The sequence below is a fragment of the Salvia splendens genome, chromosome 5, assembly GCF_004379255.2.
Source record: "Salvia splendens isolate huo1 chromosome 5, SspV2, whole genome shotgun sequence".
In the NCBI taxonomy this organism is placed as follows: domain Eukaryota; kingdom Viridiplantae; phylum Streptophyta; class Magnoliopsida; order Lamiales; family Lamiaceae; genus Salvia; species Salvia splendens.
This window is the reverse complement of record NC_056036.1, coordinates 21235251-21307339: the sequence shown is the minus strand read 5'-3', so window position 1 is coordinate 21307339 and position 72089 is coordinate 21235251. Positions and strand designations below refer to the sequence as shown.

Below are 72089 nucleotides of genomic sequence, written 5' to 3'. Positions count from 1 at the left end.
TTTCATTCCATTCCATTTATATATTATTTGTAGTTATCAAACATAGAAATTGGATCAATCAAGGAATAACAATTTCATTCCATTTGCATTCCTTGTGCTTACCAGACACAAGAATGGAATGGAATTGTCATATCATTCCCACCTTCATTCCATTTTCATCTCCATTCCATTCCCTCATCATTCTGTTCCATCACACCAAGAAGCCCATAAATATCTATACATATATAAAAGCCCAGTTCTAAAAAAGTTGTTTTTCCAGCCCACTTTCATTAAAATTTTTAGAGTATATTGTATAATTCTTTTAGCATGTATAATAGAAATTTAATGCAAGATTCTTGATATGATAGTTGTCATTGAATAATGCACCATTATACATTGGATAATACACATTAAAAACGTGAAGGGGTGTGATTGATGTGAGTAATAAGATGCTACTCCATAAACCATTGGTCAATAAACAAATCAACGTACCAAATGACACAATCTCATTGGTTGATAAATATTTTTTTTTAAAGTTTATATATATTTTATATATTATATTAATAAATTATAAAAATTATACCAAAATTCATAATTTTTCATCTTCTATAAATAGAGACCACATTTGTTATAGTTTTGATAAAAAAAATATCTTCTTTTCTTTCATATAATCATTATTCTTTGGTATAATTTTTTATTTTGTAGTCTTCTTTGTTGTTAATTATGAATGATGATGAGGGTAATATAATCTCCTATTCTCAAAATTTCTATTTCTAATTTTCATCTTATGTTTTAGCACCAATTATATATTTTTAATTTCATATTTCAATTATTTTAATTTATGTTTTTTATGTATTTATTTTATAATTTTTAGTTTGTCATTTATTGTGCTTTTTTATAAATTTTATTATGCAATAATAAAAAATTCATGTAATAATATTATTATAAAAAATAATAAAAATAAATAATATGATAGTATGGTTGGATGGTCATTGATAAATCATAAAAAAAATATGGTTGAGTTGGACAAATTTTAGATATAGTTCTTGATATTTAAATAATCTATTGAATAATAATCTAATTTTTTGATGCGAGAAGATGGCAGCTAGATTGATTATATTCGTCTATATTATTAACATGTATGATACTATGTAAATAAGTTAGCATTAATAAAAGTTATTTATTTATAACATTAATGAGTATTTAGTGAAACTTTTCTTTTTCTTCTTTTTATAATTTGTATTTTTTATTTTTCATAAAAAACAAGATTATATGTAGTATACTACTATCTCTTTATAAAATCAATAAATTTAAATTACGATTGGAAATAAATCTCTCTCACTCATCAAAATATTCAATTACAGTTTTCTCTCTACTTATTTCAACTAATAATTCCTCTTAAAATCTTGTGTCACTAAAAAATATGGACATATTAAGTGAGACGGAGGAGTATATATTGGTCATTTATAAATACATGCAGGGTTGAGTACAGATGTACTCAGTGGACACGTGCCGAAAACAAAACATACATTATATAGTTGTCACCCATCAACAGTATCACACAGGGTTTTTCTTAAAAGGCTCGAGCATACTAAATTCATTGTGATCTTAAAAGTTTGACTGCAGTTTAAGTTCTTCAAATTTCCTACCATGTCTGAGAAACTCGTGCCGTGAAGGTGGCCACCTTCAATGGACACCCTCGCCGGCCAACCTCTCTAGGATGGCTCACGGCTCTTGTGCACATTATTCCGAATATGATTTGCAGTCCTATTGGGAACCGAATTCGTTACTAAACTTTTGGCAACGCCAAACTCTCGGCATATAGCCCTATCAGACAGGCCTCGAAAACAAACACTTTATGACATGACAACTACTTTAAAATAATCACAGCTCCATTTTAAGAAAAGATGATATTTCATAATTTCACAAGTATTTGCTTTATATCCACACTATAGTGCTGGATATTAAAACAAAGCCCACCTGGTATGCTTATTTCCAATTAACAATCCTCGGCTGGCCTCACTTGCCCTTGAATAATTTCTCATTTTAATATAAATAGCGTAGCATGCTAATTAGTACTAGAACTATTTTCCTGAGAAAAGAATGCATGCATCCTATTGGATAGCATCTATTCCTTAGTCTCGGCTTTTATAGGATTTTTCTTAATCCTATCTCGACTTTACTACTCTGCAGAATTTAATTATTCTTCTCACTAGTTTTGGAAAATTTCTATTTTCTCTAGCACAATTATTTGTGCTCTTATAAAATATGGATTCTTGGAAAACTCCCTTCTAATTCTTTTCTTCGAATTTTCTTAAGGCCGCCCATGGCGTCGCGGGGCGACGCCGGTCGGCCTTCGCGTCTCCCACTCGTCACTTTCCATCTTTGGGACTTTAGTAGTTCAATCTGAAATTAATTTATCAAGCCATAACTCAGACTCTTAATTTAATTTCAACTCCTCGTAATTAAATCTCGACCCAATTAATTACGACCTTGGCCCATACTAATTAAATCAGCCACACTCCAATTAATTATCAAGGCCCAAACTAATTAAATAGAGTGGCCCAGCTACTATTTTAATTCAAGTGGCCCAAAAAAAAATGGGAGTCCAAAATATATTCCCTTCTCTATCGGCACTTTCCCCAATCACTTTCCCAATTAAATCCCAAAAAAAACTGAGGAAGGCAGCGGCTCCTCCCTTCTTCCTCGCTCGGCGACGTCGCCACTTGTTCTCCTTCTCTACCCCTTCCCTGATTCCTTTAATTTCAGAATAAGGATCCCTAACCAAGGATAGAGAAACATCCGCGCCTGCTTCCTTCTCGCTCACCTCCTCCGCGTCGCGGTCGACCGGCTTCGCCGTTCGACAGGAGTCTCTCCAGCTTCCGCCCTTCGATGGGTAGCCGCTGCTCCGTCTGTCGCCGAAGTCCAGCGGGGAGTCGTCCCCCCCCCTGCCGCGCCGCCTCTGCCTCGCGCGCTGCCGCTCCGGCAGCGTCGCCTCTCCCGGCGTTCCTCAGGTGGTCTCACGCCCGTTGCCGTCAGGCAGCCTCTCGGTCCAGAAGCTAAGTCCCTTCCCCCACTTCCCCTTCACTTGTTCTGTTAAGTTTTAAGTTCTTTTGGGGCAGTAGTCTATTTAGGGAGGACAAGCGATGCCTTATTGCATATGAATTCTACTGTGGTGGTTTGAGTCCTTACTTATTGTTGGGTTCCTACTATTTGATTCAAGCAGCCTAATTTGCCATTCCTATTGTTGCTATGAGATGAGATTCTTATGGAAAATCTAAATTCTCCTGTTACCTATTGGTTCAATATGATGCGAAGAGGGACTTGTGGTGTTGAGGGAATTACCTCAGTTTGGTGAATCCTTGGCTTCGGCCGCCCTCGTTGCTCGTCGCCGCTCCTCACTCCGTCGCACTCCTTGCCTTGTGGAATTTGACAGAATGTAGTTGTGGAATGGGGAGGGGGCGACGGCATTTATAGGCAATTTCCTTGTCTTTTGTGGCATATTTTGGGGAGTATAATTTGCTACTTTGAACTACAAGTCCCTCCTTCTTTTGAGCTTGCTAATTAGGCTTCCTTGCCTACTTTGTGAAATTCTTGGAAGGCTATAATTGCTGATCTCATTTTGAAATATGGGAGAATGTTGTTCCTCTCATTTGTGTTTGAAGATAGGCTCATCTTTCTTGCTTTACTTGTTACTATTTCCACTTTGGTGAAACTTTGGAAAGGTGGCAAAAATGGCTGGTTTCATGCCCTACAATGCAGCCCCTGGCTGCCCTAATTCGCCTACTAATTCCTTTTCTTATTTGAGCTTGTGCCCCTCTTCGCCCCCTTTACTTATGAATCATGTTTTGATCCCCCATTTGGTGTTAATTTTGTAGGTATTAGAGCATCTGTAACGCGTTGGGCCGGGCCGCAAGTCGCGAGTCCCGGCCCGTCCCATGCGTTACACGGAGGCAAGTCACGGCCCAGGCCGGTCCCGGGGCCGCGTTCTCTGCCTGGCGAGCGTCCCGCGTCCCGGCCTGGGACGGTGTTGCACGGTGACGGGCCGCAAGTCGCGTGTCCCGGTCCAGCGTTACACGCTCTTCGGGCCGGGCCGCAAGTCCAATTTTTTTTTAATTCGATGTCTATAAATACGAGCCTTTGTTGTGCATCAATCTTACGTGCATTCCATTTCAATCTTGCATTCCATTTCAATCCTCTATTATACCCTTTGTTTCGGCGTCAATGGATTAGTTCAACAGCAATGAACGTGAGATGGACGAGTTCGTTAACTCGAACAATTGGTACATACCGGGGTCGCAACCAACGCAGCCACAGCCTAGTCCGGGAGTCAGTAGCAACGTTGATGTAACATCGCCGGTCAACACCGATGAATTCGAGCTCAGTGAGAGGGAGCCCGCTCAAGAGCGGGGCAAGGGCAAGGTCGGCGAGGAGGATGGGCCGAAGAAGTACAGTCCGCAAGAGACAATGTGGCTTGCGAGGAACTACATCGACATCGCCGAGGATCCTATAATCGGCAACCAGCAGACCAGCAAGGTTTTTTGGGAGCGGATTGCTGAGAAGTATAACGCTGGCCGTCTTAAAGGGTCGATCGAGTGTAGCTACGTGAAGCTGCGCAAGCATTGGGGCCGGGTCCAGGCGGATATGAGCAAGTGGAACGGAAAGTGGGCCAACGTAGTCTGGATGTGGCCGAGCGGGCATAGCGAGGCGGACCTCGTCGAGAAGGCGAAGGATGCGTTCTTCGCTGACGGGAAGAAGGCCTTCAAGTACTTCGAAGTTTGGAAGCTCGTTGAGAAGAGCTCGAAGTACACCAGCGGTGCCAAGCCGATGGCAACTGGGGCGGCGAAGAGAACCAAAGTTTTCGCCTCCGGAAACTACTCTTCGAGCGAAGGAGGTCCGGCGATCGTCCTTGACGTGATGGACGACGACGTCTTCTGCTCCTCTCCTAGCATTCAGAGCCGCCCGATTGGAATAAAGGGGAAGGCAGCTGCGAGCAACTCAGCTATGGTGCCACCGCCGACCAATCCGTCTCTGGATAAGATGTCCGACACTTTGTCGGAGATGAGTATTACATGGCGGATGAGCCAGCTGACTGAGTTGACATCGAGGGATACATCGAAGATGTCGGAGGACGATCTCGAGTTGCACCGTAAGATGATCGCCTACCTTCGCGCCCAAATGAAGAAGTAGTGGTTGTGGCCCGGGTTTCTATTATTTTAAATTTGCTTCGTCTAGTAATGTAATGTTAATTTCTAATGAACAATGCATTTTTCCGGTTTCAATTGTTCAACGAATTGCGTTTACGAGTTAAATATGTTGAAGTTGTGAATAGTGTCATTTATTAGTTGCGGCCCGAGTTGTGGCATGCAGGGTTACAGCAGTTGGAGCCTGGGCAGCAAATGTAGAGGAATGATGACGTGGAGGGGACTTGAGGCCGGAAATGGGGACGGGGTTATTGATGCCCTTATGGCTTCACATTTGGGGTATTGTGGAGGTGAAAATCGAGAGAGAAGTGAGGGTGGAAATCTTGCTCACCTCACCCTCCATGCCTACTTTCTAAAGTAGCAGCTTTCATCACCTTAGGTTCTTGTTCGCTAGGAATGTATATATATAAAGTAGAGTTCATAGAGAAGGGTTCTCTTTTAATCATGTAAGCATTTGTACTAATTGTATCTTCGCGTAAGCATTTGTACTAATTGTATCTTCATTATTCTTGTATCTTCATTCTTTTAAGTGCTCATCTAAAAGAAGTATATCCTTTACTTTTATTTATAAATCAAATTTCCTTGCACTTTGTTTCTTCCAACAGAAATACTTAATTTATTCTAAAGTCGGAAAATCATAAAATAGATTCTACGCCTTCTAAACGAGAATTAATTAAGCTAATAAATCCAATTTATCTCGAAAGAATGGAACGAAATTTCGGGGCGTCACACCCACCGTCTCTAAAATTTGTCACTTATTTTCATTTTCGTTCGTCCCTAAATATTTGTCACCTTTAACTTTTACCATTCTTAGCAGTAGACCTCACATTCCATTAACTCATTTTCACTCATATTTTATTATCAAACTAATATATAAATTTACGACTCACGTTCCTCTAACTTTTTCAACCCACTTTCTATTACATTTCTTAACACTCGTGCTAGATCAAATGGTGACAATTTATTAAGGACGGATGGAGTATATTTTATCATGTAAGTTTAAACTACTTTAAAAGGTTCTTGCGTTAGTCTATTTTATTTGGCAATTACATACTATCGTACTAAAATATTAAGTATGTAAAATATTTTGAAAATTGACAATTATCTATTACTAAATTAATTAAATCATATATTTAAACATTTTATAATGCGTTAGAAGGAAGAAATATAAAAGGACCGACCTAAACCAAACTTAAGAATAAACGATGCAACCAATTAAAAAGATAGACCACACTTTCTTATTGTATATATTCAATAATATTGAGCTTTTATAAATTAAATTTAAAAAGTATATAAAAGTTAAATAGACATTTTAAAAATATACTATAGTAATAATGTGTACTCTATTCATTTTATTATTGCTAGGTGCTTATATATTGGAAGCATAAGTTCTTACAAGTGATAATGTTAACATTATACTCCGTGTTACTATATCGATTATCCCTAATTCTTTAATGATGTCGGCGATTTTATCTTATGCGAAGAGTGTTAATAAAGCTAAATTTAATATCCATCCTACGTAGCGAATTTGAAGTAATATAAACTAATTCAAATACTTCGTACTATATAAAAATACTGAAATTCATACTTCTTCTGTCCCATTAGAAATGAAACATTTGCTTTTTAGTACGAGATTTTATGTAATGTTATTTTGTGAGTTAATATGGAGAGAATAAAATAATAGAGATGAAAAAGTAGATGTTGTTTCAATTTTAAGAAACGTTTCATTTTTTATGGGACAACCCTAAACTGAAAATATTTCATTTTAATGGGACAGACAGAATAGTTATTAACAATACTTCATTCGTCCATCAATAATTGTCCCATTTTTTCATTTTTCATCTGTACATTAATAAATATCTCATTTGCTTTTGCTTTTTTATTAATTTTGATAAAGGACCACATATTCCATTAACTTTATATCACTCATATTTTATTATAAAACTAATATATATATATAGGTCCATGATCAATTGAGATTTTTTAAGCTAACTGAGAAATGAGATGCAATCTCAGCCACTCATTTTTATTAAATGAGTGGTCCAGATTTTGCCACACAAAAAATATTTTTAAATTAATTTATTATGAAAGGGTATAATGGTAATTTAAGTTAGAAACAAATGAAATACGCGTGGTTTCCAGCACTCCAATTCCATTCCCAATTTTCCTCCAATTCCATTCCCAAATTTCCTCCATTAAAGCAACGCCTGCACCAAATCTTCAACCAATTAGCCAATGGAAGACGTTTCCTCCACCTTCTACCGAGGAAGCTCATGAGAAGATTATCCAAAGTAGGTGACTCGTCGCAGTAGTGGCTGCTCAGATCGGAGTCGCTGCGGAAGCGCTCCTCCTCCGGCGGCGTTCCGGAGGGGCGCCTGCCGGTGTACGTCGGCGACGAGATGGAGCGATTCATGGTGAGCGCGGAGCCTGACGTCAATATTTCTCTTTCAATTTTCAGGTTAGCATTCCCCGATTTTACCGATTCATTCATGAACTCCGTCGATCTCCAGCCGAAATTGATTTCAGAAGTGGATGGTGGCGGTGACGGAGACACCGCGATAGCGGATGGAAGGGATGGGGATTTGATAGATGCGTTTGATGTGTTATTTTTTAGTTATTGACATTTTAATACGAGTTGTTGACATTTGATATTCTCGCTATTGATATGTGAATTACAAGTGTTGTTTTTTAGTTGTTGACATTTTAATACGAGCTGTTGACATTTGATATTCTCGCTATTGATATGTGAATTATTAGTGTTTTTTAGTTGTTGACATTTTAATACGAGTTGTTGACATTTGATATTCTTGGTATTGATATGTGAATTATAAGTGTTATTTTTTAGTTGTTGACATTTTAATACGAGCTGTTGACATTTGATATTCTCGGTATTGATATGTGAATTATAAGTGTTATTTTTCTGTTGTTGACATTTTAATACGAGTTGTTGACATTTGATATTCTCGGTATTGGTATGTGAATTATAAGTGTTATTTTTTAGTTGTTGACATTTTAATACGAGTTCTTGACATTTGATATTCTCGATATTGAAATGCGAATTATAAGTGTTATTTTTTAGTTGTTGACATTTTAATACGAGTTGTTGACATTGATATTCTCGATATTGATATGTGAATTATAAGTGTTATGTTTTAGTTATTGACATTTTAATACGAGTTGTTGACATGTGGTATTCTGGATATTGATATGCAATGATTTTGTTTCTTTTGATTGGATGTCGTGACATGATATACTATCCTCTGTTTTTCTCCATTGAAAGCCTTCAAGAGAGCTGCAGAATCACTGGAGAAGCTAATGGATGCCACGAGGGAAGAGCTGCCGGACACCATGGCTGCCGTTCGATTATCTGGGATGGAGATCAGAGACTTGACAATGGAGCTCAGTGACAATGGTTCCAATTCGGAACTCTTCTGCTTCAGATCTCGTGAGCTCGTGGAGGTGACAAAATCGTCCAAGGATCTGAGGCACAGTGTGCCGGTGGTGTTGGAGGTGGAGGTGGATCCGAGCAGTGGACCTAGGATACAGAATGCGTCGATGGAGCTGTACATGAGAAAGGAGGAATCCGCGAAAATCAATATGACAAGTTGTTGACAAGTTGTTGACATTTTGCTATAAATTGTTGACATTTGATATGTAGGCTATTGACATGTGTTGTATGATCATGATGCCAGAACTTGTGTCAAATAAAAAAATTAAGATAAAATAGTTGTTATTTTTTAATTACAAGAATTGTTTTTGAGTTGTTGACACTATATACAAGTTGTTGACAAACTGTTGACATTTTGCTATAAGTTGTTGGCATTTGATATGCATGCTATTGACACGTGTTGTATGATCATGATGCCAGAAATTGGGTCAAATAAAAAAATTAAGATAAAACAGTTGTTATTTTTTAATTACAAGAATTGTTTTGAGTTGTTGATGCTATATACAAGTTGTTGACATTTGATATACAAGCTGTTGATATTTTCATATAAGTTGTTGACATTTGATACGAAAGCTATTGACATGTATTGCATGATCATGATACCAGAACTTGTTTCAAATAAAAAAATTAAGAGAAAATAGTTGTTCTTTTTTAATTATAAGAATTGTTTTTGCGTTGTTGACATTTCAATACAAGTTGTTGAACTGATTGACATTTCATATATATTATATACTGCTAAGTTCAAAAGTCAGAAACCACAATAATTGTCAATGGTTTGTGTGGGTAGTGCAGGTTTTAGGAAGAAGCCTTCACCAACCCAAAGTTCGATGAGTTTAGAGGCACGTATCTCACAATCTTCCGGGAATGCACCCAGGTAAAGGAAACAACCTTGAAGTCTAGCGGGCAAGTAAAGGTAGCTCTATTGTAACGCCCGTACTTTTTAAGTACTAATTTAATATATGTCATGAAATAATTAATAAAATTATTTCGGATGTTATGCTTCTCGTTAATTTTCTTTATGATGGAGTATAGTATTTACGTGCTTGGTATGAAATGAGACGTCCCTTTTATTTGATTGATGGAGTTTTGTAGGAGACGTGCTCGAAAGTTCCGTCGAAGTAATGACGTTGATGTGCTATGCTTGGCATGATTAAATGAGATTGATTTTATAGTACTTGGAATAACACCAAGTTACTACGAGACAAATAATAATTTGTCTAAACGAAAGGAAACGGAAAAAATATAAGGAACGAACAAAAATAAATATATAAGAACTTGGGCCGACCCAAGTAAATATAAATAAAAGTCCCAATGTCCTTAACAATGTTAAAAGAGTGTTGGGCCATCAAACTCTCTCTTTTTTTTCTCAACTTGAGCCCAACTCCACAAATAATATGTTGGGCCCAATTTATTCATAAAATTTTGCTGCAAGCCCAAAATCCTTTTCCCCACGCCAACTCCATGGCTCTCCACCTTCCATGATTTTCCATCTTCCACCTCCCAACCTTCCATCTTCCAATCTTCAATTCAACAATTAAAGGTCACAAGTTAAATATCAGTTTCTTCACTTCCACATACATTTTCATATCTGCAAATTTCAAGCAAATCCAGAGAGAGAGAAAGAGAGCCGAGAGAGAGACGAGAGAGTGAGAAGTTGAAGAAAAGCTGTTGTTTCTTTTGTTTCAATCACAACCAAGCCAAGGTAAATTCTTTTCACCAAATCATAGCTCAAGCAAATCAATTCTATTCCAATTCAAAACAATTGCTCAATCTGTGACAGAAACAATCTGCCAAGCAAAGGAGTTCATCCCTCTCGGCCCAACCAATTTCATAACAACGAAGGTATAAATCATTTTCCAAATTGCAAGTCATGTTAGCATTTTGTACATCATACACACGCATAACCCAATCAACAATGAATCGAACAATCCCAATTGAACTTTCCCTCGGCAAAATAAAATAAAAAAATCGAATGAGAAAAGAACATAATTTGAGTGTGAGAACTTATCTGTCGGGGTTGTGCGGAGCTGTTCGGGTTGGGTTCGGGACGTTTCGGGGCTGTTCGGAGTTGTTCGGGGCTGCGCGGTGTCTGCTCGGGCTGATTTGGAGTAAATCGGGGCAACGGGGGCGTAGACTGATCGACGGACGCTGCTGACAGCAGCGGCATCGCGTCTCCCGGCAACGACAGCAGCAACTCTGTGCAGTGGCAGCAGCAGCGACTGACTTCAGACAGCCGAGACGGTGGTTGGACGACGGCCACCAGCAGCGAGCAACGGCGACAGCATCAACATCCTCCCGACGAGACAGCAGCGGCTTCTTCCGGATAGAGGAGTGAGGGCCGATTCTTTTCTTTGGAATTGGGTTCCTGAAATTGGGCCCTTGTTTTAAGTAATGGGCCTCAACAATTAAAATTTGAATGTTTCGGGTCTCACTAATTTATTTATGGAGGAAAGTAGTTGGGCCTCTCTTTTTTTTGTTTGGGCTTCTCAATTAATTGGAGATACAAGGTGAGGAAAATATTAAGTCCTGGGTTTTTAAATAAATCTTTGGGCCGATAGTTAATAGTGGCGAATTATTTAATTATTTTCGAAATATTCTGAAGTATGAATAATTTGTCCCAAGTCCAAAATAAGTATATTTGCGAAGAGAAATAGTTGCGATAATTTAATCATGCGCTTAAATAATTTTTTTTTTGGGAAATTTTTTCGACATAGTGGACGAAATACAAGGAGGCAACGGAGGAATTTTGGGCCTAAGCGGCCAACCTACGTCGCACGCGACGCCTTGGGCGGCCGCCGAATAATTGAAAATGCACGAAAACCGAGACACGAGATAAAAGACTTTAATTAGAGTGCATGCATTCTAAATGTTTTCTTTCTTGAGATTGATGTGTACTTTAATTATTTTTTCGAGAAGGTGGTTCGCACGCTCGTTAAAGACGGATCGAGAAGTTGTTTAAGGAAATTACTAAGCTTTTGAGGTGGGCTTTATTGCTTAAACTCTTTATTTGCAAATGATATGTTTATGGTGAGATAAGGGTGGTTTAAATATTATGTCATGCCGTACTTTATGTTTTGAATTGCCTATCTGATTGTCTACTAGAATAATGTTCTACTAGACTTTGATGGTTAACGAATTCGGTCTAACTAGGGGTCTAAGCCCTACTTAGACTACTGCACAGATGGGGATCGTGAGCCGTCCCTTGGGTCGGCCGGTCCAGTGATCGAGTTTGTGGCCACATTCTCGTTTCACAAGATGGTTCAGATATGGTATATGATGGAGGAAGACGATGACATTGTCCGCGCGGATACTATTTTATTTAAGGAATGATTTTAGTATTTCTCGGCCCTTTTAAAGTAAAACCCGAGTTTCACTCAATGATGGCTGACATAACTTTATTGATGAAATGTATTTTGGGCATGAGTTCAATGAGTGCATCAAGTACTCAGCCCCTGCATGTGTTTTCCCTATGTGCAGGTTGAGTGTGGACGGGAGACAGAGGATGTTGAGCATTGGACCGAGACCATATTCAATAAACGTTTCGGTTGCTATTGTGTCTTCATACATAGTAGTAGCTAACTCTTAATTTCTTCCGCTACTCTAAATCTTAGAAATTTGTATGTTTTTCTTTAATCCGTTGGACTATTTTTATTCAAACTATGTTGCTTCGTGATCTGAGACTATGATTTGATAATGAAGTTTCGTCTTTTGATCTACATGTCGTACCCGTTTGATTGTTTTTCTCCCTTCTTCCCCGCTTCTTAATTCCCCCACTAGTCACGACCACCGTGCTTTCTGTCCTTAGGAAGTGCGGTCGTGACATCTATAGCCAAGATCTCCAAGTAGGAACCCTCTCCCATTGCAGCAGCATCAGCAGTATCTTTTCTGTCTCCTGAATGAGAAGACCACCAACCACAACCAGTGACAGAGGAAGACCTTTACATTTCTCGGCGATCGATCTTCCAATTTCCTTCAAGTGAGGAGGGTAGGGCAATGTAACATCCTCATTATCATTTTTCAGCATATCACCGAAGGTAAGATAACAGAGCAACTGCCAGCTGTGCTCCAGCCCGAGCGGCTGCATCTCCTGAAGTAAACTAGATTTTTCAGAAATTTTATCAGAGACCTCCTGAAGCCTAGTGGTGAGAAGAATCCGACTGTCGTTCTCCTTATCTGGCAAAGCGTGCGCGATCCACGATTAGAAACTTGAGATTGTAAAGCTCTTGATGCAGGCGCTGGAGCAACGTCTGCTCATCGCCCTGAGTGGCATAGTGGCTTGCTTGGTAGTTCTTGCTCTCCATGATTACTAGCCGTTCATGACCTCACCTATAATTTATTTACTACTATTAAATATCAAATGAACTTTGTAAATTTGTTAAATTTAGTCGTGCATCAAAAATATTATTCCGATAATTCATACTAAGAAACATGTTTTTACAAGCAGGACGAAATTAATTGATATCAAAATCATAAAAATAAAAAAATAAAAACACTTTGACAAACTTTCAGTAGCCAACTTCATTTAGAACTTTCATCAAACAGTTGGCAGAAAGATGCAACACTTACATACCGGCGCATAATTCGTGACGCTCTTCACACCTCCAGAACCACCGCGGCCAGCGCGATGGAACTCATCCTCAACGTACAAGCTGATCGGTATAGTCTCTTCCTGCAAATCACAACAATTAAACCTTATCCACAAACTCCCTAATATCCCCTTGATTCAATCGAATTAAAATTGAAAACGTAAACACAACCTTGAAATAGTTTCCAACTGGAGAAGCATACACCAAAAATGTGTACTCGGAAGACGGCGCCAGCCCCAAAACCAGCACCTCCCTATCAGCAGAGGCTGAATGTCAATTTGATTATGTCAACAACGATTCTAATAAGTATACACTATGTCAATAACAAGTATATCATGTTTAAAGCAAGCACAAGTATCTTATTACTATTATATCAATTGTTAAAGTTTATAATGTCAACAACAATCCAAACAAGCATACACTATGTCAACAGTATACAATATCATCTCAATGACAAGTATATGCCGTTTATAGAAAACACAAGTATATTATCATAACTATGTCAATAGCTATTGTATGAAATGTCAATAATCTTAAAAATTTAAACAAATCCTTAACTGGAAGAAGATGGTTGTTCTCTTCCGTTTTTTCCAGCAGCATTGTTCATTTCCATCTCTTCCGATTCTACCATCGCTAATCAACAAAAAAACAGCAGAAATTGAATTAAATAAAAAACTGCGAGATCTCTGCTGAAATCGCGAGATAAAAGCAAAATTCAGCATTGAAATGAGCAGAAATCAGTATTTTCAGATTTTCCCCAAATTTTCAAGCATTTTGATAAAAACAGCTAAGCGAAGTTGAACCTCAAAATAGCTTATTCCTCGACTTTCTGGATTCTACACAGAGCTCCGGCAACAAACGCGAACAACAGCAGCGAAAACATAGGTATCGATTTCTCTCACTAAAAATCAGTTCACATCCAACACAATTGATAATACAAAGCCTAATACCTCCAAATCCATACTCGAATCAACAATTAAGCTTCCGGCGAAGCGACGACGTGAGAAGAGAAGGCTGTTCGGAGCTTCGTGCAGCAGGAGGGCGAAGCGCGATGAACAGCGGTGACGTTAAATTGCGCGCGAGAGAGAGGAGGCGTGTCTGGAGGCAACGTCGTCTCTGGCTTGATTGATGATCGGCGAAGACGATTGATGGTGGCGATATATATTAGAGAGGGTTTTAGAAAATGATTTCAAATCTAATTTTATTTTTTTCCACCATTTGATTAATGAAATGACACTTATACCCCCGTGTTGACATAATGTGATAGTTGTTGACATTTCGTTAATCTTGTGGATTAGTGGTTGAGATTGCATCTCATTTCTCAATTTAGCTAAATAATCTCAACCTTACAGCACCCTATATATAGGGGAGGAGTGATCAATTGCTAACTCACTCTCTAGTTGCTAACTACAACTAATTTAAGACCATATGATTTTAGAAATCTAGTGGTCTAAAATTTGCCACGTATAATTTTCTTTTTTTTAATTAAATCGAAAAAGATAAAAAAAACTATCAAATTAGGGTTTTGGATGAAAATGTCAACATAGTGTTTTGAAAATATCAAAACAATGCTTTGAAAATGTCAACGCATTGCTTATGTCAACATATTTATTTAAGAATGACATTCTACATGTATTATATTTACATATTTTATATACTATGTTAACATTTGTTGTTGTACGAAAAAATTGAAAATTTTTGAAATATTTTTCAAATTTTGACATCGGAACATATGCAAGTGAGATCTCGTTAGAATCCTTATGAAATTATCTTTAATTTGACATATATTGGGCGAAAAAATAATTTAAATGGAGAAAGTTATATGCGTTTTAAAGTTATGTGATATTTTTCAAAAGTTAGTTACAACTAATTTGTTGTAGATTGACCTTAATACCCTCATTGACGTTTTTTGTTTATCGTATTGACATTCCGGGGCTCATGATTGATTTGAATATCCAAGGCTATTATTTAATTGTAGTTAGCAATTAAGTATTGAATTAGAAATATAACACTCCCCTATATATATATATATATATATATATATATATATATATATATATATATATATTATAGGGTAGTGTTAAACTCCTTTTCTCACCTTAGATTTAAGTTCCTTTCTGATTTGGATCGTTGGATCTTGAAGATGAACGATCCGGATTTAAATCTTAGATTAGCATTCCGTAGTTCATTATTTGGTTTATTTCGTGCATTATGAGGGTGAATTAGTAATTCTATGTTCATTATAAGGGTATTATTGTCATCCAGCAAAAAATGAATCGCCAGAATTTGGTAATTGCGAAATTGTTGGGATTTGAAACTTCCTTCTCTTCATTCTCTCTCATTAAACGTTGTATAATCACTCTCCACTCTCTCCACTCTCTAAACCCTAGATCTGTCCGCCGCTCTGCAACATCGTTAGGCAGCGAAACAATTGTAACGCCCGTACTTTTTATGGAGGACGACGCGCGTAATTTGAGGAACGATCGAAGAAATTATATTTGGAACAATACCAAATATAAGTTGTGACGTTAGGCGTTCTTTATTTTTTTTGTGAAGAACAAGATAACGAAAGTTAATAAAGTTTTGTGAATTTTAATTATCGAAAGAAATGCGAGAATATAAAGAACGTATATTATTATTTGGGCTTCTCGAATTAAGTTAGAGTCCAAATGATTATCTACAAAAAATGGCTTGGGCCCTAACTATTTAAGAAGCTAGCCAATTAATGAATATACAAACTTGGGCTTGCAACTATTGAGCCCAAAACAAATTAAATCAAAATGTGGGAGCAAGCCCAAGAAGCCATTCTTCTTCTCTTTTCTTCCCATGGCCGACGGTTTCTTCTTAAAGGAGGAGACTCTCCATTTTCTCCACCATTCCCTCTTCCACCATCAATTCTACAAAATCAAGAGTCACTCATGTTATAACTTTTGTTCATTCATCTTTTCCCTACCGTACCACTTCAACATTTCAAGCAAAAGAAAAAAAAATGAGAGAAAGAGAGAGTGCCGAGAAGAGAAAGAGGAGAAGAAGAGGTTGCTGCATTTCCTTGTCTTCTCCACAAACAAGTTCGATCCTTTGAGGTATAAACTCTACCCATTTTCGAAAGCACAAGTTTTTAGCACGTATCTCATCACATATCTCACCCATAACTCCCACAAATAACTAAATCAAACAAACAATCAACAATGAACCGAACATCGCCGTAGTTAATCGACAACGCAAAAGAACGTATCTTGGTGATAAAAATGTAACTTGCGGGTTGAATCGGGGTGGTTCGGAGTGTTTTCGGGGGAAGAAGGGCGCTTGCAGAGGGGCTGGTGGACGGCGGAGTCGCCGCCGCCGCAGGGTCCGGCGGCGCTGGCGGAGCTGGAGGGAGCCGGCGAACACAGCATTGGTGGCCGGCGACTCCAGCGAGCAGCAGCGGCGCCCGGCGAGCAGCTGCGACGGCAACTCCGGCTGGAGGACAGCAGCGGCAGATCGGCGGAGACCCCCTCCCACTGCGACGGCGACATTTATGAAATCGAAGGCGACGGCGGTAGCACTCCTCTCACCGGGCCGGCGGCTACGACGCGGAAAGGGAGGGGCGACGGGAATCTTAAAAGAAGAGAGAGGGAAAGAAGAAGAAGAAGAAGAGAGAGTGGAATAGAGGGAAAGGGAAATGGCGTGAGGGAGAATGGGGAGTATATTTTAATTTTGGGCCCACTTGTTGGGCCAAAATCTTATTTTGGAGGAATAAGGTGGGTTGGGCTTTTAAATTACCTTGGGATAAGAAAAAATTAAATAATGGATGGTCCGGTGAATAACTTAATTAAATCCCGGAATAATTTGAAGCACAAATAATTTATCTCAAGTGCGAAATAAGTATTTTGGCGAAGAGAAAAAATACTGCGATAATTTAATTATACGCTTAAATAATTTTAGGAAATTTATTTCCGACGTCATGGAAAATACGAGGAGCCAACGGAGGAAAGAACGAGCGTAAGCGGCCGACCGGCGTCGCACGCGACGCCTTGGACGGCCGCCGAATAATCGAAAATGCTCGAAAACCGAGAAAACGAATTAAAAGATTTTAATTAGAGTGCATGCATTCTAAATATCGTCGTTACAGAGAATTGATGTGAACTTATTGTATTTTCCGAAAAGGTGGTTCGCACGCACGCTAAAAGTCGGAACGAGGAACTGCTTAAGGAAAACACTAAGCTATTGAGGTGGGCTTTATTACTTAAATTCTTTTATTTTGAAATGATATGCTTATGGTGAAATAAGGGTGGTTTAAAATAGTATGTCATGCCGTTTTTATGTTTTGAATTGCCCATCTGATTGTCTACTGGGATAATATCCTACTAGACTTTGATAGTTAACGAATTCGGGTCTGACTAGGGAGTGAGTCCCTACTCGGACTAGTGCACTGATAGGGATCGTGAGCCGTCCCCTAGGTCGGCCGGTCCAGTGATCGAGGTAGTGGCCACAGTCTCGTTTCACATGATAGTTCAGATATGGTATATGATGGAGGATGATGATTGTCAGCCCTGACACTTTTAAAGGAATTATTTTGGTGTCTCTCGGTCTTTTTAAAGTAAAATCCGAGTTTCACTCTATGATGGCTTGACATAACTTAAATGATAAATGTATTTCGGGCATGAGTTCACTGGGTGCATCAAGTACTCAGCCCCTGCATATGTTTTCCCTATGTGCAGGTTGAGCGAGGTCGGGAGGCGGAGGATGTTGAGCAATGAGCCAAGAATTGTAATCAATAACGTTCTGGTTACTATTGTGTCTTCATACATAGTAGTAGCTAACTCTCAATTGCTTCCGCTACTCTACGTTTTAAGAATTTCTTCTATTTCCTTGGAATTGTCAAACCATGTCATTCACGTTATGTACCTTCGGGATTTGAAACTTTAATTGATAAATGTAAATTTCATCTTTTGATCGATATGTCGTACTCCCTTTGATTGTTTCCCCTTTTCTTCCCGCTTCTTAATTCCCCATTAGTCGAGATCCACCGTACTTTCTATCCTTAGAAAGTGCGGTCGTGACAACAATCGACATCAATCGTCCAAGAGTACGACACCACCCTCCATCGTTGCTTACACCGAACCCCAACCGGCGGCCAGGTTCCTGACTTCGCTGTAATGTTTTGTAGACACGAAAACTATAAATTGGAACTTCCAATATGTCGCGCCTTATGAAATTCAGACAGGTTTTTATTGTTTTGGGTTTAAAAGCATGGATTCTGGTATGCGACGGGTTTTTATTGTTTGTTGTGACTTTTCTCTGTTTCCGACGGGGTGTTTTTATTGTTTTGGGTTTAAAAGCATTGTTTTGGGGTTTAAAAGCATGGAAAAATTATGTATGTGCATTATTAATTTTAGACTGTGCATTATGTGCCTAGTTTTTTTGCATTATGCTGACTATATTATGCATTAATACGGGCAGTGCCTATGTTGGTTATGCAGCTCAGTCAAGATTCAATATGATTATTATTTGGGTGGGAAGTGCAGTATGAATCTGTAATTATGCATATGTTGGAGTTTATGGTACATTGAGTGGTATTTTTTATATGGGTTAATAGTCTTTGTGTGTAATACATATGCATTTTTGGGTTTAGACAATGCATTATGTTCTATGAAGTTTACATTATGTGAAGTATATTATGCATTATGAAATGGTATTATTAGTATCTGTCATGTCATTGTACAGCCGGTTTAGGTAAATATTAGGAGTATATTAAGCACATTATTTGCTTTGTCTAACGCATTATGGGTAAAGTTTTATTCATTATTTGTTCTGACTGACGCATTATTTGTTGTGATATATGTGTTAATCCTTCTACAGCTCATATCATATTGTCTTTTGATTTAGTGATAACTTTCTGATGTGTTGTGTTGTTTGATCCATATCAGAGAAGCAGCTTAGAGTCGAGATAGACGGCGGAGTCGACGACATTATTCCATTTGTGCTGGCCAAAAAATTCAGAGATAAGTTGGCTGATGTATTTTTATATGTTCATTACTTGAGTGATTCTGTTCATTATTTGGCTATTTGAATGCATTATTTATCCTGTTTTATGCATCATGTGACTGATGTTGTACATGAGTCAAAGAGTGAATGGAATATCTGTATGTTCATTACTTGACCGGATCTGTACATTATTTAGTTATTTTAGTGCATTATTTATCATGGTTTATGCTTTATGTGACTGTTGTTGGACATGAGACAATGAGTGATTGCAATATTCATGGTGCATTTGTTGATTTATTCTGAACATTATTTGATTATTAAAATGAATTACGTATCAGTTTTTAGGCATTATTTTGATGCTTCTGTACTAGAGTGTATAAGTGAATGCAGTATAACTGTCCACATTATTTTATTCAGCTTGTACATAGTAACTAATTGTATGTTATTATTCTGTATGTTGTACAGCATCAAAGCAGCTAATATTGGACATCGACGAGGTGGTCGATGATATACTGCCAGTAGGAATTGCCCAGAAATTCCGGGAGTGAGTATTAGAGGCCGGGAATAGTAAAGCTCCGAAAGAGACGTAGGATAGGAAACCAAGGGGTAGGAACGTCGACCATCTGTATTGTCGATGAACCCCTACCGAGTTTCTGAATTGTATAAAGAGTTTTACTCCACGGCAGAAGGAAGCCGTCACGGAACTTGTACATGAGTGAATGTAATATTTGTACTTTATTTAGCTATGTCTATGCATTATTTATCATGTTTTATGCATCATTAGATTGCTGTTGTACATGAGTCTAAGAATGAATGCAATAGTTGTATGTTCATTACTTGAGTGATTCTGTATATTATTTGTCTATTTGAATGCATTATTTATCTTGTTTTATGCATTACGTGGTTGCTATTGTACATACTAGACCCTAGCCCCTAGCCTTGTTAAACCCTTAGGGAAAACAAGAAACGTGCGCCAAACATCGAAACACGGCACACCTTAAATGAAACGGGGCATGATAAATATTCATTACATATCACAAATAATGCATTACAGAAATTAAAACTAAGTATTACACTACATAATATGTACATTATGTATATCTGTTTTAAAAAATGCCTACGCGCTATGCATGTGCAACCCCAGACGAATTACTGCAGCTCGTGTATTTGGACAACGTTTTTTAGACTTAGAACATACTACACCCTAGCCCCTAGGCTTGTTAAATCCTTAGGGAAAACAAGAAACATTCGCCAAACAACGATACACGGCACAACTTAAATTAAACGGGTACGGATAAATGTTCATTACATGGCACAAATAATGCATTACAGAAACTAAACTACGCATTATACTACACAATATGTACATTATGTATATATGTTTTAAAATATACCTACGCGTTATGCATGTGCAATCCCAGACGAATTACTCCAGCTCGTGTATTTGGACAACGTTTTTTAGACTTAGAACATACTACACCCTAGCCCCTAGGCTTGTCAAACCCTTAGGGAAAACAAGAAACGTTCGCCAAACAACGACACACGGCACAACTTAAATTAAACGGGTACGGATAAATGTTCATTAAATACCACAAATAATGCATTACAGAAACTAAACTACGCATTATACTACACAATATGTACATTATGTATATATGTTTTAAAATATACCTACGCGTTATGCATGTGCAATCCCAGACGAATTACTCTAGTTCGTGTATTTGGACAACGGTTTTTAGACTTAAAACATACTACACCCTAGCCCCTAGGCTTATTAAACCCTTAGGGAAAACAAGAAACGTTCGCCAAACATCAGAACACGACACAACTTGAACTAAACGCGTCAATATAAATATTCATTACATAGCACAAATAATGCATTACAGAAACTAAACTACACATTATACTATACAAAATGTACATTATGTATATCAGTTTAAAAAAAATTCCTAAGCCCTATGAATGTGCAACCCCAGACGAATTACTGCAGCTCGTGTATTTGGACAACGTTTTTTAGACTAGGAACATAATACACCTTAGCCCGTAGGCGTGTTTAACCCTTGGGGAAAACAAGAAACGTGCGCCAAACAACGACACACGACACAACTTAAATTAAACGGGTCAGGATAAATGTTCATTACATATCACAAATAATGCATTATAGAAACTAAACTACGCATTATATTATACAAAATATACATTGACGAGTACATGGAGATTATCCGGCAACATCCCCTTGTCGGCAACCGTCGCGACCCCAGCCACAGCCGCCCATACCCACCTGGGATTGGCGTTTGCAGTAGCAATCGCACCCGCAACTGTGCAGATTATGACCGCTGCGACGAAGAAAACAACAGAAATCTTCTGGGAGAAATCGACGCTATCGAGGTCCTTGACGAAGCCATCGTGCGTCGGTTTAAGCTTAGTCTCTATCGTGGAGTGGTCTATAACTATACGGGATAAATTATCACGGAAGGATTTGTGAAAGAGGGGAGAATGAAATCGTGTTGAGACGTCATTTATTGAGAGAACACCGATCTCTACAACGCCGGCAACAAACGATAATAACAACGATGAAACGTGAATGGAGAACCGATAATTGCAAAGAGTGAACCGTGAAGATATTGAAGGAGTGAATTAAGGAAGATATTCATGAGAGAATAACGGTAAATCAATTGTTGGACAGTGATTACCAATTAAGCCCTTTTCATTTTTTTAATCATTAAATTAATTGAATAAACCCACTTATTTAGGCCATTGGATCAGCTTAAATACACAGTGGAGATTAAGAAGGAGATTGGATTAAATAGGTGAAAAGGATTTGAATACAACCCTATATATATATAGGGTTGTGATCAATTGAGATTTTTTAGCCTAATTGAGAATTAAGATTCATTATCAGCCACTCATTTTTTCATAATAAGTGGTCTAGAAAATGCCACATAAATTTTATTTTTGAATTAATTTATTACAAAAGGGTAGAATGGTCCTCTTGATCGCCGTCAGATGTAGCGGGGTTCATATCCAAAAACCCAAACTTGAAATCCTCTATTTTCACCCAGATGATCAATTTTCACCCAATTTTTACCCAGATGCTGCTGGCCGGTGAGAGCGGCGTCACCCCCATAGACCGCTTCGACGCCTCCAAGTTCCCCACGCGGTTCAGCGGCCAGATCAGGGCCTTCCACGCGGAGGGCTACATCGACGGCAAGAGCGACCGGAGGCTGGACGATTACCTGCGGTACTGCATTGTTGCCGGGAAGAAGGCGCTCGAGAGAGCAGATCTCGACGGCGAGAGGCCCGACAAGGTAAATTGGTGATCTCCGGTGCTCGATTCGGTTTCGGTTTTGGGGAATTGCGGTTTTAATTGGGCGTTTCTGGTTTAATTTTGCTTGGTTGTGTTTCGAGTGCATGTTAGATTCGTTCATGAGTAGTTGATTGGTTGAATTAGATGAATGCTGATCGAATTGCTTAGCATCATTGATTGAAATTTGAATTGGAAGGCGAAGACCGTAGAAATCCGATTCAAATGCAGCTTAAGGCGGAGGAGGAAGGCGACGGCGGCGGAGGTAGAGCGGCAACGAAAAAGCAACCGCTGAAGGATTGGGAATCGATGAGCTTGAGTGAGAAGGCGGTGGGGTTGTATGTCGGCGAGAAAGGGCTGCTGTTTTGGCTCAACAAATTCGCCTACGCTTCCATCTTCATCGTGATTGGGGGATGGATTCTCTTCTGGTTTGTGGGTCCTGCTTTGAACTTGTAGATGAATTTGTGAAATAGGTAGATGAATTTGAGAAGACGATTTATTTGACGTCCAACAATGATTAATTTGTGAAATATATGGATGCATTTTTTAATTCGATTGTGTTGCTGGAATTTGTGAGTTGTTTAGATAAGGTGTTTGTAATATTGCCTAAAATATTATTGTTGACATAAATTATATAAGTTGTTGACATGAAAATGTTTGTTGTTGAGTACGAAAACAATGTCAACTATATATATAATTCATGTCAACTACATATAAAATTTATATCAACTACACACATGTAATGTCAACTATATGTACAATCCATGTTAATTACATATATAATCCATGTCAACTACATATATACAATGTAAATTATATGTAAAATGTTATTGACATAATTTATACGTAAAATGTTGTTGTTGACATTAATTATACGTAAAACGTTGCTGTTGACTTTAATTATATAGGTCGTTGACATGAAAATATTTATTCTCGACATGAATTATATAGCTCGTTGACATAATAATGTTTGTTGTTGACATGAATTATATGAAGGGGTTGGCAGCGGAAGCGTGCGTTTCTAACGGATCACATAACACTGATCTATTTAGCAGATTATTTAGATAAATTATATTCGCGTAATTGTCACATGTATCATGCTCATAACTTGAATTTGAAGCATGCTTTAGCACAAAATATCCCTAAAACAAGCTTACTACGGAGTTAGCCAATTTACCTTTGTTGATTCACTTAAGAATCGAAGATGGCTTGCGTGTTGTCTACGTGAAGATCTTGAGAACTCAACCTCGGATCTTCTGACTGGTGTCCCGGACTATAGACTGATATTTGTGTGGGCAAATCTCACCAGTGTACTAGGACTTAAATAACAAAGACAGAAAACTAATCACAGAAGGAGAGCAATTTTCGATCCTCTCTCTAGATGGAGAGGGACGAAAATTATGATTAGGAAAAAGTGTATTTTCTGTCTCCTTTATTCTCCTATTTATATTAAGTCACATATTGGGCCCAGTCAGGGATCTAAGGAAGAATTTGGACATGACCTCACCCAGTTAGCTTTTTACTAATTAAATTGAACCCATAATTTAATACAAGCTTATACTGGAATATTATAAGCAGCCACTACAGAACTAATATTGCACTGCGTTTCCAAATCCAAAATTACAAGTATTTCGGGTTTCCTTTTGTGTGTGTAATTCATTTTCCCGTACTTAAGATACAAACATCCATTAATTAATCAATGTTTGCTATGGACTTAATTAATTAACATATTTTAATCTCCAAGAGTGGACTTAGCAAGAAACTCTTATTTATTATTCATAGAGTAATAAAACTCCAACTAGCTAGGTTTCGAATAATAAAACCTTGTTTCGAGCTCCTCTTGTGGATGTTATCAAATGAGGCTCTCCTCGCGCACGATTCAACATAATAGCAATCCTAGCACCGCCAGATAATGATCATCACTACCCAATATACCTGGATCGTTGGGTGACGAAAAACCCGCACCTTTGGTAAGTCAAAGTAGTAGATACTCAATATCGTATGCTCAATGCTAACGTACGTTGATTAAGAAATTAATTATCGAGACCTCGTCTTTCAGTAGATAGCATAAAGACTCGTCTTGCTGTTAGATACATTCAATGCTATACCACACCAACGTCATCTTATTTCAATAAGGCTTAGAAATAGTCGAACTGACATTACAACCTTTCACAATAGGTAGTCTAGGTCTATCTAGGTTGTGAAATTATTATTTTTCTTTGTTCAGGACTGACCGCGTACCTTAAATTAAGCGCAACCCACAACCGGTCTACTAAAACAAAGACTTAAACTTTGTTATGTTCGCTTGTATATTTAAATATGCAATAAACATCCATTAAATGTAAAACATAACAACATCATGACAAAAATAATCTGTTGCATTCATTGGAAAATAATAATTAGAGTTTTACAGTATTCAATCACTCGAAAGGTGATTTCTAGTATACAAACCCTAACAATCTCCCACTTATACTCAAAACAGCTTTCGAGTATACAAAACAGTAGTGCACACGTCTAAATTTCTCCCACTTATACTGAAAGCGAGTTGAGGTCTTGAATGAGTCGAACTCTCATCCCTTCAACGTGGCCCTCGAACGGTTTCACCGCCAATGTCTTTGTAAAAGGATCTGCCAGGTTGTTCTCTGACGCAATCTTGACTACTTGTATGTCTCCTCTCTGCACTATATCCCTGATGATATGATACTTCCGCTCTATGTATTTGCTCGCTTTGTGAGCTCTTGGTTCTTTCGAATTTGCCACAGCACCAGAATTGTCACAATAAACGGTGATGCTCTTGGGCAGATTCGTAACCACACCTAAATCCATAAGGAAGTTCTTGAACCATATTGCCTCTTTTGCGGCCTCCGAAGCGGCCACATACTCGGCTTCCATGGTTGAGTCCGCGATGCATTTCTGCTTCACACTCTTCCAAATTACGGCTCCACCTCCTAAGGTGAACACATATCCTGAAGTAGATTTTCTCGAGTCCTGATCAGCTTGAAAGTCTGAGTCAGTGTATCCCAAAGGACAGAGCTCGACTGCATTGTAAACTAAAGCATAGCCCTTAGTCCGTTTAAGGTACTTGAGTATGTTCTTTATGGCAGTCCAATGTCCTTGGCCCGGATTTGACTGATATCTTGCCATCATGCCAACAGCAAAGCAAATATCAGGTCTCGTACAAAGCATAGCATACATGAGACTTCCAACTGTCAAAGCGTATGGAATCCTTCTCATTGCTTGTATCTCAGACGGCGTTTTGGGGCACATCTCTTGAGATAGGTGGATGTCATGTCTAAAAGGTAAGAAACCTTTCTTGGCGTCCTGCATGTTAAAACGACTAAGTACTGTGTTGATGTAAGGTTCTTGAGATAAGCACAACATCTTCTTTTCTCGATTCCGAAGAACCTTGATCCCGAGGATGTGTCCCTCGTCTCCCATATCCTTCATCTCGAACTGGTTTGAAAATCAAGTTCGTACTGATGACTTTTTATTGTTTCCAATTAGAAGAATGTCATCTACATATAAAACTAAGAACACTACATTCCCTTTTTCAACCTTCTTATACACACAGCTTTCAATTGGGCACTTTTCGAATCCAGACTTTCGAATAGTTTGATCGAAACACTGGTTCCATGATCTAGATACTTGCTTAAGGCCATAAATAATCTTCTTAAGCTTCCAAACCATGTGATTTTTGCCCTTTATGGCATATCCTTCGGGTTGTTCCATGTAGATGGTCTCCTCAAGACCGCCGTTTAGAAACGCAGTCTTAACGTCCATCTGACATACATCCCAATCCATATAAGCTGCTATAGACAATAGTGTCCGGGTCGATTTGAGCATGGCCACTGGGGAGAAAGTCTCGTCGTAATCGACACCTTCCTTTTGGGTATACCCCTTAGCCACTAGTCTTGCCTTGAAGACTTTAACTCGTCCATCGGGTCCACGTTTACGTTTATATATCCACTTACTACCAATGACAGTACAACCTTCGGGTAGGACGGACAAATCGTAGAAGTCTTTATCTATCATAGATTGTAGTTCTGAATCCATTGCTTTTACCCACTCGCAATGATCCACATCTGCCAGCGCCTGCACAAAGTTCCAGGGATCTAATACATTGCTGTCCGAGGAGTGATCCATGGATTCCCCCAAACCAATGTATCTATCGGGCTCATGCGAGACCCTCCCACTGTGGCGCGGCACTACAATACTTGGAGTAGAAATTGAAGTTTCGGGAATTGTTTGTACACTTGGTACTTGTTCTTTGTTAATGAAACTTGTGACATAAGTTAGCTCTTCAAGACCCACTTCACTACTGGGTTTATGATTCATTACATAGTCTTCCTCTAAGAATGTGGCATGAGTGCACACAAAAACTTTCTTATCTTGGAGACTAAAGAATTCATAACCTTTCGTCCCTCTGGGGTACCCTATAAACAAACATACCTCAGTCCTTGATCCTAGCTTAGTTGGATCCTTTTCCAATACATGACTCGGGCAACCCCAAATCTTGAGATGTGCTAGATTGGGCTTGCACCCAGTCCACAACTCATAAGGAGTAGTAGGTACGGATTTTGACGGTAGATTGTCTAATATATGGCTTGCGGAAAGCAAGGCATGTCCCCAAAATGAAATAGGTAGTCGTGCATAACTCGTCATCGATCGGACCATGTTTAATAAGGTCCTGTTCCTTCTTTCAGCCACGCCGTTCTACTGGGGCGTGCCCGGCGCAGTCAGTTGGGATTCAATTCCCGACTCCGATAAGTAGTTCAAAAACTCGGCACTGAGGTATTCGCCTCCACAATCAGATCGCAGGCTGTCACGACCGCCCATACAAAGGGGTACCACAACGCGGCGATCGTGACCGACATGCATGGACAACAATTTAAAAAGAACATCTTAATTAACTTAAAGAAAAGAAAACAACTTAGTTTAAAGATTCTAAGGTTAAATTTTTTTTTTTTTGAAAAGGCATAAGATAAAATACTTTTAAAAGGACAACGGGAAAAATTTGACTTAAGGAATACACCAACTAACTAAAGTTGAACAAATACTTAACTTAAGTCGTGAAGAATAAATTTTAAAAAGACAACGTAAACACTTGTTTAAAACTCATCACCACCATACATGTTCACACACAAAACGTAAAGGAAAGATTAAGTCTTGAGTCATGGTTCAAATTATAGCAGCGGAAAATACGGTTTAAGGAGAGTCAAGGACGACGCCTATGTATGACGACACAACGCATCCTAAGTACTTAAGCCAGCTCAACATCCACCGCAACATCCCGCTCAACCTGCACATAAGAAAATAATATGCAGGGCTGAGTACTTGTTGTACTCAATGGGCTCATGCCGAAAATATTTTAATAATAGTTATGTCATCCATACCAGTGATCTCGAGTTTTATGTAGTAGGAAAAATATCACGAGAAACACAAAAATATTCAAGTCTGGCCAGACAATTTATCTCCCCACTATTCACATCAATCCAACAATCACAATCGCAGTGCGACGAAAGTGTGGCCACACTATTCGCCCACGAGACCGGCCGACTTGCAAGGACGGCTCACGATCCCACCAGTGTACACAGCCCGATAGGGTTTACGGCCCTACTCGAACCCGAATTCGTTTCACAACACAGCCATATAGCCTAACGGAGTAAACTCATACGAACTAGGCATCAGGCACACAATCTCATACAAAAACAACATGGCATGACATAACAGTTAAACCACCCTTATATCTCCACATAATATTTTTCGGAAAAGTAAAGAGGTTTGAAAAGAAAGCCCACCTCGTTCTCTTAGCAATTCACAACCCACTTAGCAACTCTCGATCCTCGAGTTCACGACTACACAACACCCTCGTCAAAGACAACACAATTAGTTTCCCCCAACAACATATTACTATGCATGTCCTATCGATTCTCTCGTCGTTTTTCTCAAATCCCCGACCCAACATACGTCACAAAGATGGGAGAACACATCGTAACACATTTCGATTTATCACACGTGATCACATCATTTAGACACGTTCCTTGGACACACATGCATCATACAATACTTTTAGACTTGAAAATAAGAGATATTTTAACAAGGCAGAAAACTGGCAGAACTGCGCGACCGTTTTGTAAAAATCACCATAAATTTACCCGACCTCAAAAGAAGCTAAATTTTGGTCACAATATAGAATACACATTCAAGTTCATACATGAAAATTTTCACACTGAAATCACATCATTTAGTCAGTCATATCACATATTGAACTCTCTGGTCGTAGCATACAATTTCCGACAGTATTGCGCAGTTCATTTGAAAAATTCACCATAAATTCATCTGATGCCCAAAAAGGCTGAAAATTTAACACGACTCAGAAGACACTTCAAATTTTCATATAGTTCAAGAATCACATCAATTGGAGGTCATTTGGTCAGTCAAACAGAAAACAAAACATTCATGGCGAGAACTCACGTTTCTGGCAGATTTGCGCAGTCAACTTCAAAAATTTATTAAAAATTCATTTTTCGATAAAACAGGCTGAAATTTACACGAGACACAGAAAACACCTTGAAGTTTACTCAGTAAAGATTTCGTAGCAAAATTCGTTCGTTTGATGGGTCGAATACAGATCATAAGTCACTGGTCGTTCATCACAGATTTCTGGTTCAAATTCGGGATTAGAGTTTTTAAACTTCCACAACACAACCACCGATTTTTCATGCTCGAAAACACATAATCATGCTTACACGTTCTTCATACACATATTTGCATACAACCTCATATTATTCACAAATATTTCGATCCAATACACATGATTCCAATCAACAACGTAAAAAATCAAACAAGTTCTTACGAACACACAATTTCTCTCCCGTTAAAACTTGCGATCTATCAAACCTACACTCTCTACATGCATGTAGGACTCAAAACATGGTTCAAAAGAGAAGGAGAAGAAAAAGCGTGCAATTATACCTTCCTTTACAAAAACCAATCGGTAGAAGAGAAGAACGAAGCGATCCGTCGGAAACTCTCGAATGTACTTCCAATGGATGCAAGAATAAGCTTGAATGGAAGATTTTTGGAGATGGGAGAGTGGAGAGGAGAGGGAAAACGTGTGAGGAGAGAATGAGGGAGAGGGAGGCGTGTGAAAATAGTGGCTAGGGTTAGGATTTATTCTATTTTATGTACTAGGTTTAATTCACACCCAAGTAATAATTGAATTGTGGGAGGAATAAATTAAATAAAAATCCCACAATTAGATCACAAAGTAGGCGTGTATTTTGAGGGGATTAATTCCAAAATTTGCTGATTTAATTACAAGGAAATATAGCAATATTTACTTGGAGAGAATATATTCATAATTTAGGAAATAAAAATAATGAATACAAGGGAACAATTAAATTAAATCTCCAAGTAGGAAATAATAGGAGGGGGCCGAAAATTTAAGGAGAAATTGTACAAGGAAATTATTTAAATCCCCAATTAAACAAAATAGGATTTAAATTAAGTAATTTCTTTATAGGAAAAAGGCTCCCATAAAATAGGCAACAATTAATTAAATTCCCACAAGGAAAAATAATGCAAAGGGGCGTGTGATATGGAGGAAAAATAGAAGGAAAATATTCACATCCTCAATTAATTAGACATGGGAAATTATTTGAATAAAAGGGGGTTCCACAAAATAGGAACAAATAAAATATCCTAAAATATCCTCCATATTTTATTGGAGGGGCCGAAAATTATTAGGCTAAAATAGCCAAGGAAATGTTCCAACTCTCTATTTATTTTGGGTGAAGAAATAATATGTGGCATGATTTAATTGGATTTAATTTAAAAGAAGAGAGTCAATAAAGCACCAGTTAAATCAAATGAAAAATAATCCAATCTCCTATTGGAGATTTTCGAAACTCCCAAGGATAAAAGGATGGAGTTCGAATTTCATGTAGTGTAATTTAAGGTCCATTGGTTTGGATTTAATTTGGAATAATGTCCCAAAACAATTAATTAAATCCACAAAAAGAAGTACTATTTCAATAATTTGGGAGGGCCGAATTTTTCAATGAATTGACTTGAGAAAGAATAAATGCATGATCCTATTAATTATTTCCCCACATTGGAATAACATAAATCTCAAGCTCGTCATTCCATAATAACCACGTCAATTTTTTCACACAAAGCACTTAATCACATAGAATCAAACGTTTCAGAATTCCCCAAAATTCCAATTACATGAAAAGAAGTCACAAAAGTTTGGGATGTTACACATGCATTTGATACTCTTACCATGATACTTTTCCACTTGAGCCTTAAAGTTCTTGAACTTGTCAAAAGACTCTGACTTGTGGGTCATCAAATAGACATATCCAATTTTTGAGAAGCCATCAATGAATGTGATGAAGTATCGAAAACCACCTCTTGCTTCAGTAGACATTGGTCCAAATACATCAGAATGAACGAGCTCAAGTACTTCCTTGGCCCTATTGCCCTTAGCCTGAAAAGGCCTCTTGGTCATCTTGCCTTCTAAGCATGACTCACACTTATGAAAAGGTTCCTCTTCTAGACCTTTAATCAGATCTTGTTGAACAAGAGAATGGATCCTCCTTTCATTAGCATGACCAAGTCTAAGGTGCCATAAGTACGCTTCGTTCATCGAACTTGAAGGTTCCTTTCGTTTCTTTGAAATTTTCGATGTTGTATGGAGTTCTGATTTGCGATTATTAAGCTGTGTAGATGCCATTGTGTACAGATCGTTTTCCATGATACCACGACAGATATAAGAGTCATCTTTCTTAATAACGCAGGTGTCATTAAAAGAAATCAAATATCCATAAAAAACTAATTTAGAAACTGAAATTAAATTTCTTCTAAAAAAAGGTATTAACAAAACATTCTTCAAAATAAAAAATCTATCACTACTAAAACGCAAATAAACGTCTCCCACTGCAACGGCCGTCACTTTTGTAGTGTCGCCCAGCTGGACTTCGATCTCACGATCATGTAGCCTTCTTGTCACCTGCATTAAGTCAGGATCAAAACAAATATGATCAGTGGCTCCCGTGTCAATTACTCAAGTGTAAGTAGATGTCGAAGCCAAACATGACTCGACGACTAAAGCTTGGTGCATACCTATAGCCTTGCCCTTTTTAGGACAGTCTGGCTTCCAATGCCCCTTTTCTCCATACTTGAAACACTTCTCCGTGAGCTTCTTGTTTGCCCTCTTTTTCTTCTTTCCCTTAGCCACTTTGCCCGATTTTGAGTTCGACGTCTGCCTTTTTCCTTTGCTAGGATTGAAGCCAGAGGAACGAGGCGCCGAAGTCATCATGGCCGCCTTAGCTTGGACCATAAGGTCCTCTGCCAACTGAAGTTCAGTCAACAGCTCTGCCAAGGTGTAGTTCCTTTTGTTCATCTCGAAATTGAGCTTGAAATGTTGGAAGCTAGGGGGAAGACTTTGAAGGATAATAGTCACCTGGGACTCGGGATCGATCGTCCCTCCCAAGACCACAATCTAGTTGAGGTGGCCCATCATCTTGAGGACATGGTCCCTCACAGACGAGCCTTCCTTCATCGTCTTCGACATGATACTCCGAAAGGCTTGAGACTTTGCCGTTCGATTCTGAGTACCATCCCTCACAGACGAGCCTTCCTTCATCGTCTTCGACATGATACTCCAAAAGGCTTGAGACTTTGCCGTTCGATTCTGAGTACCAAAGAGACTCTTGAGATTCTGCATGATCTCGGCGGCTGTTTCCATGGATGAATGCTGATGCTTGAGCACTGATGACATAGATGCCAACATATAGCACTTAGTCATCTCATTCGCCTTATGCCACCGTCTGTGTGCATCTCTGACTCCTGCCGCTGCATTGGCCGGCGGCCCTGGAGATCGCGAGGTTGTGAGTACAAAGTTGTACTCTTCTGTTGTAAGAACGATATCCAAGTTTTGCTTCCATTCTATGTAATTTTGGCCCTCGAGTTTGTTTTCTTTAAGAATTGCATAAAGAGGATTGAACGACATATTGACGATTTGATTTGCACTTCAAAACTGAGTATTTTACCATTTGTCATGTAAGAAGTTTGATTAGATTAACTATAAAACTTTTCAAAATCTTACAATTGTAAAATTAAAATTTTGTACCCTCCAGAGGAGGTCAATACGCATAGAAATCATACAATTTTACTGGTCACAACACCGACAAATAGTCCAGAGACCACAGAGTGGCATGGCCGCCTAATGTTGCCTAAGCAAGACCACCGAATTTAGCATTACAGAGTCTCATTCCTACAACACACTCCCATAACAATGCTCATGTGCTGCTAACAAGATCAAGCTATCCTATAAATCCTGTGTGAACTTCTGAATCTCGTAGTTTCTTAGGATTATTGTCCCCACAGAGCAGGTGGCGATAATATTGGAAACCGCACTCTAGTTCATACTATTTATATTTGAGAAGTCCGCCCTCATGAACTTTCTATTTCTTAGGATTATTGCCCCCACAGAGCAGGTGGCGATAATATTAGAAAAAAGTTTCATAAATTGCAGACCAATTGATGGAGACCATATACAAACGTTGAGTTCGTAATTATAGCTTAGATATTTTGGTTATGGTTTTTATTTAATTATCCTTAGCCTTGAGGCAGATTAAGGCTTGATTAAATTCTGTTGGTATTTAATATGTTGGATAATTAAATCTTTTATTCATAATTGGTATCTTCCTTTAGGAAAGTAATGTTCTATAATCTAATTCTTATTCATGTCTACTATAAGATATATCTAAAATAATTAGGTTATTTAATTCTTATTAAGACATGAAAAATTCAATTCAAATTATTTCCATGTTCAAGATTAGGAAGAGAAGTTTTATTATTTAATGAATTCATACATATCTATCCTGCTTAGGATTCTAGATATTTAAATATTAGGAAACTATTAGATTATTCTTGTCTATATCATTTAGGAATAAAATAATATTATTTATTTCCATAGATATAGATAATGATAAAAATATTCCTAAAATCTAGGGAAATCTTCCAAAAAGATTTTATTACCATTAAATAATATTATTTTAATGATTTCTTATAATTAAAAATTAAATAATCATTAAAATAATCTTTCATCGTTATCTCATCGCACGAGGTTTGCACGTACGATGAACGACGAAGATCCAACGAGTTCGTCGTCGGACCACGTCTCGGCCAGCAGCTCGCGCACATAGCCCCGCTGCTCTCGGCCTACCTAGTCGCGTCGGGTAGCACGTCGCCCGTGGCGTCGTCTCAGCCAGCCGCACCGTCGGGTGTCGTGAGCGTCTCGGCCAGGCGCGCGCACGGTGGCACCTCCTCTCGACCGCCTGTCTCGACACATCCAAGGCACGATGCTCCCTCTCTAGCGGCACACGTCGCGTGACTAGGCGTGCACGTCTCGTCCAGTGGTTCGGAGCTTCGTCTCGGTCCTTCCGCCTAGGGTTTGGGCTCTCGGCGTCTCGGTGTCTCGGCGGGTTCTCGGTTGAACCGTCGCACCGCGCCAGCCTCGGTGTCGACCTTGGTACGGGCACCGCCTAGGGTTCGGTCTCGGTCGGCGGCGCGTACGAGCCCTTGCTCGTCTGCGCGTCGCCCAGTGATCGTGAACCCTTGGCTCCCACTCAATCGACAACCCTAATCCCGATCGCGCGTGGTGTGATCCGTCTCGGCGCGAACGCCGACGGATCGCATGTCTCGTGTGATCGAAAAATTTAAGTTGTTTGATTCGGCAGTTCTCGTTCAACATGCATAAAAATTAAACAAAAACCAACAAGAACATGATTCGTAATCAAATAACACATGCATACATGAATTTCGCAAAATTTAAATCCAAATAATCAGAGCCAAAGACTGGCTCTGATACCAATTGAAGGGGTTGGCAGCAGAATCGTGCGTTCTAACGGATCACACAAAACTGATCTATTTAGCAGATTATTCAGACAAACTCTATTCTCGTAATTATCACATGTATCATGCTCGCAACTTGAATTATAACATGCTTTAGCACAAAATATCCTTAAACATGCGTACTACGGAGTTAGCCAATTTACCTCGGTGATTAACTTAAGAATCGAAGATGGCTTGCGTGTTGTCTACGTGAAGATCTTAAGAACTCGATCCTCTCTCTAGATGGAGAGGGACGAAAATTATGATTAGGAAAAAGTGTATTTTCTGTCTCCTTTATTCTCCTATTTATATTAAGTCACATATTGGGCCCAGTCAGGGATCTAAGGAAGAATTTGGACATGGCCTCACCCAATTAGCTTTTTACTAATTAAATTGAATCCACAATTTAATACAAGCTTATACTGGAATATTACAAGCAGCCACTACAGAAGTAATATTGCACTGCCTTTCCAAATCCGAAATTACAAGTATTCTGGGTTTCCTTTTGTGTGTGTAATTCATTTTCCCGTGCTTAAGATAGAAACATTCATTAATTAATCAATGTATGCTATGGACTTAATTAATTAACATATTTTAATCTCCAAGAGTGGACTTAGCAAGAAACTCTTATTATTATTCATAGAGTAATAAAACTCCAACTAGCTAGGTTTCGAATAATAAAACCTTGTTTCGAGCTCCTCTTGTGGATGTTATCAAACGAGACTCTCCTCGCTCACGATTCAACATAATAGCAATCCTAGCACCGCCAGATAATGATCACCACTACCCAATATACCTGGATCATTGGGTGACGAAAAACCCGCACCTTTGGTAGTAGATACTCAATATCGTATGCTCAATGCTAACATACGTTGATTAAGAAATTAATTATCGAGACCTCGTCTTTCAGTAGATAGCATAAAGACTCGTCTTGCTATTAGATCCATTCAATGCTATACCACACCAACGTCATCTTATTTCAATAAGGCTTAGAAATAGTCGAACTGACATTGCAACCTTTCACGATAGGTAGTCTAGGCCTATCTAGGTTGTGAAATTATTATTTTTCTTTGTTCAGGACTGACCGCGTACCTTAAATTGAGCGCAGCCCACAACCGGTCTACTAAAACAAAGACTTAGACTTTGTTATGTTCGCTTGTATATTTAAATATGCAATAAACATCCATTAAATGTAAAACAAAACAACATCATGACAAAAATAATCTGTTGCATTCATTGGAAAATAATAATTAGAGTTTTACAGTATTCAATCACTCGAAAGGTGATTTCTAGTATACAAACCCTAACATATAGCCCCAACAGACAGGCCTAAAAAATAAACATTTTATGGCATGACAACAACTTGAAGATAATCACATATTCATTTTGAGAAAAGATGATACTTCATAATTTCACAAGTATTTGATTTATATCCGCACTAATGTGCTGGATATTAAAAGAAAGCTCACCTGATACGCTTATCTCCAAATAACAACTCTCGTCTGGCCTCACTTGCCCTTGAATAATTTATCCTTTGAAAATAAATAGCGTAGCACGCTAATTAGTACTTGAACTATTTCTCTTGAGAAAAGAATGCATGCATCCTATTGGATAGCACCTATATCCTAGTCCCGTCTTATAGGATTTTTCTTAATCCTATCTCGGGCTTCACTACTCTGCAGAGTTTATTTATTCACTTTACTAACTTCGGAGAAATTCTATTTTCTCTAAAATAAATATTTGGGCACTTATTTAATAAAATAAGGTTTATTGGAAAATCCCTTCTTAAATCCTTTTTCTTCGGATTTTGCATAAGGCCCGCGACGCCGGTCGGCCCTTCGCGTCTCCAACTTTAATATTTCCAATCACCGGGAACTCGATAAATTATTCGGGAAAATTAATTTAATTGAGCTCCAACTCAATATTTTTCCATCTTCAGAAACTTAGTAATTTATTCATGAATTAAATAAATGAGCTCCAACTCAATCCTTAAATTAATTCCAATCCATCATAAATAATTCTCGGCCCAATTATTTAATCTTGGCCCAACTGCCAATTAAAAATCGGTCCATGATCCACTCTCCTTTAAAATGTTTCGGCCCACTTCCTCACTAATTCCATTGAGTCCATCCAACTAATTAAATCAACCACCGCTCCAATTAATTATTAAAGCCCAACTAAAATAAATAAAGTGGCCCATTAAAAGAAAAGAAGGCATCCACCTTTTTTTCTCCCTTCTCCATCGGTATTGTTCCTCTTCCCAAAACACTTTCCCAAAATCAAATCCCTAAAATTTGAGGAGAAGCAGCGGCTCTTCCCCTCTTCTTCTCTCGGCGACAACGCACTGGCTGCCGGAGTCTCATCGGCGTATGGCCCCCCCCCCCCTTATTTCCTTCTCTTTTCTTCCTCAACACTTATCTTCAAAACAAGCCCCAAATTTAGAGAACACAGGAGCACGCCTTTCTTCCTCTGCGAAATTGCCGCTACCTCGACGGATTTTCGGAGTCCCGTCGGCGGGTACTCCCTCCTCAATCGTGTTATCTCCTTCCATCGAGTTCGGAGTAGTCCTCGGCTGCTCGACGAGCAGGGCTGCGGCCTGCTACGTCGCTCGGCGCCAGCCATCGCCGCCTCCGTGTTCCGGCTCGTGTTACGATCACAAATTGTAGAAACAAAAGAAAAGCACTCAGCTAGAGACACATGTTTGTTAACGTGCATAACAACTTATATGCCAGCTGGTGGGCCACGTCAGCTCAAATAGAAAGGGGAGAGAAGGCAGATCTGAGGAGTATAAATACGGAGACCATCTTCTTCAATTGCATCCATGAGAATTGTGTGAGCTTGCGAGCTGTGGTCATCGTGAGAATTTGGTGATTCGGTGATTCTCCGTTGAATGTATCGTGTACATTCTATCCTTCTTCCTTGAGTGGTTTTAGTTATCCTATCATTGTATCTCTTGTTCTATTTACATTTGAAGTTCCATTTGTGTAATACTCATCATCAATGTAGTTCCTATTCGTTTGTTCTATCGATTTGTGTCTTTGATTTTGGGTTAAGTTGCATCAAATCATGGAGGTGGTGATCGATTGGAGTTCGTTGTGTGGTTATTACTTTGATAATAGAAAAAAGATGCAACAATTGGTATCAGAGCCGTCGATCCTCGGAGGGGAAAGACGACTTGAATCACAGCAGTTCGATACAGGAATCACGGAGAATCGAAGGAAGCTGGAATCACAACAATCCAATGCTTGATGGGAGAAGAATATGCAACTACTTCGAAATATCATCTCCTCGAAGCCTGGGGGAGAAGTTGCAGCTGCAGATAAGGAATCATCACGTGTTGAAGAAGAGGATCAACAAATAGGGATCCTATGGCAAAAATTGGAGGCTCACTGTGAGGCTCATTGGCGTCGCATGGATGCTAAATTCGACGCACTGAAGAAAGCAATTCTAGATCTAAGCATCTCGAGCCAAGGTCGATCGATGGAGACAACGAATGCGAACTCCAGCAGCTATTGCAACACTGATTTTGAGCAATTGGAGTGTAATCGGTCTCCAGTGCAGAAAACAGAGGAGCTTGAACTGCCGCAAGTCGATCGCCCCAGATCTGACAACCTTAAATCACGAGACGAAGGTTGGGACGTCCACCAAGCAATAGCAACGATGGATCTGGACTCCGACAGCCATGAATCTCAAGTGGTACAGACCGACGGAAGCTTGGGGAATCAAAAGGAAGTGATGGAAATTTTGGATTATCCAGTAAGAAATTTGGTGACAGTGTTGGAGCTTCCCAAAATTGCCCAGAAGGGTTCGATGAGATGACATCGTGGAATGGGGCGAGAATGACAGTAAATGGCATTGATTCAGAGCTTTACTTTTTGAGTTCATCGCTAGAATCAAAGAACTATCCAAAAGTGGAGAAGTCTGGGAAAGAATCGGAGGAATTTGGATCGCAAAATCAGAGAAGCTTCCTTCAATCAAGTGCTCGAGGAAATGCCCAAAAGGTAAATTCAAGCTTCCTCATCTTTCTATCATTAAAAAAGCTATTAGTTTAGTTTCCTAAGCCCAATGTGAAGATGAAGCTCGTGGCTCAACGTGATGATGAGCTATACGAGAGGTTTGATGATCATAGTAACGGTTTTTTGGGGCGTGGGGGATTTTGCATCTCCGATGCTAGAGGACATTCGGGAATTCAGTGGGAAAATGAGTCTACATTGGTGGAAATGCAACCTGATCAGAGGAGTGGTGAGCAGCGACATGATCTATTTGATGGAGTGTTTCCCATGTCGGATTTCGCATGTAATGTGTTTGGAGTGTTGATGGGTTTAAAGAAGTCTTCATTTGGTGATGCTTTTCGTTGTGCTTCACGAAATAGGATGAATCTAGTTGATGGTTTTATGGAGTCACCAACCTTCTTGGTCAAGAGGTGATTGGGTCGAAGGCATCTGTTAGGCAATGGAAAAATTTGAGTGACCGGGAGAAATTGGGAAATAAACGTTGTGGATTGAAATTTGTTGCTAGGGTGGATAACTTGGGTATTTTGGCTGACTACATGACCAAATTGAGAGGCTTGAGGAATAATTATAGAGATTTTGCTGGTTTAATAACAAAGAAAAAGGCAGTTTCCGCGGCAGTAGGAGTTCTCTTTTCGTGTCAAGGGATCAATGGGAAGTACGTGGAAATGGATGAAAGGGCTGCAACATTAGAGCGAACGGGGTTTGACATTGTTGATGGAGATATCAATGACGTTTCTCCGTTGAAGAAGCACTTCGAAATTGTGTCCTTCACTCATGTTATGCATTTGGCATCGCAAGCCGAAGTTCGTTACGGCATAGAGAATCCTATCTCTTGTGTGCAGAGCAACATTGCTCGCTTAGTCTACTAGCTTGAGGTTCACAAGGTAGAAAAACCTCAGCCTTCAATTGTGTGGGATTTGAGTAGCTCTATGGATGGATTGAACACCAAGGTGTTATTTTCAGAGAGAGATATGACTGATTAGCCTACTAGTTTGTATGATGCAACTAAGAGGGCTGGTTATGGATTGTGGGGGAGGCTAGAGATGGCATATCTCTTCTTCACTAGTAATATCTTGAAAGGGAATTCTATTCCCATCTTTGATGCTGCTACTCATGAGACTATAGCTGTTGGGAAGAACACTGGCTGCTGTGGGAAGAAAAGGATCCATCAGCTTACTAATATTGGTTAGTTGGTGTCAGTTTTGTTTCCTAAGCCAAGGGTAAAAATGAAGGTATGGGAAGATAAAGCACAAGAAGCTTGGCTCCATGATTCCTTGTGGACAAGGAATCTTAAGGGGGATGGATTGTTACGATCATAAATTGTAGAAACAAAAGAAAAGCACTCAGCTAGAGACACGTGTTTGTTAACGTGCATAACAACTTATATGCCAGCTGGTGGGCCACGTCAGCTCAAATAGAAAGGGGAGAGAAGGCAGATCTGAGGAGTATAAATACGGAGACCATCTTCTTCAATTGCATCCATGAGAATTGTGTGAGCTTGCGAGCTGTGGTCATCATGAGAATCCGGTGATTCGGTGATTCTCCGTTGAATGTATCGTGTTCATTTTATCCTTCTTCCTTAAGTGGTTTTAGTTATCCTATCATTGTATCTCTTGTTCCATTTACATTTGAAGTTCCATTTGTGTAATACTCATCATCAATGCAGTTCCTATTCGTTTGTTCTATCGATTTGTGTCTTTGATTTTGGGTTAAGTTCCATCAAATCATGGAGGTGGTGATCGATTGGAGTTCGTTGTGTGGTTATTACTCTGATAATAGAAAAAAGATGCAACACCTCCGTGTTCCGGCTCGCCTCGTCGACTTCCCCTCGGCCTGAAGCTAAGTCTTTTCCCCTATCCCCCTTCTACTCAATTTATTTGAGTTAAGCAGCAGCTTGGTGATTGTTGAGTATTTCGTTTGATCTTGCTGAAGGATTTTAAATCCTATGTTCTAATTCTTTGAGAACTTACTAGAATGAGCTTGTTATGATGTGAAATTTAAAGCATACTCCTCTTTATTCTTGCTACATTTCATGATTCTTGATTAGATCTACGGTTCTCTTAGGGGTCATGTTTCCATGTTTTCGGCTATCATGGCAGTCGTATCCCTGTTGTGGTTCGGGGCAGAAAGGATGTTGAGGCTAAGCTTATGTATTACTTGCTCAAGCTATTGTTGTAAAATCTTATTGAGCTCTAAGTTCTTGGCTAAGTGTTATGATTGATCTACATGATGCAAGGAGTAATGGGGGTTGAGGGGTTTACCTTAGCTTGGACGGTTACTTCGGTCTATGCGGCTGCCGGACTGCTTCCTTGTTATTGCGCCGCTGCCCTCTCCTCATTCCTCTTCCTTCCCCTCGGTTGTACTCCTACTATGATATGTGAAATTTAGGTGCTCAAAAATGGGGAGGAAGAAGGTGGTGAGGGGGGCTGCTTATATAGCCTCAAATCTTGGCGTTTTGTGCCTGAACTTTGGGGGATTGTGCTTCTATTTTGAGGCTACATACCTGGACTCCTTTTGAGCTCTTTATACCAATTTGGTGAATGTTTGGGCTGATCTATCATGGCTGTTTCCTCAGCCTTGGACGATGGGGAAAAGAGGATTTGGTTTGTCCATTTGGTGCTTACCTAATGAGCTTTGTTTGTTTTCCTTCTTTGGTGAAACTTGGGAAAGTGGAAAAAGGGCTGATCTCAGGCCCTACACTGCAGCCCCTGGGCTGCCCCTATTTAGCCTACTAATCTCCTTTCTTATTTGGGCTTGTTCCTCCTTTCCCTTTACTTGTGAGTCATATTTTGTTACCCCTATTTGGTGTTAATTTTGTAGGTACCATGGCTGCATATTTGGAGTATTATGGAGGTGGAAATCGAGAGAGAAGAGAGGGTGGAATCTTGCTCACATCATCCTCCATGCCTACTTCCTAAAGTAGCAACTTTCATCACCTTGGTTCTTGTTTCTTGTGGGGGAATTGCTTCTAAACGTGCATAGTTGTAAGTATAGCTTAGGGTGAGTTGTCTCTTTTCACTCACATATTCCAACTTGTATAGTATGTATCGTATCTTAATACACACATATATATCCCACATTTCTTAATAAAAGTATTTACCTCATTTTTCCATACAATAGTAATTTCTTGCACTTTATTTTTCTTCCAACGAAAATTCTTAGGTTATTCCAAAGTCGAGATTACACGAGGATTTCATGATTACACGTCTCCTAAAGAAATTAATTAAGCTAATAAATCTGATTCATCATGAAAGAAAGGATCGAAATTCCGGGGCGTCACACTAATTTACAGTAATAACTAATAACTTTCAATTATGTGTTTGATAAGGCCTATTTCATGCATCGGTTTAAGGGTAAAATGTATGCTATTTGATCAGTTTATTGCGCAAAGCAAGTGTTAATTGTGCAGGAATGCCGCTTGACCAAAGGCAACAAGGCCAAGCTGATCAAGCTGGCGCAAAAGGCGAAAAAGGTCAAAAATCGCGAGGGTTGATCAAAGGGGTGGTCAAGCAGTTAGACGGGGGACCACTGCATTCCAGAAGAAAGAGACGTGGGGCTGATGTGCTGGATGGCGATCATCAAGTACTGCATTCTAGAAGGGGGCACGTGTTGATGCGTAAGATACAAGGACGAAGCCGAATCCCCATTCCGTTATTGAAGAACCGCTGCATTCTAGAAGAAGGGCACGTATCAATCGATGAGGCGCTCAATCCCAGCAAGGACGAATATTCGCTGCCAAAGTTGTTATCCTAGCTGGAGATTGCTGCGAAGAGCTTATAAATAGAGGATGTAGCGCCATTAAAAAGATCTTCCTTCCGCTTCTAGTTTAGCTTTTCTCTTTAGTTTAGTTTCCAGTTCCAAGTTTTCCCCAGTTCCAAAGATAGCTTAGTTAGATAATAGCAATGGCTAGTTAGAAGAGAGCGACCGAAGGGAGCGCGACAGAGAAATCAATATCTGTTCGGCATTGTCTCGAGTTCCGATCGAGAGCTTCTCGGCTTTATTCGATTTCCTACTTTCCAGTTTTGGTTATTTAAGTTTAATTCAGTGTTGTTCCGTAGTTAAAGAATCGATCTTTTTTGTATTCCGCATGTTCACAGTACTGTTCTGTGTTCTGAGTATAAAAACCGTAGTTATTTTGTTTTCGGCCTCTTGTCTATTGTTCCAGTTTAGCTTCAACTTTAAAATTTTCGATCTTGTGTTTAACTATGTTGAATGACAAAGTGATTTGTAGTTCCGAAGCATGTTTAGGTAATTAGGTCTTTATTTGAGATTATCGCTTACTTGATCCGTCAGTTGTTTTCCAGCATGATGAGTTACTTGATCCAGTAGTTAGTTTACATTCCGCCTAGCTTAATCCAATAGTTAAAACTCCCAATTTAAAGCGTGGCAGCAGCCGACCCCTATTCACTATTCATACACTCAACGCACCGGCTTCTTTGTGGGATCGACCCCGTACTTGCCGCTTTATTATTAAAGTAGTGCACGTCTGGGAGTTATAAATATATTTCGGTGAAGCGAGAGAGAACGCCTTGATCAAGTGGCAACGACATTTTCTAACAAATCCACCCTGACAGGTTATCTTCCATATAACTTGATCCAATCTGTGCGTATCGCTCTCTCGACCTCCACCAGTGTATTAAAATTATCAATACAAAGACATAATTATACCAATACAACATGTAAATTTAAATATCGACACAAAGAAATAAGTTTATCAACACAAGACTATTGATAAATTTATATCTTTGTGTTGATACTTTTAACATATAAAATTGATATTAGTTATTAGTTATTACTGTAAATTAGTTAGTATTTGATCACACATATATATAGGGGTGCGTTAGGGTGACACCACTATTAAAATGATAACGTGACAACAAGTAACAAGCAATCTGCATTACATAAGCAAGCAATATGTGATACATAGGCAAGCAATTCGGCACATGGTTCCAAGCAATATGAAATACGAAATTAGAGCACTATTGTGACACCATAGTTAAAATGACAACCTAGACAAGCAATCTGTGATACATAGGCGTGCAATCTGCGATGCATAGGCAAACAACTCGACATATGGTTCCAAGCAATCTGTGATACGAAATCAAAGATAATCAAGCAATCTACAATACAAAGACAAGCAAGTCTGTCACATGGCAAGTTGAGATTAAATCTGCTCCTAAATCTAACGGATGTCCTTGGTGGTACAGTGTCATCTTAAATGGTGTTGTCATCTTAGGGTGCCACCATATTTAGAGTGACAACATACCACTAATCCTAGCCCTTAGATCTATAAGATGGACGCCTAGGATTGAATTGATGAAATAGAGTTTGAATTGCAGTCTTATGTGTTGGATATTGCAGTCGTGTGTATTTTAGTCAATTCCCAAAAATTTAACTTAGAAATGGATTTGGTAATATGTATACTAAAAATACTACTTGATAATAGTGCAATATTCATAGAGTAATACTGCAATCTGGTAAGATAAAAAACTATTACGAATGATGCAGACACGTAGCACTGCAATATTTATAGAGTAACACTGCAATGTTCATAGAGTAAGACTGTAATCTGGTAAGGTAAAAAACTATTACGAATTATACAGACACGTAATACTGCAATATTCATAGAGTAACACTGCAATGTTCATAGAGTAAGACTGCAATCTGGTAACAAACTAAAAATAGTGAATACCAAATTTGCCCTTTAACGTTTTTTATCTTCCAATTTAATTAAAATAGGCAGCCACGTGGCAGCTTCAGAATCACACGATCTTCAGATCTAACGGTCTAAATCGGTGGTATGGTGTTACAATAAAGAGTGTTGTCATAATAATATATCCCCTATATATATATATAGGGGAGCAATCAATTGTTAACTCAATCTTTAATTGTTAACTACAACTAATTTAAAATCATAAGATTTGTAGAAATCTAGTGGTCTATAAATTATAATGTGTAATTTCGTTTTATTATTTTTAAAATTTAAAAAGAAAAGAAAACTACTAAAATTAGGGTTTTAGATCAAAATATCAATATAGTGTATTAAATATTTCGATACGATTCATTGAATATGTCAACACAATTTAGCATTGACATTTTATATGTATTGTATTGATGTATTATCATAGGTATGTTGACATTAACCGGCTACAATAAAAATACAAAAATTCAATTTTTTTTTTCAAATTTTGACATCGGAATATATGCAAGTGAGATCTCGTTAGAATCCTTATAAAATTATCTTTAATTTGATATGTGTTATGTGAAAAAATAATTTAAATTGAGAGAGTTATAATCATTTAAAATTTTAAGATATTTTTAAAAAGTTAGTTATAACTAACATTTTGTTAATTGACATTAATATCCTTAATTGACATTTTTGTAGACGACATTGATATTCGTGGATGAATGATCTTGTACATTGATTTAATGATCCAATGTCTATCAATGAGTTGTAGTTTTCAATTTAAGGAGTTAGCAATATAACACACTCATAGATGAAGGGAGCACATAATCTTTTTTTAAAACTTGTGTTAAATCAAACTGAGTTTATTATTCATAAACGAAGGGAGCACATAATTATGTACTCATCTGATAATTGTAAAAGTCGTGTGTCGCGCATTGTCTTGGGGCTAATATATAGAAGTATGACGCATCTTACATTATCTTCTTTTATTCACTTTCCATTAATTTTTTTAAAATTCATACTAAATTAAACCAAGTTTATTATTCATCGACGAAGATAGCACATAATTTTGTACTCATCTGATTATTGTAAAAGTCCTGTATCAGCGCATCGCTCGGGGGTTAAACTAGTTATTCATAAAAATGATGCATGATGATACATTGCATATTTACCGTTTGGCTAAATAATGCATTTATCACATTCTCAATTTTCACAATAACCAAGTATTCATTCTTTCTCACCTGTAGCTAGGGAAAATGTCAGTTCAATCCAAACTTAATGGGTTAGCCCAGAATAATCCTACTAAATTTAGAGGGTTACAGTTGAAAATATCCAATCCGATAACAAATTGGACGCACCAGCCTGTTTGAGTTGTCAGGTTATACGGGCTAGCCTATCACTCTGGCGGGTCGGCCGCTGGTTTACAATAATTTAGGATATTTTTATTTTCTGAATTTTTGTTTTCCATATGTTAGGCGCCGCACCGCACTAAGTGTAGGCAAACTTTTACTCAGAAGCTATGCGTAGTTGGCAACGGAGGGGCAGATCTTGCTGCAATGAGCCTGGGTTCGAATCCCACTGCTGTCGTGTAGTTGCTTCCATCTCTCAGGCACAAGTATGAGGCATTGGGAGATGGGCTTCTGGCAGCCAGTGGGTTAAGGCCTTCCCCTTAACGGGCTACTGCGTACCCTGATTGAACCCCCTCACATGATGTCGGGCCGGAGTGTGGGGGCCGCCAAGGCGACAAAATCGCCTTTTTGCTGCAATGTAGGCAAACTTTTCATTTTTTCAATGTTCTTTATTCACTAGTGCTATTATTTTTTTAATACCTTTATTCCGTTAAATGGATGCTATAATTATGATTCTATCGTGTATTTTGTTAGCTAGCGCCTAAATTACTACATATACATTAATTTAATTTAACTCTTGGTAGGAAAATTTAATTTAAGTTTAAACTCAATTAAAATAAGTTGAGATAAACTATTCTCAAATATCACCTAATAGAATATGCACCCCAAGCCCCAAACATGCAATACTCTAAACAGTAATTTTAAAATTATTTACTGATTAACTATAGATAGGCACATAATGTATTCATATATATGGGAAATTTCTGTCTAAATTTACATGAGGATTTTGCTATGTTATTGTCCACTTTTTCGGCTTTAACATAAATTCAACAATACTAATATTATTGTTTTATGAAAATCCTACTCAATATTAAAATATGAAACATATATTTTCATTTATAATCTTTAATTTACATTACAAAATATAAGATGGAATTATTTCCAACTATGTTATTGATAATAGTGAGGAAAGGGATATTCTTAGAAATTAAAAAAAGAATTTATATATACCCCTCTATCCTAAGGAAGATGACTCATTTTTTGTGCAGCACGAAATTTTATGTATTCGTGTTTTGTGTGTAGAGCAAAAAGAATAAAGTAAGAAATGTGAGATAAAGTAGAGATAAATATGTTTCTATTTTTAGTAATGAGTCATCATAGCTGGGACAAACCCAAAAGGAAAGTAGAGTATTTTTGGTGGAACGAAGGGATATATATTACTCCCTCTCTTCAACAAGAATATGCACTCTTTCATTTTTAGTTTGTCCCACAAGAATATGCAATTTCTAATTTCGAAAACTTTTTTCTCTCTATTGGATGAGACTCATTTTCCACTAACATTACTTTAATAACTTTTTCTTTCTACATCTCTCTTACTTTACTAATTATATATTAAAACATGTACCCAACCAAAAAATGCATAATTTCGTAGGATGAATGAAGTAACTATTTTAGATTTTAATTTTAGCACATGTTTGTACTCATTTTATTTTTTGTAGTATATAGTACTGGTTCATTATACATAAAGAGTATTAAGATTTAAAATATATTGTACTTAATCATTTCAATTTTTTGCATTTAAATCAATTAACTCAACTAATTGGGCTAGCTTGAAACCCGATTGATTACGTTAGGATTCGAAATCTGCAACTAACCTGATTAACCCACCCCCAATTACCCTAAAATCCGAATACGGCTAACCCAAAATCCTTTAAATATGACCCGGTTGACATTCCTAATTGTAGCCGTAATGCTCTATCAAAACCGAGACCATTTGTAAAATTGAATCTACGTATGATTAAAAATACTATACTACAAATATGAACTGAATATAGAACGTGGGCCCCTCACCGATATACACTCACAAAAGGCCACTCCTGAGAAAGTACATAGGGCCACTTAATCTCGAGCCAACTTAGGCCATCAGCAATGGCGCCTAGCGCACCGCCTAGCCGAGTGCCGGCGCTAGGCGGTCCATTGCAACCGCCTAGCCAATTTCGAAATAAAAAACCGCCTAGCGCTAGACGATTTCGGGGCGCTGGGCGATCCGCTAGGCCCTATTGCAGCGTCCGGATCGCCTAGCGCATCGCCTAGCCGATTTTTTTTTTTTTTTTGAAGCACTATATATACGCGCTTTGCACGTCATTTTCATTCGCACCACTTGTTTTAACGAGTACTCTCTTTATCTGTACAAGATCAACACCGAGAAATGAGTAACGCCGGTGGTAGTAGTGGTGGGGATGCTGAGTAGTACGATAGTATAATGAACGAAGCGCTAGAGGCATATACGAACCGTGAGATTGATCGATGGATGCAGATGGACTTGCAGCCGGCGGTACCTCGACCTCGCCCAGTGGTCCACCGCCGAGAAGTGATTGATCGTGATCACGTAGCTGCACATCAGCGCCTATACGAAGACTACTTCGCACAGGAGCCGCGGTTCAACGCTAACCATTTCAGGCGCCATTTTAGGATGAGCAGGGCTCTGTTTATGCGTATTGTTAACGCTTTGGAGCATCGATATCTGTATTTCCGCTTCAGGCACGATGCGGCTGGCAGACCCGGCCACACACCTATTCAAAGTGCACTGCGGCAATCCGGCAGTTGGCCTACGGAGGCGCGGCAGACATGTGGGACGAGTACCTCCACATCGGTGAGACGACTGCCCTTGAATGTATGAAGTATTTTTGTCTGGGCGTGATTGAAATATTCAGTGATCCGTACCTTCGAAGCCCTACCCCCGAAGACTGCCAGGATCTTTTGCGGATGCACGGGGAACAACATGGGTTCTCGGGGATGTTAGGCAGCATAGATTGTATGCATTGGGAGTGGAAGAACTGTCCCGCTTCTTGGAAGGGGTTCTACACGACCGGCTACAAGGGAAAGAATCTCACGATGATCCTCGAGGCCGTAGCTGATTACCGGCTGCGGATTTAGCAGGCGTATTTTGGGATAGTCGGTTCGAACAACGTCCTCAACTCGTCGCCACTTTTCAACGAGCTGTGCCAGGGTTTCGGTCCGGCCATCAGTTTTGTAGCCAACGGCAACCGGTATGATATGGCCTACTACTTGGCGGATGGGATATACCCTAGGTGGCCCATCTTTGTGAAGACGATCTGATGCACATCAGATGAGAGGAAGGCATACTTTGCGGCACGACAGGAGTCGGCGCGCAAGGACGTGTAGCGCACATTTGGTGTGCTCCAGTCTCGATGGGCAGCAGTTAGGGGTCCAACGCGTTTGTGGCATGTCGACTGCATTGCTGATATAATGTACGCTTGTATTGTCATGCACAACATGATTGTCGAAGATGAAGGTGTACAACTGACTAGTTGGACCAACGACGATAATGAAGCCGGTCCAAGCCACGACGTGGCCGCCCCCAACGTACGAAGTGGGATACCTCACGATGAAGCCGGCCGCCTCCAAGCACATGCCGACATGCGCCAAACGGAGGCTCATATTCGACTCCAAAAAGATTTAATTGAAGAGTTGTGGGCGCAGAGGACTGCACGACGTTAGTTTTTTTTCTTTAATTATGTAATTTTTTTTAATTAATGTACTTTTTAAATTTTAATAATATTATTGAATTTTTTCGTATTTGTGTAATAAATTTAATTCCGTATTTTGTGTGATCATTAATTATTTGTTTTATATAATTTTGAGTGATGTGGCTAAGCTATGACTAGGCTATGGCTAGGCTATTTGCTTGTTTTGATGATGTGGCAGGAGGATTTTTAGTGTTGATGATGTGGGCAGGAGAAGTTTGTGGCTAGGTTATGGCTGGGCTATTGCTAAGCTTTTCCTAGTGTGGATGGCCTTATAGAGGATCAAATTCCAATCATCGATAACATAACAAATTTCTTATGTCAATTAAAAGAAAATATTAGCAGCTACGTTCAATTAATCGTGTCCATTAAAACATCTTGAAAGCCACTATACGACATCTACTCCAAGGTCTTCAAAAGCCTAAATAAGCCTGCTGCTTCTCTGATCCTCGAGAACTCGATGCAGAATGCTTGCACTTCGATGAAGATGTCGTTCACTGCAAAAACAACCCATTTTATTTTGCACGTTTTCATTGTCTTAAGAGTACCAACGATGAAGCAATCTGATAATGCATACTATCACATAACAAACTGCTTACCATTGATTATTTTGTTTCGGATTAGACTTTGCAGAAAAACACAAACCAGTCTTACAAGTCTGTTCTGCATATACCTATCCTGCAAGATAAATGAGTTGCTAATAATAGTTAGGGATCCCGGCAATAAGGATGTAAACAGTCAACTATATTTCAAGAGAAGAGAATACACGGAATAGTAAGAGATATGAGCTACGAACCTTGATACCCTGACAAGCACTTATACAGTTGGAAATATAAGTGTGTAAGAACATCGTAGGAAGTTCAATTGTAGTGGTCAGCCTATTTACAACTTCCATGGAATGAAGACTCATCTCCATATTTACAAGAACTGTAAAATATCTGAACAGTAGGGAAAGAGAAATTGCAAAGAAAGTTGTAAGCACTTGAGCTAAAATATCAGTCAAAAGCCATAAGTAATGAGCAATATCATACTCCTTAATTTCGGATGAATTCATCAACTTAATCAGCACTTCGACAGCAATCATGGGATTATTTTCCACTAGGTCCTGGAGAAAGTGGTGCAATACAATTATAAGGCAGGAACCATTTTTTCACTTGGAAATATCACCCTTAAATGACATACCGGGAGCTTTTTGGGTGTTAGTCCACAGTGATATACAAGCTTCGGGTCATTTGCTAACTCCACCAGCACTTGCTAAAGGAAAAAACATATATTAGGCACATTAAAACAACCCAATGGTTGTTAGGAGAGCACTTCGTCAATTTTGTGACTGATCTGTCGTGACTCGCACAATAATATATTCAGATGAGACAGAAAACTCACGCAATCTTGCTGATAAAGATAGTGGAAAATAACTATGAATTAATAATAAAATTCTCCTTGACCTTTGCCAAAAAAAGTTACTATTTCAAGCTATAATTCCCCTTCAACTTCTAGGGCTATATATACTTGAGACTCCTGGAGCGTAATCAAATGATAACTAGCTTAATTTAATAACTTTGATAACTAATCAACTCAGTATAGTAAATACGTCAACACAATGCCATTAGTATGCCAACACAAATTTAGATTGACATACTTGTGTCTTTGTGTTGGCATTTAAATATAGATGTCAATACAAAGACATAATCACATAAGTATGTCAATCTAAATTTGTGTTGACATACTAATGTTATTGTGTTGACATTTTTAATGTAATGAGTTGATTAGCTATCAAAGTTACTAAATTAAGCTAGTTATCATCTTAACACGACCATGAGCCTCCTACTTTAACTTGGAAAAGAAAAGATAAAGATTACCTAAATAATTTTTAAAGATAAAGATAACCTAATCCAACTTATTTTCCAAAAGATAAACATAATTAAAGATCTTCCATAATAAGAACTCTATCTCTTCACATCTAACTCTATCTTCAATTGTTGATTTGTATCAATGTGAATCATAACTTCCTTTAACAAAGTAAACCAGTATATTTGTCTAGGTGTTTGAAATAACGAAAGAACAATGTTTGTGACACTTCTGCATAACTAAGTGAACACTTGCTAACATATTTATGTGACAAAAATAATAACTACCATCCTAGTACCTTCAAAATTAATGGCCTAACGTAAATCATGAACAAACCACAAAATAATTGTTCTAACAAAAAAAATTATAACCAAATTGTCAAAGACATTGCAGTATTTGGCAATAAAAGATAATAATCCAGATATTATGGCTAATTTTGTAAGAAATTTGCTTACAAAAAAAATCCTCTATATGGTACTCTGCCAGAATGTAAGTTGTTTTTCACAGAATAAAGATGCACCCTTACTTATACCTCAGCTCAAGATACTTTTATTAGTTCTGCTATGTTCGTGCATTTAATATCAAGAACAAGGTTTCGTTACCCAAAGGCCAGATGTAATTCAACAAAACTATTACACACATACAGCCATGCTCAAAGTTAGGAGCTTCATTTTTTTCAAACCATTCATCATGATTAACACCCGAGATGAAATACATAGCCGAAACTATGTAGCGATGGACCTTTAAAATCATGGTACCTCTTGTTGCACAGGAACAAGTGGCCCCTTCAAAGCTTTTGAAATTATATCTCTTACAGCAGCTCCTCTACTAGTATCAGCACACATCCCATAGTCCCATAAAAGCTCATGGGTCATATCGGGGTTCAGCCACAATAGCTGCTCAAAACCAGGAGATATTTTTTAGAAGAATACATAATTCATACGTTCGTTATCGAATGTCTCATCAGCTGAAAGTTATTAGTGCTTACACATTACCTCTCCATCCATTACTGGAAGCCTTGGAGGGAGCGGCCTTATCCATTGTGGACCTAATCCATCTAGTGAAAGAGAGGACAACAACCCAACTACAGTTTCTTCTTTATTCCCAGATCCAATTTTAGATGTAACTCCAGGCTGCGAGTCAAACCTGAGATGTGAATTCCAATACCAAGATAGAGAAAAACATTTAATTCAAAACAATTATGTGAAGGAAGTGCGCGCTTGTGAAGAATATCACTGTAAAATCATACGAAGTCACTAGTAAGAGTCATACTCAGATGAATTACTATCACATCCACGGGGCACATCAGGATCTGGCATTATATTTTTCACACAATTGTCCTTTAACAAGCATTTAAATGGCTCTGGCTGAATTTTGCAAAAGTATTGTTGCTGCAACTGCTCACGTTGAGGGAAGGACTGGAAGTTCAAACGAAATGTATAAAGGATGTGGTAAAGTAAGAGATAAAAAATGTTAGTAAAACTATATTTTCTCAGCATAGGTGGAAATAGAACTGGCTACAAGCAATATATATTTGTGTGGAATGGAAAATCAAATCCATCTACACTTACATGAGATGAAAGATCAAAGTTATTTATGTAATCTGCCGCAGATTGCTTGAGAAACTGCACGGAAGCTATAATCAATTAGAAAGTGGATACGCAAACAACTTCAGCGAGTAAAATATATATTCTTAAATGCATGTTAACTTGACGTTTCGTAGGAGGGGCCCTTTTCCCGATGCAAGTATAGCATGACTTTCTCATTAAAGTGGGAAACAGCTAAACAAAGATTAAAAAATGGCAAACTGACAAGCATGACAAGATTGGAACTACAAAAAGAGAAATAACTGAAGAACCTCTCTGCCATTGACACTGGTGGAGCTCAATAAGAGAAGAACAAATGCCCTTTCATACTTTTCAGCTACGTCATCACATGCTGACTGCAAATTGACAGCACTGTTAAGCAAAACTACAACTGGTGCTTAAAACAGAACTTCATCGACAAACATATAAAAAGTATTCGTTTAGTAGTATAAGGTAAAATTGTAAAGGTTTGCTAAAAATGACGTACCATTAAGCTGTGGCAAAGTTAATTTTGAACAGAAATTAAACATTAAATGTACTCGAAACACTATTTATATGATCTAGTATTGAAACTGAAAGTTTATAAGCTGAAAATTGTGAGAAGAAAAGTCTCATCTGCAGTGAAAATAATATTGTCCTGTGGAATATGTTTATAAAGCATTAGACACCTCTACACAATTACTGAAAAGTGAGTAATGACAAAGAATAAGCATTACCACATAAAATCATTATGTAAAACCAAAACCTGAAAGATTTATGCAAACTGACAAGCTAAACTTACACCAAGAAGCTTGGAAATGAAAGGGTTTGAGGAAGGCTGCTGTGATGAATATGCTTGATGAATGATTGCAAACGCAATTAACCGCTGAGTTGGATTTAGAAGTTTCTCCTGCAGCAATACAACTTGAAACTTTAGCTTAAATTCCACAACATGCCACTTTAATGTTTCAAGTATAAAACACATATTTGTGCCACTCATAAGCAAAAGGCATAGGGAAATAAAAAATTATAGTTCATACACAAATAAAAAAGACGAGAGGCTTAATTCACTTAGAATTCGCCCACTCCGTGGCTTGCTGAAAAACTACGATTTCCATTAGATCAGTTCTAACTTGCAAACTAGTCAGAAAAACTTAGTCCTATCGGCAAATAAGACCTCCAAATGCTAATCCAAATCTACAAATTATTTCTGCGTAATAAAAGAAATCAAGCGGCCAAATAAACACCATAATCAATTCAATCAATGTCAAATTAAGATAGAACAGTAGCAACGAAAGAATTTGAAGGAAAATCAAAGCGAGAGCTAGAAAAACCCTAACCTTGGGGTCAGTAGTGAGGAAGTCGAGGGCGGAGCAGGCATAAAAATGCAGAGAGCGAGGGAATTTGGAGTTGAATTCCGCCACGATCTCTTCGACGGTCTTGTCTTCGCCGGCGCTGAGTAGCCGGAGCAGCTTACCACAGTCTTCAAAGCCCAACATTTTCAGTGAATTAAAGTCAGAGAGGGGAGATGATGATTTACATTTTGTACGTTTTGGGCCAAATTTACAATTTTTACCATAAATGTTCGGATTTTGGATTAGTCCAGCGAGCAATTAATCATAAAAATTCTATATTTCTTACCTTTCATCTATCCACTATTAATTGATATTGTTTGACTTGGTATCGATTTTAAGAAATAAAGTGGAAAGTCGGTAGAAAAAGTTCATATAATATGGGTCTTACTTTTATTTACTATTAATTTTATAATAAAATTATGAATGGAATGAAAATTAGTGGAATACGAGGTCAATTACCAAAAGTAGTATCCCCTCCATCACACTCAAGATATCCTCATTCTTGAATAACACGAAATTTTATAAGGAGTTGTTAGAGCACTAACTATTGGGGGGGAGGTGGGGGGCGATCAACTGAGCGTATGATCGGCTCCCCCATTGTGGAAGAACGGCCAATCATCGGCTATTCCACCATCAACCCAAAGAGCCGTTGTATCGGCTTTGGCCGATTTCATAGGGCCTTTGATCGGCCCTCCATTGTGGAGATATGGCCGATCATCGGCCCTAGACATCGATTTTTTTTATCCTCTATATATACCTCCATACCTCATTATTCACATTTACCCATTTTCTCACTCTATACTTCTTCTTTTTTAATGTAATTTTTTTAATTAAGTATGTTTTCTATAATTTATTTCTCTTGAATCTATTCTTGTTTATCATTTTATCGCATTTTAGTTGAGTGAAACGATTAAAATAGAAATATACAAATACCGATTGTATGGAAATTAAATGGAAAGTGAGATATGCCCTTGGTAGGCCCTTCCATTGCAGGGAGACAGACCCTTAAGAATAAGTGGGATAAAATGCTGATGTGGAAATAATAATAAAAAGGGGTCATCTGGAAGGGCCCTTCCATAGTGAGTGCTCTTAGGTAGAGACAAAAATGTAGTTAAATATCTTAAAGAGAAGGGCGATAAGAGAGATTTATTTCCAAATATAGAAGTGGATATCTTGAGTGGAAAAACTATAAAGGAAAGGTGGATATCTTGAGTGAGATAGAGGGAGGGAGTAAAAAGGAAGGGTGTCAATTAAATTGGGGACGTGTGAAAAATGAAATTGGTGTCAATTAATGAGGGACGGAGAGAGTAAATAATATGTACGATGTTTAATAAAATTAACATTGTACTTATAAAATAATACTCTCTCCGTCCCACCATAAGCGAGTCACATTCCTTTTTAGGATGCCCCAACATAAGTGGGTCATTTTCATTTAAAGCAAAAAAATCATCTCTTTTACTTTATTTCCCACCTACTTTATTCTTTTCACTCCTCTAATTTTTCCCCTTTCATATTTTATTCTCTTAACTTTAACTTTTTAAAAATCAATTTCTTAAATCTTGTGCCAAAAGAAGTAACTCACTTATGGTAGCACAAATGAAAAATGAGTATAAAATAAAAATATAAGATGGTTATAAGAAAAAAGTACTCCCTCCATCCCATTCAAGATGTCCACATTCTAGAGTGGCACGAGACTTTAGGAAAAATTGTTAGGTGGAGTAAGTAGAGAGAAAAATGTAGTTGATTATTTTAATAAGGAGTTGAGGAGTAAGGAAAGGGAGATTTATTTCTGAATAATGAAATTGGACATCTTGAGTGAGACAAACTAAAAATGAAAGGTGGAAATCTTGAGTGAGACAAACTAAAAAGAAAAGGTGGAAATCTTGAGTGGGACGAAGGGAGTATCAAATTCGTAAAAAAAGCAAGGTAAAATAGTTAATTTTTAAATTATATTAGTCTAGCGGCCTATCCAGACTATAAACTATTAATTCAAATTATCTTATTTATTTATTAATTATAAAAATTTTATACTCCCTTTATCCCATAAAAATATGTACACTTTCTATTTTCAGACCGTCCCATAAAAATATGGTCATTTTCATTTATGAAAACTTGTCCTCAACTCATTATCTAAATACACGAATTTATTTACAACTTATACCACTATGACCCACCATTAGGATTGCGATGTATGTAATTCATCTAAAGAATATCCTAACTAATTTATATTAATCACAAATAAAAGTAATCAAGGTTCATCATTGAATTTAGTTGATTTAGATTAAATTTTAATCTAGATAAATCCTAAGTATTAATGATAAGTGTGCTTATTTGACATTTTAAATTAAAATCTAGACTATCTTAAATGTATTAGACAACTTATTCTCTAACTAGTAAGCGATTTATTTGTTAAATCACATAAATAATCATGGTTCATTATTAAAGTGGATTTAGATTATTTTAATCTAGAGAAATCCTAAGGTTTTACTAATGATGGTGATTGTTTATTATTTAAGATATGGTTTTAACCTAGAAAATCTTAAACAGGATTTAGATTATTTTAATCTAGAGAAATCCTAAGGTTTTACTAATGATGGTGATTGTTTATTATTTAAGATATGGTTTTAACCTAGAAAATCTTAAACAGACAAGGTAGATTGACTTCTATCTAAAAGAAGTTTATTTAAATAATCAAAGTTCATTATTAAATTTTGTGGATTTCAAATAGACAAATCCTACATGTTTCAATTACGATGAATGATTATTTGTTGTTTAAGGTTTGATTTTATTAATAAAAACCGAGATAATCTTAAATGTTGTCAATGTACTAAAATTTTATTTTAAATGCCTAGATGCTTGCATGGATTGTCAATGTTGATCATTGAATAATGCTTGCATTATTGAGAAATGTGTTTTGATTATCCAAATGTTTTAGGGTATCAAAGAAAACAGACTAACATCACAATTATGGCTTGTAATATTCTTATTGATTCGATTATTTTATGAAGTTTTACTTCTATTTGTTAATTATCGAGTTTCTTAAAATCCTAAAGTTTGAACTTTTCACTTGTAGAAGAATCAAAGCGTCTATGCACTTTTAGTCCAAAATTCGTTCTAGCAAAAGAAAGTGATCTTTTGATCAAGATTGTTCAATTAGGAAAAGAAAGATAATTACAATAATTGATTACAAGATTGTTCAAATAGGAAAAGAAAGATAATTACAATAATTGATTACAAGTTAATACAAGTCACATGTATTTATTTAAATCTAGTTTTTCTTGTAGATTAAGGTAAATATAGAATGCGCATTAATAATATATTAATTTTCCAAGCCAAGAATAAAACTATTTATTACTTGCATTAAATTAATTTATATTGTTTGTAGCAATTAAAATAGTGGGAGCTTTTTCTTTATGAAATATCATATTTTAAGTTTAATGTAGTCATATGACTCAGTTTTAAACTAGAATGAATTTGAATTCCAAGCACTATAAATGTCGATTTTAATAGTCTCTAAATGCTTGAACATTGAGACATTTGACTTATGACTTTTGAGTGAGTGGGAGTTAACATTGTCTCGAGAATGTCCAAGTTGAAACTTTATGTGTGTAATAGAGCTAAAGGATTAACACCCTAACAGAAAGAAGTGATTTAATAACACATCTTTCACTATCTCTATGACATTGGATAGTTTCACATTTGACTATTAAAAATAAAATACTGTGGAATTCCAAGTATGTAGTTCAATTAAGTGTTACAACTACAATGAAATTAATATTATGCACTCTTGGAATCTGAGGATTAAAACAATAGGATGCAAATATCCAAGTTTTGAATCCAACGTAGGGACTGTGATGAAACAAATGTTTTGTTTAACATATCATTCTTGATCCAACTTGTGTCAGCCCCCAAAATTTCGCGCCAGGTTTTGAAACATAATTTATTTTTTTCTATAAAACGAGGAATTTTGCGTTGGAGATAATAATAATTTCGGTATAGAGTTCATTGGAATTCTTCACGAGCGACTAGTTGAATTCAATTACAAAGGACGACTTAAGTAGTATCTCACTTTATTCCGTTGGACAAAGTGCTTGAAATTTATGAATCGAGATATCACCTTGCAAAATACAAATGTAAGGAGAAGAAATTTCCAGTGAATTGCAATTGAAAGAAAGTCAAAAGGATCTTCAATAGGAGAAGATACAAAGAGTTATCAAATGAAATACCACACATATATATGGTAATGTATGGACGTGTATAATATGCATGCCTAGGAATTTGCAAGTCCTAATTTAACTTTTTCCCTAACAAGAAATTTTGGACACACACTTGACAAGGAAGGAGCCCATATTTCATGGAAAAGGTAAGCTAAGATATTTGGGAAAATGCGTATCTATTTTAAAAAGATTCACTCTACATGATACCTAGATAGGAACAACTTTGGAAAAAAGATAACTATATTACAAAGGTCACTCTACATCATCAAATCAAAGTGAGCAAGGAGACAACTACAAGGTCTTCAAATCCTCCTTGAGATTCCTCTACACATATCTCGATCCCCACACTCCTACTCCATGCCAAGACCATGAAATTTCAGCCTCCTAGGGACAACAAGGAAGCTGCCCCAAGTTGTCCTTCAACCTGCCAAGGAAATTCCCAAAAATAGTTAGATCACATTTTCAACAATAACCAAGGGAAAAGGTTATTCAAGAAAATGGTAAGTAGCCATTTAAGATCTTGCAAAGAGCCTTGCTTTGATATTCCTCTTACAGCAATCAATCCACAATGAACTCATCAAATAATGAGCTCCCCAAGAATTTCACAATTTAGGCAAAAATGCCTTTAGCTCAACTCAAAAGGGAGATGGGCATTTAGCTCAAAAAGGAATTTGATTTCCCCAAGGACTTCCAATGCCTGCCACGAGAAGCCAAAACCTTGGCTATATATACAGCCCTCACCAATCCCTTCTCACCACTCCTAAACACCCCAAAATTTTCGAAGTAGCAGCAAGAATAAGAGAAGGATTCGGCAGTGAGCTTAGGAGTTTCCGGCAGTCAAGAGAAGCCAATAACCAAGGTAATCTCATTCACCACTTCTCAACCTCCATCATAAGATTAGCACATATACTCACTCCGTTCCACAGCAATGGAGGCGTTTCTTTTCAGCACGTGATTTAAGTAAAATTGTGTTAAGTGAGTTAAGTAAATGAAACATAAAGTAGAAAATGAAAAAGGTAGAGAGATGAAAAGAGAATAAAGTAAGAGAGAATAGATTATGCGATAAGAAATGTGATGACTTTTACTAAAATGAGAAATGACTCTACCACTATAGAACGTACCAAAATGACAAAATGACTCTACTACTATGGAGTGGAAGGAGTATACGTTTAGCAAATGTAAGATACGATAGCACCAGCAAGTAGCCAATACCATCATATACCAATAGGATGCCCCAAACATGGAAATCAATGAACTCTCAAGAATTTAGAACACAAGTAGAATGTTTATCTGCAAGTTCACTTGGCCTTACCAACATCAAGTCCAAACCTTAAACCACACATAGTTGCTGCCAGGAAACTCGAACGTAATAAACTAAGCTTTAGTATTCCCAACTAAAGCGCATCGACCGAAGCATTTCCAGCTGAAGAGAGAACCAAAGAGACATACGGAGTTGGAGATGGAATGGCCATCGGGCTGCAGGCCGAGAGAAACAGTTGTAGGCATAGCTCCGATGGACCAGCCACCGCGAGAGGGGTAGACAGAGAAGAGTGAGCCTACTCCGTCGAGCTCACCTTCGGAATCGAGGAGAGGAGGGATTTTCAATTTTTGAGAATAAGAGTATGAATGTTGAGATAGAGATACCGATAGTGAGGAATAAAAAGAGTGGGCTGATCTTAATTGAGAATTGGGCAAAGGAGAATTTATTGGGAATATTGGACAAGTGGGCCGGATGTTATAATTCAATAATTGGCTTATTTTAGTTAAATATTGGTGGTTAATTCTATATTGAGCTGACCTTGGAACATTTGGGCCAACTAGTTTAATTCAATTTTGGGCTCTAGGTGAGTACGAGAGGCGTGGGCTGGAATTTATTAAAAGTTGAGTGCTGGGAGCTTAACTAATTAATTCACTAGTAAATGGTTTAATTTTCTGAAGGCGAAAATTTTTGAGAATCTTGGGCGGCCTCAAAGTTTAGAAGAAAAAGAATAAGGACGAAATTCCAAATTCCGTAGTTAATGAAATAACTATCGAAATAATTAGATTCTATAGTGAACCAAGATTAAGGAAACGTAGAGAACCTTTTGAGACACGAATTAAGCTATAGATGCTTGTCCATTAGGATGCATGTATTCTTTTTCATAAGAAAATTTCTCAGTACTAATTAGCGTGTTACGCTGTTTTGTAAAAAGGCTATTTCGGCTCGGAGGCAAAGTAAGGCCGACACGAAAATTTTAATTGAGGAATAAACATATCATGTGTGCTTTCTTTTAATATTCACCACATTAGTGTGGATATAAATAAAAATCTTTGTGAAATTGAAATATCATCTTTTCTCAAAATGGAGCTGCGATTCTTTTTCAAATTGTTGTAATGTCATAAATGTTTGTTTAATGCCTATCTGTGGTTTATTTTGGCAACGCCAAATCATTATAACCGAATTCGGGTCTGAGTGTGGGTAGCATCCCAACACAGACTAGTGTGCACAATGAGAGCCGTGAGCCATCGAGAGTATTGGCCAGCTCTGTGTCCGTGGAAGGTGGCCACCTTCCCGGCACAATGGAGTAGAAGGTGACTGTGGGAGGTGGCCACCTCCCCGGTGCACGAATGTTTAGATATGGAGATTACGAAAGAACTTAGTCTGCATACGAACTTTAAGCTCACAAATGAATTTAGTAAGCTCAAGCCTTTAAGAAAAACCCTCGTGTGTTACTGTGATGGATGACAACTATATATAATGTATATTTTGATTTTCGACAATAGTCTACTGAGTACTCATGTACCCAGCCCTGCGTGTATTTCTAAATGTGCGGATTAGAGTCGATGCTACTTAAGTAAATAAGTGTGGATCTCTCGACGCTTTGTATCTTCATACACCAAGTTATTTTCTGGACTTGTTTCCGCTGTATTTTGTTAACAGATAATAGTGAACTCTCATCATAGAAACTCTATTTATTTTGATGAAATGCTATTATTATTCGAATCCTTGTAATCAAATACTTGGATCTTATCTTATGATATTGTTTGACTTGGGATTTGTGCATATTCTCAAGTTTTTTTTCCCTCAAACACCATCACGGCGGGGGGGTGCAGGTTCCGTTCCTTAGTTAAGGAATGGAGTAAAAAAGTACAGTGGGACCCTCAAATAGTAGTTTAAGGAACGAGATAGGAACGGTATAGGAGCAGCGTTGTGGATGAACTTAAAAATTGATTCTAATAAGAAGTTAATCCGACAAGTTCATATGATTTCATTATTGTGCTCACCGTCATGTCATGGAACGATCACGTGGTAGTTAGTAGTAGTACTCATGTCTACTAAAGTGAAGTACGATTTCATTATTCAGAATAAAGTGAAGTACTATGATTTTCGTTATTGTGCTCATCGTCATGTCATGCGGCAACGATCACGTGGTAGTTATTAGTAGTACTCATGTCTTGCAACGATGACGTGGGAGTTCTTTAACCAAGTAGAATAACTTCACTCAACTTTTTCGGTCATAGAAATATCATCAGCAAAAAGTGTATAGCTCCCTCCGTCCCAGACTACTAGCACATTTCCTTTCCGGCACGGAGATTAAGGAATAAGTGTATAGCAAAGTCAACAATTGCGGCTGTAGGTGATAATTTTTACTAAAAATGGAAAGAGTGCAAATAACTTGGGACGCCCAAAAAGGAAATAAGTGTAAGTAGTCCGGGACGGAGGGAGTACTAATACAAATACTTTATATTTAAATAATTATACTTTTTCTACAAAGTTTCGTCCCGTACTTCCCCTTTCTCTACAAATACTTAATATTTAAATAATTATACATTTTCTACACAGTTTCGTACTTCCCCCGTCTTATAGACCATTCGAGCATGAGTTTTAATATGTAATTGATAAAGTAAGAGAAAAGAAAAAAAAATAGTTGAAATTGTATAATGGATGGTAGGACCCATAAATGATAACGTAAAAGAGGAGTAAAAGGTTGTCATAAATGGATATGAACTATTTTTATGGGACTGACGAAAAAGGAAATATGGTCTATTTCTATGAGACGGGGGGAGTATTGTAAATATTAAATACCCACAAAGATTACACTATCTGTCACGACCGCCCTTACTAAGGATAGTGAAGACGGGAAAAACGTGATGAGGGGAGGGACTAAGGAGCGGGGAAGAAAAGGGGGACGCAATGAAAGACAACAATAAAGGACGAGATTGAATATGAAAACCCAATTAACTTCAAAAAGAAATATTTTGGTCTATCGAATAGTTAAACAACGGATTATAATGTCTCAAGGTAAATAATTTCATAACGTAGTGTGGGGAAAAATGAAAGACTTTATCAAGAACGATTCGAAACAAGGCAGCGGAAAAAAAATATCAAAGGAGAGTCATAGGATGACGCCCATGTATGAAGACACGACGCATCCGGGAATTCCTAAAGCTCACTCAACATCCATCGCAACATCCCGCTCAACCTGCAAAATTTTAAAAAGAAATGCAGGGCTGAGTACTTGTTGTACTCAATGGGCTCATGCCGAAAACATTTTATAACAGTTATGTCATCCATACCAGTGAACTCGAGTTTTACATGTAGTTAAGAAATATCATCGAGAACACAAAAACATTTTCATAGTCTGGCCAGACAAAACAATCTCCCCACTTTCTCATCAATCAATCAATCATTCACAGCCTCTTACCATAGTGCGACGAAAGTGTGGCCACACTATTCGCCCACGAGACCGGCCGACTTGCAAGGACGGCTCCCTATCCCACCTGTGTACACAGCCTGATAGGGTTTGCGGCCCTACTCAGACCCGAATTCGTTTATCATAGCCCTATAGCCTAATGGAGCGAACTCACAAACGAGGCATCAAGCACAATCTCAACATAGCTCTATAGCCTAACGGAGCAAGCTCAAACGAACTAGGCATCAAGCACAGTCTCAACATAGCCCTATAGCCTAACAGAGCAAGCTCAAACGAACTAGGCATCAGTCAACAATCTCAACATCAAAACAATCATGGCATGACATAACACTTTAAACCACCCTTATAGCTCCACAATCATATTTTTGAAACATAAAAGAGTTTAGTAAAAGAAAGCCCACCTCGATTGCTTAACAACACAATTCCAACTTATGCAACTCTCGTTCCTCGAGCTCACGTATACTCAATCACCCTTGCCAACGACAACACAATCAGCTTTCCATAAACTTATGTTATCATGCATGTCCTATTGTTCTTTTTTATCGTTTCCCTTAAATTACTCATCCCATCATTCATCAACATAAGGAAAAACATGCCATAATATTTCTCAACGTGTCACACATAATCACATCATAGGATACTTTCCCAAATCATACATGCATCATATAGTTCATCAAACTTAGCAACAAGTGATATTTTCACATAACAACAAAACTGGCAGAACTGCGCGGTTGGTTTGTAAAAATCACCAAAAATTCATCCGACCTCATATGAAGCTAAAATTTGGTCAACACAGTAGACACATTCAAGTTCATTCAGGTAAAGTTTCACACTCAAATAATGTCATTGGTCAGTCAAAACATTAATACCACTCTCTGGTCGGAATATAAAAATTCTGGCAGCATTGCGCAGTTCATTTGAAAAATTCACCATAAATTCATCCGATGTCCAATGAGGCTGAAATTTTTACACGACTCAGAAGACACTTCAAATTTTCATCTAGTTCAAGAATAACATCAAACGGAGGGCATTTGGTCGGTCAAACAGAATACGAAACTTTCTGGGCGAGAACACAAGTTTCTTGCAGAATTGCGCAATCAACTTCAAACATTTATTAGAAATCTATTTTTCGACAAAAAGGGCTGAAATTCACAAGAGACACAGAAAACACCTTGAAATTTACTTGGTAAAATTTTCATATGAAAATTCTATCATTTGATATGTCAATTACACATCAGAAGCCGCTGTTCGAACGTCACAGATTTCAGGCTCACAAATTTGAAATTATGGTTTCTTCCTCAATCATCCAAATACAATTTTTCATGCTTATAACACACAATCATGCTTAAAAAGGTTCTCATAATCATGTTCTCATATAATCACACATCATTCACCAATGAATCATTCAAACTTCACACATATTCATTCAAAATCACATATTCACAAATCTCCTCATACAAAACACAAATTCCCACCAATTAATTATGCGATCTATGATTCCTACACTCACTATATGAATGAGGGAATCAAGAACAAGGATTCAATGGAAAAGATGAGAAAGAGAATTCAAATATACCTTTCTTGTTCAAAAACAATCGGTAGGAAAGATAATTGATGCGATTCTTCGATGAATCTTGAATTTCCGACTCCAAATTGATGCAAGAACAAAGGATTGGTGAAGAATTGGTGGAGAAGGAGAGGAAGAGAGGAAGAGAGGAAAAAACGTGTGGGAGAGAGGAGAAGGAGAGAAAAAGGCGTTGAAATAATGGGGCTAGGGTTTGGGTTTCTCCCTTTTTATATTCTAGGATTAGTTCTCCACTTAAATAAATAAAAATAAAACAAATTGTGGAGTGAAAATATGGAAAAGGGACGTGTACTAGGGGAGTATTTTAAAAAATATATATTTAAATCCTCAATTAAATAGGAATAGGATTTAAATTGATAATTTCTTATAGGAAAAGACTCCCACAAAATAGGTAACGAATAAATTAATCTCACAAGTAATTGAAATGCATATGGGCGAAAATTATGTAGAATAGCATATGGGTAATTTGGTTTGGATTTAATTTAGATAAATATCCCTAAGCAATTAATTAAATCCAAGAAAGAAAGTATTATTTTCAATGGATAGGAGGGCCGAAAATTCCAAATAATATGGCTAGACATATATGCATGATCCCACTTAATTAAATCCCCCCATTGGAAAACATATCATATTATTCAACATAACTCTCAACCATTAATTTCACATCGTTAACACAACCACATAGAAATCAATTCCCAAAAATGCATTTCCAAATCAACATCCACATTAATAAAACGAAAATAAGCCATCAAATAAAAAATAATAATAAAAATAAAAAAAAGTCAAAATTTTCCGGGGTGCTACACTATCCATGCTACTAATTTTCTCTTATTCAGATGTAAAATTGTCATGTCTGTTCCTTCCGTTTGCTAATAACGTCTCCTCGAAGATGGAAAAAATAGCTTGTCCACTCTAAACCATGCTAGCTAATATTCCCTCCGTCCTTCGGTATCTGAGTCGTATTCTTTTTTGAGTTGTCACACTATAATTGAGTTATTTTCTTTTTTGACAAAAAGTACTTTACTCTCTCTTCATCTCTCTGCCTTTTTTTTTCTACTTTATTCTGCTTTTACTTAACTCATTTTAAACATTTTTTATTAAATCACGTACTGAAAAGAAATGCCTCTATTACAGAGGGACGGAGGGAGTAGTAATTTATATTTCATTCCCTCCATTTCCGAGTTCTGAATCCACCACAGATACTGTCAATCAATTATTTTCATAAATATGTACGTGTATCAAAATCAATCAATTATTTTCATAAATTTGAAAATGGAGTTAGTGTTACGTGAATCCATTCCCTTCTAAATGAGTGACCCCCTTGTAAAATCAAATCACACATTAACTACCTACCATATTAATCTGACCAATTATTTTTTGGCTAGCGTGACCACATTACAGCCTCGAGATCCAAACCCTCTCAAGTTTTACAAACTTGTTTGTGATTATTTATTATACTGGACAATTCCATTTACAATACAATGGTCATATGGAAATATGTGGAGTATTTTTCTCTCTCTACTTTTAAATAAATATTGTATTAATCTTTTACCAACCAAAAAAGTATCCATTAAAATCTGAAACATTTCTCATTAAAACCTAAAAACTTTTTCTTTATTATACTAACTTAATATTTTAGTTATTTAGCAATGGAATTAATCTAAAGCACAATAACAATGTTCCTCACATCTACTCAAAATAAATGAGAATAACCTTTTTAATTGAGTACAAATTTTTAACTACGATGTACTATAATTTTATAATGTTATAGAACTAAGGTTTTTAATTAAATTAAACTAGTTTTATGAATTACTTTTAGTTATTTATTTATTTACTTACTAAATCATAATTTATATTTAGCTATCATATAGACCCTCTATTTTTATCAAATAATGACTAATACAACCTCTGTCTCATAAAAATAAGGACATTTTTCATTTTGGAATATCCCATAAAAATATTCCCTTCTATTGTTGGTAGTTTCCTTCTCTCCAATAAGGTGGGCCTCATTCTCTGCTAATAATATTTTAATTACTTTTTCTTTTTATCTCTCTATTTTACCAATTGTGCATTAATTCTCATATCGTCCTAAATGTTCATATTTTTATGGAACGGAGGAAGTACAATTATCAAGATTAAGTAGGGAGGGAGAAGGTAGAGAAAAGACTAAAGAGGTAAAAGATGAATAAAGTACGGAGAGAGAAGGTAGAGAAGATAAGTTAGTATAAAAAATTGGAAAAAAAAATATTCTACCCGTCTCCACTAATTTGAGTCGTATTCTTTTTTGGGATGTCCCAACTAAGTTGAGTTATTTCCTTTTTTTGATAAAAAAAATAAAATATCCAATCATTCTTATTTTGTTCTGTCACATACTTTACTCTCTACTTATCTTTCCTATTTTATTCATATGTCTTACTTTTCAACACAATTTCTTAATTTTTGTGCCCAAAAGTTTTGACTCAACTTAGTTGGGACAGAGAGACTAATTTTTAATGCGAAATATTTTAGATTTTATTAGTAATTTTTAAAGCTGGTAAAAAATTAATACATTTTTAGATTAACAAAAGGTAGAGATAGAAAATAGGAGAAATTAAGATGGTAGAGGAAAGAGGTTTTATAAATGGATTTACTCAAAAGTTATTTAAGAAAGAAGTAGGGGAGAGAAGGTAGAGGTGGAGATGTTGTGTGATGCACCTTTTATTAGCACTAAAAACTACTAGCAAGTATACATGGTAGATCTAGTATATCTAAAGGTCAGTATCGGATATCAAACACAGGGAAAACAATCACAGATTGACTACCTTATACTAAGCGTCTTTCACTATTTGGAAAACCGAGAGAATTTTGGAATTTTAAAAATAAAAACTTAAAAAGCTCAATAAACAACTTAAACAAATAAAACACAGAGAAAACGATATGAGATAAGGGAATTCCAGGGATGTGCGTTCACAGTTATGGTTATACAAATTTCTACTACAATACCATAGCACAGTTCTTACTTCAGTAGGACGAGTCACCTAATTTATGCTCATCCGTTACAAACATAGATTACTAACACTGGGGTTGTCAATCCTAGATCCGTAACTACTAAAAGCTCCTAAGACCCTTGAAAAGTCCTCACTCTCAATTAACAGTGCCGTTTTAAGATAAGCTAATTGTAGTGTCTACTAAGTGGATCTAACTCGCCAACCTCCTCTCACGGTTATGTAGCAAGTTATATTTGATCATCACACAATGTGTCACTCAAACGTGAAGCATTATCCCATACTTAGGGAAGAGACGAAGTAAGAACAAAGCGGATATTAAATAGTAAAACAAAATTGTATAACCAAAATCGTTACTAACACATCCCTAGAATCCTATGATAGAATAAGCTAAAAACATAGATTGTAGGGAAAACAAAAAGAACATAAGAACTAAAACAATAAAATCCAAAGGTTGAATCCTTGTAGTATTGATCTTCTCTTGATTCATTCTTCAAACCATTGCACAAAGAAGAACTCTCAAAGTTATGCTCTGAAATTATTTTGCAGAAGATGCTCTCTTGTTGAAGAGGTTTGAAGGCGTATATATAGCTGAATTTTTTTATCCTCATTAGTTAAGGAAAAAGGTGGCTAAGTATGGTAAATCTTGGAGAGAAAGTAGGTCAAAATCGTGTGCCGCATTTTCCCAGCAAGCCGCTGCACCTTGGCCAGCGGTCGTTGTGGGTTGATCCGTAGCGTCTTCCTCTTGAACCGCGGTCGCTGCACTTTGTTTAAACGGTCGCGGGCAATCGTCCCGTAGCTTCTGGATCGTTCAGAGCGGTCGCTGGGCACACTCCAGCGGTCGTTGGGCGTGTTCCTCTCTTCATGAACAACTTTCCCAGAGCGGAACACTACTGACTCAGCGGTTTGTGGCCGCTAGCGGTCGCTGGCAGAGTTGCAGCGGACCATTGGACGTCTCGAAAGCTCTAGATTTCCAACTTCGACTTTTAGCTAACTTTTTAGGCTCGAATATGCACATTTCTCACAAAACACGTCAAAATACCAAAATAGATAAAATATGCAATTAATGAACTTGTAATGGAACTTTGACACTCAAAATAGACCGAATAAGTGCCTTAAAATGGTGCAAAATCCGAGGGTATCATTGTGTTGGGAAATGATATGATTTTTGGCCAATAGATACCATATGCCTTACCAGTATAATGTAGAAGGACTTGTTTTTTCGATTATTTATAAATTTTATGAATTTAATAACAATAATAAAAATAATCATCGACAAACCATGGTGATAAATAAATTTCTTTTCATAAAATTGTGAAATATAAGACTTTACAATTACAAGCAGCGTAAAGCATTCTTTTCAATTTATACCCTTCAAAAACATGCTTGAAGTATAAAAAAAATGCTTATTCTTCTTCTACTTATACTCCTAGCATGTCACTAATGCATTAATATGATTCGCTTTTACATGATGATTTAACATCGCGCTAGGAAGGCTCTTAATGAAAGGATATACGAGCTTATCGTCTGGTGCAATCTTGGTAACATCATTGTCTCCACGTCTCACTATATCTCTGATTATATACCCCTTCATTTCAATGTGTTTAATAGCCTTGTTGGCTCATGAATCCTTTGAGTTACCCACCTCTCCAGAGTTATCATAATGAGTTGTAATACTCTTGGGAAAACTCGTAATAACGTCTAGTTCTAATAAGAAGTTAAATCATATAACTTCTTTTGTGAATTTTGAATCAATTACATGTTCAGGTTCCATGGTAAAGTAATCAATGCATTTATGCTTCACACTCTTCCATGTTATGATTATACATCCTAAGGTAAACACATGGTCAGAGGTTATATTTCTCGACAACCAACCAATCTAAAAGTATGAATCGGTGTAACCTAGGATTTAGGATTTGGGAATCTCGACACTCGACTAATTTAGGGTTTGATAACCTTGTTGGCTTCTAGATCCTTCTGAGTTACCCATTGATCCAGAGTTATCACAACGAATTGTAATACTTTTGGGCAAACTCTTAACAACATCTAGTTCCAATAAGAAGTTTATAAGCCATATAACTTCTTTTGCGACTTCTGAATCAGCCGCATGTTCAGTTTCTATGGTTAAGTCTACATTCATTTATACTTCACACTCCTCCATGTTTTCACTCTACCGCCTAAGATAAACACATAGTTAGGGCGGATTTCCTAAACACCCGGCCAGACTTAAAGTATTAATCGGTGTAACCTATCAGACACAATTTGCCTAAGTGGTAAATCATAATGCACTCCTTAGTCCTTTCCAGGTACTTGATTATACTCTTTACATCCAATGTGTTTGACCATGTTTAGATTGAGATATTTGTCTTAGAATATATTTCTTGAGATAAAGTAACAATTCTAGGCTTTCTCGAATGTTGATCACTACAACCTAAGATATCATGAATAATGGGTTGTGAAAACAAACAAATATTGAAAAGGCAGTGGCGTATGACCAACACAACATACTCAATGTTACGTGTATAGATATCACTGAGATCTCGTACTTGGTTTAACTAGCATGAACAAGATCCAATTAGTTCTATATCAGTATCCAATTTGACTATGGACTGACACTAGAATCTATGCATAGTATATTATATTGTCTACTTCTATTTCGGTTATGAATATTGTTAACTTACTAATACAAGGTACAAATGGAAAGGTCTTCTGTAACCATGACTCTACAAATTAGTCTGCAATGTAGAAGGACTTATTTGTTCAATTAGTATTTACTCCCTCCGCCCCAATTGATTGTCACTATTTGACTTGACAGGGTTTTAAGAAATGTAGTGGAAAAAGTTAGTTGAATGCGAGTCCTACTTTTATATATTAATTTTATAATAAAATGTGATTGTAATACGTTAGTGGAATGTGGGGTCCAGTAACAAAAATAGTAAAAAGTAAGGACGTCAACTAATTGGGGTCGGACAAAAATGAAATTGATATCAATTAATTGAGGACGGATGGAGCATAATTTTTCATGAATATAAATCATGAACAAATAATATAAAGGGTAAATTGCCTATAAAGTCATGAACTTTTAAAATAGTTTGGTTTTTTCCGTGAACTTTAAATGTTGCATGAAAAGTCATGAACTTTACCGGACTAAGTAAATTTCTCATCCGACCCGACCCAATAGATTTTTGACATAAACTTATCCTACCTAGCGTGCCAAGGGCGTGACTTGGAAAATTACGAATCTAGGATTCAATTCAAATTGTGGAATTAATGTTACTTTATGATGAATTCGATTTGTGGAATTCGATTTGTATGTTGAATTCGATTTGTGGAATTCGATTCGTATGTTTTCATTTGTGCTAATTGTATGTTTATGATAAGTCAAGGGTCAGGGATTGCAAAGATAGAAGAGGAATAATAAGAATTGGTGGAGTTTTCCAAGTCACTCCTCCAGCGCGCCATGTAGGATAAGTTTGTGTTGAAAATCTATCGGGTCGGGTCGGGCGAGAAATTTACACAGTCCGATAAAGTTCATGACTTTTCATACAACATTTAAAGTTAACGAGAAAAACCAAACTATTTTAAAAGTTCATCACTTTACAGATAATTTTCTCTAATATAAATGACAAACCATGAGATAAATACTTTTAGGAGCATTGCATTTCTCAAATCTCGACTAGACTTCAAGTTCGTCGATGCCTTCGTGTAGCACCTCGAAAATTGCAACTTTTGTTTTCTTTAATGTGGTTGTCGATTTGGAATTTCATTCATGGAATTTAATTTCTATGTGTTTGAGTTAACGATGTGACTTTTAATTGTTGTGAGTTATGTGGAATAATGTACTATATTTTCCAATGTGGGAAATTAATTAAATGGGATCATGCATTTTGTTCTAGCCATTTTATTTAGAATTTTCGGCCCCTTCAAATTATTGGAATTAATATTTTCTTTTTTGGATTTAATTAATTATTTTGGGATATTTATCCAAATTAAATCCAAACCAAATTATCCCTAATTTATTCTACATGATTTTCGACCCTTAGCCTATTCCTTGGAGATTTTTGAAAATCCCCTATTAATTAGGAGGATGAATTATTTTTGTAGATTTAATTGGTACCCTGTTTAATTTCCTTCTTGAATTTAAAATCCAATTAAATCTAACCATATTTTGTCAAATCCCTCCATATCATATTTTAATTAGGATTTGTCTCTTTCCTTCTTTAAGGCCTATAATTTTCACCCCATATACCAATAAATTTCCTTGGGGAATTAATTTATTTGTTACCTATTTTGTGGGAATCTTTTTCTATAAAAAAATACCAAATTTAAATCATATTCCTATTTTATTAGAGGATTTTAATAATTTCCTTGCCACTCCCTAGAGTACATCCCCCCCTTGTTCCATACTTGGAGATTTTAAATTATCTCGTTATCTTATTTAGGAAATACCCAATATCTTTTTACCAAATTTGTGAATATATTTCTCTCCAAGTAAATACCAAATCAATTCCCTTGCTAATTAAATGGCAAATTTCGAGAACCCCTCCCCCTTTTCTACACGCCTATTTTCTTTTAAATTGTGGGATTTATTCATTGACCTCTATTTTATTCCTCCACAGTTATAATTATTTTATTTAAGTGTGGGATTAATCCTAGAATATAAAAAGGGAGGAACCCTAGCCCCCATTCACACGTTTTTCCTCCCTCTCCCTCTCTCCCACACGCCTCCCTCCCTCTTTTCACCCTCTCCACAAATCCTTCACTAATTCCTTGTTCTTGCATCATTTTGGAGTTGGAAACTAAAGGTTCATCGACGAATCGCATCATTCGTCATTCTTACCGATTGTTTTTGC

At 37.4% G+C, this 72089-nt stretch overlaps 1 protein-coding gene and 1 long non-coding RNA gene across 2 annotated transcripts; one reads left to right on the top strand and one right to left on the bottom strand.

The window, feature by feature from the left end:
* Window positions 1-36632: 36632 nt before the first annotated feature.
* LOC121805588 lies at window positions 36633-41519 on the top strand. The gene is made up of 2 exons (XR_006051513.1): window positions 36633-38393; window positions 41226-41519. It is a non-coding gene; the product is annotated as an uncharacterized LOC121805588 (long non-coding RNA).
* Window positions 41520-49288: 7769 nt separating this feature from the next.
* Window positions 49289-53961, bottom strand: LOC121805178 (CCR4-NOT transcription complex subunit 11-like). Its single transcript, XM_042204968.1, has 12 exons — window positions 53742-53961; window positions 53204-53311; window positions 52695-52778; window positions 52408-52461; window positions 52109-52254; window positions 51832-51982; window positions 51595-51732; window positions 50171-50242; window positions 50020-50093; window positions 49785-49926; window positions 49588-49666; window positions 49289-49485 (listed from the first exon to the last, which is right to left on the bottom strand). Exons 1-12 carry the CDS (start codon window positions 53898-53900, stop codon window positions 49388-49390), a joined length of 1305 nt encoding a protein of 434 aa, XP_042060902.1. The 5' UTR covers window positions 53901-53961; the 3' UTR covers window positions 49289-49387.
* Between the last annotated feature and the right edge of the window lie 18128 nt (window positions 53962-72089).

Excerpts from the sequence above, each read along its gene's own strand:
- LOC121805178 (XM_042204968.1), bottom strand. The coding sequence starts at position 53,900 with ATGTTGGGCTTTGAAGACTGTGGTAAGCTGCTCCGGCTACTCAGCGCC. Across the intron at positions 52,779-53,203 it reads TCATTTCCAAGCTTCTTGGT|TCAGCATGTGATGACGTAGC; the intron begins GTAAGTTTAGCT and ends GTCAATTTGCAG. Across the intron at positions 50,094-50,170 it reads TAACACCCAAAAAGCTCCCG|GACCTAGTGGAAAATAATCC; the intron begins GTATGTCATTTA and ends CACTTTCTCCAG.